The 60948-nt window shown below is 35.0% G+C and overlaps 1 protein-coding gene across 1 annotated transcript; it reads right to left on the bottom strand.

The window, feature by feature from the left end:
• Positions 1 to 23624: 23624 nt before the first annotated feature.
• On the bottom strand, positions 23625 to 58144 carry LOC123562365 (axin-1-like). The gene is made up of 11 exons (XM_045355005.2): positions 57885 to 58144; positions 55852 to 56819; positions 52606 to 52743; positions 48371 to 48473; positions 47896 to 48045; positions 44983 to 45641; positions 30864 to 31010; positions 29174 to 29407; positions 28455 to 28592; positions 27925 to 28098; positions 23625 to 27644 (listed from the first exon to the last, which is right to left on the bottom strand). The coding sequence occupies exons 2-11, from the start codon at positions 56793 to 56795 to the stop codon at positions 27467 to 27469; spliced, it is 2865 nt and encodes a 954-aa protein (XP_045210940.1). The 5' UTR covers positions 56796 to 56819; positions 57885 to 58144; the 3' UTR covers positions 23625 to 27466.
• Between the last annotated feature and the right edge of the window lie 2804 nt (positions 58145 to 60948).

A 60948-nucleotide genomic window follows, 5' to 3' on the forward strand; every position in this document is an offset into this window, starting at 1 on the left:
CTCGGCTAATTTTAGCCTAAACAGTGTAGGAGAGTTTCAAAGTCGTTTACAATAGGGAAATATTTCATATACATGTATTTTATGAATACATCTACCGTTTGCTTTTATTGTTTGCCGGATTTCAACCGCAGAACACTTATTTATCATAGTTTTATCAATAATGCTTTAAATTGAGACAACTGTTTTTCATTTTTTCATTCGAAATACTTTTTTCTTCCATAGTCTCAATTGTACGTACACCGTCCCATCTTTGCCATAAAGTTCACATGATTAAAGACATAATATATTTACAAGATCCTGCTAGGCGTTTCTGAGAAATAATAATCTGACCAGAAGCTTATCATGCTTATCAGGAAGTTGATTTGAATACGTATTTTGGACAAAGCCAGAACTCTTGTTATATACTAGTAGTTTTACCTTAATCTCTCATCCACTATCACAATTTCTTGTCCTACCGTGGAAATACAGAAAGTAAAATATGCAGTGTATTAGAACAATTATTTGAATTGTATGATACAACTTAGCTATTTTCGGCCATTATTAACGTTTAATTGCATGACGCTATAACCACGTTGTTCTGAGACACACAGATCTTCTACAGTTGGTCACTACGCTTTCCTCATTGTGCCATAACGGCACAGGTGGGGGACCCCACGGCCACTAGGGTCGGGTTTGATATCTGTCTTCTGTCCTGCTTCGCCATGCCCTTAATGGTATTTCCCTTTAGTGCTCTGGCTTCTGCAAAGTCATCTTGTCCTTATGTTTACGGTTCTAGGGTTTTAACATTAGCATATTTTGTGTTTTACAATGTGTTTCTATGGTTATGGATATGTGCGGGGAGTAATTTTATTTACACTATACTGTAATGCAGGAACACAGTAGGGGTGAAAGAGTGAGGTTTGGTGCCAGTTAACTAGTTTACACTTCTCTTTTGCCACTGACCGTTGGCGGTACCCTACTTTGTATCTTCTGTATATATGTTTGTATCTGTTTGTTATTTCTAAGTTATTGTTGTATTCGTTTGTGTTAATGTATACATGAAGTCAGCCATTGTGTACGTGTATACAGTTTTATATACCCATATTTGCATGTGGACAGTTGTATGGGCGTCTGCGCTCTTTGAATGTGGCTATTCATGTCCTTGTTTCTTAGTCCTGTCCTTTTTAATACTGAATATAACACAGCTTTGATTAGAACGAACTGCTTGAAATTTCACAAGATCATTGTGAAAAAGAATTGTGACAGGACCTATAGATCTATTATTCGACCAAACGTTTCCAACAAGCAGCATTAGAATTAAGAACAATCTTGAACAAACACAACAAAGTTTACGGAATGATCACACGCTAAAAGAAGTCAAAATACAGCATCAGTTCAGAGAAGAATCAATTCCTATATACATTGAAATGTTTCCTTTATCTACCAATCAGCACTTTGATAAATTTTGTTCATAGAATAATGGAAATTTTGTCTCTGAGACTTTTGTTTCATCTTTTCATCTAGAGCTCTGTCCTCAGTTTTAATTTTCTTAATTCTGAATTTCTGATATCTATAGGTTAATCTGGAAATATTTTTATGGAAAGGCCACATTAAGGAAAATGTTTGTTGACATTTGAAGATATAATGTAATATCTATAAGTCATGGATGAGTCTTTGACGTTATTCTAAATGCTTGAAAGTAGTAAAACTTCTTGGACATAAATAGAATAGAAATAACATATCTCTGATTTTCTCCTGAATAAAATCATTGTTTCTCATTTTCTGCTGCGCCCTCGTAATATAATGTCGATCGAAAAGAAATGTTTGAAAATCGGCTTTCAAACCTCCTATTTAACATACACTTTTCTTATAGATATAATGTGGAACTTCTACGTGTTCATCTTATTCAGTGTTTGGAAAAAGGTAAAATAAAATCATTTTCTGCCGTGTCTTGGTCTCTTAAGCAAGCACGTGCAGGTAGATACACCACTTACCTAAAAGTATTATGTACATGTACAATGCCTGAAGATTGTATGTTTGTTTCCTTGGGACTTCAAGGAAATCATCTAAGATTCGCAAGCGTGATTCAGGTATTTGCCAGGGGTCTCAAAGTGGTTTATGCCCTAATAAAAGCACACAATAAAATATTGTTCAATATTGGAATAAATCTACACAAATGCGAAGTGAATGTAAATATTAAATATTAACGCGCTCAAATGACATTTCATCCTGAATGATTAGTACACGAACCTCTTCTGCACTTTAAATCAGATTGTTTTTGTCCTTACTTGCGTACACTGATCCTGATCATGTAGCTAAATATTTTGTAGGAAGTTATATACGATATTTTAATGCGCATACGTGTTACCACATGAAAGAAAAATGAAGCCCATTTAGTCATACACAGCGGTGCTTAATTTTAATAGAAACTGTTCATCTGGTTATTAGAAATACAGATAATTTTGCTTAAGGACCCGTTTGTTGTTTTTAGTTTTTTGGAGTTAGAAAGTGCACTTTTTTGTTCATTGTATACTTAATGATACTTTTAACATGCTTTTATCTATTTCAGAGGAATATTTTATGCTCCCCCGAAGGTGGCAGCAAATAGTAAACGTACCATCTGTCAGTCCGTTCTCTCGGTTCCCGATTGATAACTGAAGGACACTACAGCGCTAAAATCACACGTGGGAAGCTTGGTTGTGACAGATAACTCCTAAGCGATTTGAGGTCAGTTGCTAAAAAGCCAAGGTCATAGAAACCTTTGAGCATAAAACCGGTTTCCGACTGATAACTGAAGAATGCTTCACATGATAGTTGATTATGGTCAGTAGATGGCCCATGTTGTTTAAATTGGGATCAGTAGACCAAAGGTCATGGGCGCTGTGGTTTTGAACTAAAAATCAGTTTCCAACTGTTACCTGAAGAATGCTTTGGCCTACAGTCGTCAAACTCATAAGATGATCGCCTTTGGTTAGAACATGTGATGGCCACTATTGATCACGGGGTCAGTAGATCAAAGTCACTGTGACCTGTATATTGAATACATTTTTCCGATTGATACATGAATTAATGTCTGGGCCTACGGTAGTAAAACTTCATAGGATGATGCCTGCGGTCAGTATATGGTCCTGTTGTTTTTTGAACAATAGGTCAAAGATCAAGGTCACTGTGAATTTGAGAATAAAAAAAACTATTTCCACTGAACTACCGATGAATGCTTCGACCTACATTAATCAACTTTCATAGAATGCTTCTGGTCAGTAGATGACCCCTGTGGGAACACTAAATGATACAGTTTTGCTAAATTATTTTGGGTTCAGTAAGTTAAAGGTTAAGGTTACAGTGACCCTGATAACGGTTTTCCCTATATAACTAAGGAACACGTCAGTCTACCGTCTTCAAACTTCGTGGGACGATAGGCTGTGGTCAGTAGATGACCTTACATATGATCAGTTGGTCAATGATCAAGGTCACCTTCACCGGCCTTGATACTGAAACGACTTCCCCTTGACAACATAAGAACGCTTTCGGCAGCAGTCTTCAAACTTCGTAGGATGATTGCATGTGGTCAGTAGATGACCTCTGTAGTTTTGGGGGTCAAAGGTTAAGGGCATGATAAGTACGCCATGGCTTACAGTCTTACAATTCATAGGATCTTTGTCTATGGTTAGACGATGATCCTACTGTTTTGGGGTCAATAAGTAAAAGGTCAATGCAACAATGATATTGAGATTGAAAATGGTATTCGGCCAGTAACACCTTGGCATACAGTTGTCAATCTTCATAGGATGATAGCCTATAGTCAGTATAACCTGGAGACTTAGAATAGTTTCCTTTCTGCAATTTAAGAAGTATAATGCCTTCAAACTTCTTAGGATGATTGTAGATAACCCTTATTGTATTTAGAGTCATAAGGCCAAAGGGCAAGATCATAGTGATCTCGGGACTGAAAATGGGACTGACCAATATGGAGGCATTCATGTTTTACAAACAGCTCTTGTTTCAGCACTAGAAGTCTGTGATCATATAACGTGTAACATTTATCGCTCATTAAATTAAGTCTTTAAAATCACATGAATGTTGTAAAACATTGCAGTTCTCGTTGAAATGATAAGCAAATGAGTTATTATATTTCAGAAACATAACATCTCACTGATGATTTAATTTTAACATTACTAAAACATTTCTCTGGAGCATTTTGAAATGTAAAATTTGCAACACCCCATCCCTTTATATGAAACAGGTTTGAAATTTCAGTCGATATACAGCAAAACCTGCCTGTGAAAATTAAAGGTTTCTTTTTCAAAACTAAAAGACTTTGCTGCAAGAACTTTATACGATTAACGTGAAAATATGACTAGAGTCATTAATTGGTGCATCCTAATTCTCCCCATCCTGCTATATTAGATATACTACTTTTTAGGCTTCCAGGTCAGCGCATGTCAACTTGACGACGATAAGTTCCTTCCTAAGAGTTATAATTTATTGTATATACACCAGAATTTCCTTCGCTGTTCTTAACAATCTCTATCAGCCTCATGTATTTGACACGTTCTCGACATCTTCAAATGTTTCTTCAGTCGGAACACCAGCTACTTTGGCTTTGGATATGAAACGAACAATCGCTTGTTGCCATGCACAATGAGTTCCAGAATGAGATAGTATGCAGAGGTGAGGACTGGTCGATCGAGATCATACTCGCGGGTAGAATATAAACCTTATGGGAATGTAATGTAGTGACTTGCCCTAAACCCTCTTTACTCAATTAAATTGTTGAGTGAGCACAGTTAAGTGTACCGTGATATAATTCCTTCGCATCTGAACTCCAAACAATAATTTTATTCAACGACAAATCACTGTTTGAGATATAATATATCTTAAACAAAGAAGATGAAACTGTGTATTAGTGTGCAAAAAAAATCACTGTACGTCACAATTATTACCTCACGGCGTCAAACGTCATAACGACGCGCTGGAAAAGCAAACCACACAAAACAGTAAAATATTCCGTGCATGTCGTCAAGGATAGAGACAATAATCCTTGATATCATGTTAGAATCGAAATAATATATCTGGATCAGTGGTTTTATCTTAAATATATTTCTAACCTATAAACTAAACAGAATATAGATATTAATAACTATCCTGCATAAACGAATGATGACTCATGTAAACTGATGCCATCCTTTGCTTTGAAAGCAATAAAACTGAATTGTATACACAATATTTTTTTTAAGTTTTTTTTTTTTTTTTTGTTGGATAATCCAACCACAGTAAAGCAAACATTTACTCATAAAGCTTCATTTAAGGTTGAAATACGTATAGCAAAACTAAAATCTGAAACATAGTTATATCAATAAAGGCTGTTTCCACATAGATCTACATAATTATAGTTTTCATATAATGTAGACATGAAATATCATAAAAGATAAGATATGGGAACTTTGTGAGATTTGTAGATATTTTTTTAACATGTTTAAGGAGTCATTACATATCATATTGATACTTTAAACTTAATTTACAAAGTTCAAGTTGTACTGCACTTTTTGAGCATTGACATTATTGATATTACATGCGCGCGCGCACACATTTTTTTGCACTTTTGCACTTTTCAACGTGTACTTCTCATGCGTACTGTTAAGTAAATTTGCTCTAATTAATACCGCTTTGAATATAAATGTACTTATCTTTTTATTTGGCTGCAAGCGTTTATAGGAAGCTTTATGGTTCTTTTTAATACAAAAATTGGTAACCACAGAAATAAAAATAGACCAATATTACCCTTGCACTTCTATGAAGATCTGGGTCGTCTGAAGCTTACAAACGCTAAACATTTATTTAGTTAAACCTATTGTCCGAAGTGGTAATAACAGATCAAACGAAAATTAAGCATTTGGAACAATAAAGTTCAGGCTTAATACATTGCTAAATGCGGATCCTGAACTAACCAGCTCTAACAATTAACTGTATATTTTGGAAAAAATAGATATACAGTGTATTTTAATGAGCATACTGATTACCATATTAAAGAAAAATAAAACCTATTATTCGTTGAATTACCAAATCTTAGTCGAGCATTTTCATAATTTTAACTGTATCTTTTAAATTCATTAAGTATAGCGATTATTTGAAATTAAATAGTGAAATTGTGTACAATTTCATTGTTTATTTTGCAATTTGATTTGTGCATAGGTAAAGCTGGTTTACCCCTACATTTTTGTGGTAAAAATAAACAGTAGAATCGAGTGTGCAGAGATATATGACTAATCTATGATCACTGCCAGTGATGCTAATTTAATGCATTACTTTTGCAAGTAATTATTAACACGCCTGATGATCAGTTCTTTTGATATTTTTATAATTGAACGATATTTTAGGCAAAGCAATATAAATTGGTCGGCATTTTTTATGACTTTTAGCAGGTCTACAAAGACTAAAAAGATCCCTTTGGAAGAATAGAAAGCAACAGAGCAAAATAAAAAGCAGATTTGGTTTGAGTCTGTTGTTACGCCCTCTAGTATCGCTTTTTGAAAGCGGAATTTTGTTATACAGATACATTTAATGGGCCCTGTCCACAAAAAAAACCCATAAAAATATAAAAGCATTGCGTCCAAGAACGAGGAGGTGACAGCTGCTGTGACTGTTAATTAAATGTAAAAAGATCCTTTAGAAGCAGAACACTGATGCCATGCATGCACGTGTTATTTGTAAGCTCGAAATTTCGAGATACTAACTATCATAGTATACGTCCTGACCCCTGGTGGCAGTAACGTAGCTAGGATACAGTATGGGTCCATGAGCCATATACACTTAAATATATTACAATTATAATGTTTTCTGAGAAAAAACATGACAAAAAGCAATGCACATGTCAAAATGTTCATATCTACCTTTCTCATGGCTCATTGTCACAGGGGCAAAAAATTTCCAAATGACTTTTTGGCATTTCTTGCCTTAGAAAACATAATAATAGTAATATATTTAAGTGTAAATGGCTCATGGACCAATACTGTATCCTAGATATACGCTACTGCCACCTGTGGTCCTGACCGTAAAGTGAAGCCCTTGAAAAGCCCTGTTTTTTTTTTTTTTTTTTTTTTTTTTTTTTTTGATAAATGGTCACAAGAGAGACAATGTGTAGTTTTCTGTAGGTTCGAGGTCAATGTCGTACGGGGTAGAATTTCATGATTATGCCTTATCTTTTTACCCCTATAAAATAATTTCCATTATTCTAACATACATAATAAAATCTATTAGATCCTTTGCAAACACAGAACGCATTTAAACAAAATAATATAGCAGATTTAGCGTACTTTTATTCCCACTTTATATCTTTTAACACCTATAACAATTTAAAATTACTTTGCTTTTAAAATGGCTCTGGGCGAAGTCATGCTAGTTAAAGGCAAATGTCGTGAGAGCAGAAGCAACCTTTTATGTCCGTCTAATATCTTCTTTTTTTTGTCCCATGAAAGATTTTGCAAATTGCAGCATCAGCCATATATGTTTAAGGTCAAGATCGTACAGTCGAATAAACAGAATTCTGTGTTCGCTCAATATCTCCTTTCTTCTATAAAGAAGTTAAAAACAACTTCGCACAGATGTTAATGTAGTAGGCTGGATATCCTTTTAGGTATACATATATACTGAGAGCATTTTGATGTAAGTCAATGATAGTTCATCAGAAATGCTTTTGACATTTACAATGGGTTTATAATATGCAACATTTAATTGTTTTAATTTCCAAAATTACTTTGTTATATTTAAAGACAATCAAATCAAGCACACGGTAGATATCTTTTAACGATTATCCATTTTAATACAGCGATCATATCTTATAACGTAGGACATGATAAGCCTAGCATGAATAATACTTTTACATAAACTAAAAGATGGAGTGTTTTTTTTTTTTTTTAGATATACCCTGATTATTCAAATTAACTCGAACTTAGGAATTGAAATCTAACTTAAATTAATACATGTTCCTTCATAAAGCAGATGAGAAGGTATATATCGAGGGTTCAACGCAATAAGGGCGTATCTACATATAATAATTATATGTAGATACGCCCTTATTGCGTTGAACCCTCGATATATGATGTTGCAAATTTTAACTAAGTTTACACCTTACATTTAATAATTGAAAGTGGTGCATAAGTCGCTGTATAACGTACAGTTTGGCGTACTGTAAAATATCTTGCAGGAATTTCAGTTGAAAGTCAATAATATTCAACAATTTCAATTCCCCATACTTCTGAGCTATATAAAATGATAGGAGCAACAACTGTAGCTGTACTAGTATATCGACAGGCAAGCGCAAGCGCATTTCTCTTTAGCTATTTTGATAACAGGAAACAAGATCAATCAAGTAAGTTTTAGTTTACCAAATTTACCATTACACCCATCGACAATGTTACTGGAAGACCGCAGGTTTACGTAACCATTTTTTCCCGAAATATTGCGCAGTACATGCACGTACCTTAAGACTCCATAAATGACACGACTGTGACATAATATTTAAAGCTGAAACCTTTTGCTTAAATGACTGTATCATCATCATTCTTATAATAACAAATAATATTTAGAAAGAAGACATCTACGTTACTATCACCTAACATCTGATTAACATTTTCAGATAAAAAGCTATATATTTAGAGAAATCTTTGAAGCCATTCCAAAATAATGAAAATAGTACTTGAGACAAATTGTCACTTTGTATGACACCAGAGTGACTGGCAAAATGTCTGACAATGTATCATTTGATTTTACAGATGACTTTCCATAGGTTTGTTTTGTTTGTTTTGTTGGGTTTAACGTAGCATCGACACAATTATAGGTCACATTGGCGACTTTAGTTAGATTGACTACTGCACATGGAAACACGAATTAACCTTCTCCAGACATCGTATACTCAGTTCAAGGTCAACGATCTACTCAGCTTGACTCAGCTAGGAAGATTTTGTATTCCCGAATTAACCTGTGACAATTTATTTATTTATTTTGTTGGCTTTAAAACGTCGCACCGACACAATTATTGTCATATGGCGACCTTCCAGCTTTAATGGTGGAGGAAAGCCCCAGATGCCCCTCCGTGCATTATTTCATTACGTAGAACCATCGATCTTCTGAAAGCCAGCTGGATGGCTTCCTCATATGAAGATTATACGACGCCCCAATCCGATTGAACACGCCTGGGGTAACCTTGGACGGCGGTTACGTCAACGTCAACCGCAGCCTGCAAACGTCCAGGAACTGGGCCAAAATTCCACGTCATCTGCTACGTAACTGATGCGAGTCAACGGGGCGACGACTTGATGCTGTGGTTGCCAGTAGATGTGGCCACACGCACTACTGATTGTGTCAGTGAAATTCCTCTGACCAGTCAGGGGCCTCCGTGGCCGAGTGGTTAAGGTCGCTGACTTCAAATCACTTGCCCCTCATCGATGTGAGTTCGAGCCTCACTCTGGGCGTTGAAGTCTTCATGTGAGAAGCCATCCAACTGGCTTACAGAAGGTTGGTGGTTGTACCCTGATAGATGATGAAATAATACAGGGGTACCTGGTGTTTTCCTCCACCATCAAAGCTGGGAAGTCGCCATATGACCTATAATTGTGTCGGTGCGACGTTAAAACCCAACAAATAAATCCTCTGAACTATCTATTGAAATTCAAGATCTGATGCATAATGCGACAATGAAATGCTGTCTAATTAACCATCAATTATTTTAAATCATCAGATTTGCGAGTGGAGTTGTTCTTTTCTAATTTTGAATTACGTATAACCAAAAAATGTACAATGTGTTTGAATGAGACGTTTCTTTCTCTCGTTAGTGTATGTGATAAAAGAGACGTGTCAACTTCTCTCATGTGGATGGTGATGTCTTTTGAGCGCCATCATACCGTGTCCATATTTCACAACTTTTCGTTTTGCAAGTAATGTTAGAAATCTTCATATAACCAAAATGCTATTACAACATGGTTACCGATATCTACTACGGAAGGCTTTCACTAAATTTTACTAGGCCTACAGATCGCCCGAACATTTAAAGATATATAACACAAACCTTAAAAAACTTCTAAAACTTGATCTTACACACCCGGCATACTATGGAGATGTAGTTTAAAAACTTCGAATGCTTATAATTTTATTTAATCAAATATTTGTAAAATGTGTGAAAAGGTTCATCAAAAGTGGATACAATACTAAATTCGTTAAGCACAGTGCATGTTTGGTGATTGCCCATCTACAGTTAGCCGCTACGCTTTCTTTTTTGATGATACAATGACTGATACAGTGTAAGGTTCTGTGATGCTTTTCTCCTAAATCCTATAAAAAAAACGGACAGAGGGAGTTGAATTTTGTCTTGCAGCTTACTTAATCGTGCCCTTAAAGGTTGGGCTCTTGGTGCTCTGACTTCAGACAGGTTGTTGAGTACATTGGTGTAATTATACTCAGATTGATTTTTTTTTATGTTTTATAATCTGGTATTTTATCGCTAATGTTAGAGCCTTTCGCAGAAGGGAAACTGTCTTGTCTAACTTGTTGAAAGTAGGGCAAGTGCATGGTTGAAATGCCGTAAATGTGTTTAACCTCCCAGTTTCTTTTATATACATGTAGATTACTAGCCATCGCAAGGCGGTGCCCTACTTTCAACTTGTTTTTGTCCGTTCCGTATGTAATTTTGTTTTGTTTGCTGTTGGTGTTCTTTTTTGTCTCCACACCATCGCCCCTTGCGTTCACGTCCCCTCTCCTTTTACTATGAGTGAGGTTGGGTGCCCACAATAATTTTGGCCACCGGCTGTCCCTGGGCGGTGCCCCACTGTGTTGTTTTTTCTCCTCCTTTCTCTGTTTGCTGGTTTTGTGTGTGTACATGTGTGTGTGTATGTGTGTATCCAAGTGTTTGTCTTGTGTACATGCGTGTTCTCGCTGTTGTGGTTTGCGGTGTAAGGAGACAGCATTTTTGGAGTGTGGCTTTTTACTACTTTACCACTCCCTCCCATTTATCTACCCCTTACCCACTTTGTTATTTTGCATATAACTGAAAGGCTTTTTGGATTCTGTTATAATTGCCCGTTAAATTGCCCGTTACAGTTTCTTTTTTTGTGGGCCTAATTTGCGATGCATGGCTCTATGGCTGTGATTGGGGTGCTCTATGCTTCTGGTAAATTTACCCTTACCTTTTTGTAATGGAGTTTAAATATGGCCGAACATATAGTTTGAAGTGTTTAATGTTGGCGTTACAAGAATCAGTTCAAATACGGCAATGCATATTGTTTCATGCGTATAGTAGATTAAGGCAATATATAATGTTCCCGTTGTTTAGTAATAGGGCTACGACACAACCAAAATATTACCACACCTTCTGTTTCATGCGCTACGAGACTCGGTTGTTTTGTGTGTCCAGTGTTGTAAAAACACATGCTAGTTTCATTTAGGACCTAAAAAGTACTTAAGTACGGCCATGTTCTTGGACAGATAATGAAGCGAAAATATGTGCAGAAATGTACTAATTTTTCTCTAAGTATGAAAGATTAGTGTAGCATACATAAAATAATAACATATATACATTGTATACGGGTATCATTGGCATAGCAGGATCGTATATTTAGTTTAGCCCGAAAGCTAAATCGCATCAAAGTTGTTTAATAGAAACATTGCACAGACAATATAGAGATATTCAATGGAATTATTCAGTGTACATGTCACCACGTCCTCCAGCTTCTGCGCAATGTCTTCCATACTTTGTCCAAGGTTAGCCTTACTCGGGGCGTTGAATTGTTCATGTGAGGAAGCCATCCAGCTGGCTTACCGAAGGTCGGTGGTTCTAACCAGGCGGCCGCTCGTGATGAAATAATGCACGGAGGGGCACCTGGGGTCTTCCTCCACCATCAAAGCTGGAAAGTCGTCATATGACCAATAATTGTGTCGGTGCGACATTGAACCCAACAAAATAAATAAATGAATTGTCTCAGGTTAAGTCGGGAATACAAAATCTTCCTACCTGAGTCAAGCTGAGTAGATCGTTGACCTTGAACTGAATAGCCTGACAGTGGTACACGATGTCTGGAGAAGGTTAATCTGTATTTCCATGTGCAGTAGTCAATCTAACTACAGGCCAGTCCGTATCCTGCCACACACACTAAGAGTTTTGAAAAGATACTATCAGATCAACTTACTGAACATTTTGAAAACATTTTTGATGTTTTTGATGTGCATTCAGAAAGGGTCCCTGAATAAAGCCTTTGACTGTTTACCACATCCAATCTTATTAAATAAACTTCAGAGTTATGGTCTTTCAGAAAATTCAGTTAAACTTCTATCAAGCTATTTGTCCCCCCCCCCCCCCCCCACCCCACCCCCGCAAGCAACAAATTAAAATCAGTGATATTGTCAGTCCTTGGGCTAGTATAGAGAAAGGAGTTCCTCAGGGATCTATGTTAGGATCTCTTCTCTTTAATATTTTCATTAACGACGTCTTTTACTTTATAAAAAAAACAACACCTTTTACAACTATGCAGATGATCATAATTCTCTTTCTTTTCACAAAACTTTGATCCCTTAATGAAAACATTACAATCAGAAAGTGAAATACTTATACATTTGTTTAAAATAAATTGTATGCACGTAAATCTAGATGAGTTTCAAGCAATAGTAGTTGGCAAAAAGACAAAGGAGAAATCACCAAAATTCAATATAGGTAGTACCGTAAATAAAATGTGAAGATGAGGTAAAATTATTAGGAGCTGACAATTATTTTAATTTAAAGTTTGAAAAGCATATGGAAGGCAACAAAACAATTTAATATAATAAAAATTATAGGGAAAAATTTAGGCAAATTAAATAGACTTACAATTTTTCATACTTTTATACTATCAAATTTTAATTTCTGTCCATTGTCTGGGCATTTTTGTTTTGCCAAGAACACCTGGAAAATAGAAAAGATCCTGGAAAGAGCTCTTAGATGTGTTTATAATGACTACAGTAGTTCCTATGATGAATTGTTAAACTTGGCAAAGTTACCATCATTACATGTAAGACGTTTAAGAACAATGGCAGTTGAAACATAGAAGATATTAAATAATTTGGCACCTCTAGTATCGCCCAACCTTGTAACTAAAAAGGATCCAACCTATAACTTCAGGTATTCTAATATTATGGTACCGCAGGTCAGAACTACAAATTCTGGTAAAAACTCCTTCCGGTACTAGTATACTGCACCTGTTCTTTGGAACTCCTTTCCTGAAAGTTATAGAAATGCTGTCAATTTCAGCCAATTTAAAAACCAGATCTCTTTTTTGGAATGGAAATAATTGTAAATGTTCAATGTGTAAAATCTGAATTTCACTGTAAATTTTTCTTTAGCTATACAGTCACACTCTTTTTCCTCATCCATAGGACTGGTAGACAGCATACCTGTTGATGTACATGTTTTTGAGTTTCCCTATATGATATTACACATTTCATTGCCTTGTCTTTCAGTTTATGCTTGCATGCAGTTCTTCATCCTTATTCACACCCTATAACGTGATAGCGCGACACCACCAGATAACATGACACCAGATCGGATAACGCGACACTCTGCGGAGTTTGTTGTCGATTAGAAGTAAGTATTTTCAATTTTTTCTTTACACAATGTGAATCAATGAAAAGCAGACTCTTACCAGATTTCGAGGATAGAAAGAGGCATCTAAAGGAATGTTTTCTGAATTGAAAAGACCACCAAATAATCATACAGATGGCTAATCCACGGCCAGATTTTCATTGTTTTGGATATTGAACCGAGGATTTTTTCTCATTTCTGAAGCAACAAGCTTGGCATTACCCTCAATAGAAAGCCAAACATTCTCTCTATTTGTCTGCCAAATATCCCGGCTAAAATCTCCATTACTTTCGAAAATACGAGGTGTTAAAGTCGGATGGGTAGACCAAAAATGTTCTGTCTGACACCACATAATTCCCAGGGAAGGTTCTTACTGACACCAACTTTTGAAGATTAGATGTTCTGTCTGACACCAGCATTTGATCATACTTTTTTCTGCCTTTATTTCGCTCGGTTTGCAGTATTTTATCGAATTTACGCATGTTTTCGGGTATAACGGGTCGTTAAATTCATTTTTCTAATAAGGGTTTAGGTTATAGTGTAGAAATTCACCGTAATTCGGTCGAAAATGTGCCTTCGTGGTGTTGTTGAAAGTAGTATACATAAAAAAATACTTACTTTTTTATTTTTGGCACTTTTGCGTGTAAAATGGGGGCTTATTTCATTCGCAGAATGTATTTTCAGTGAAATAAGACGCGTTTCAGGTTAAATATCGCGTGTATATGGCAAATGATGAGAGAAAACGAAAGATGGGTCGTTTACTGCGCGACGCCGTCAACAACGCGATTCGAGAAAGGGTCAGTGGCTTCAATCTGGCGGCGTTCCACCACAAATCTGTCTTCACCACCTTTTCTTTTCATAGTTTGACGGCTGATTATTTGTAGTTTACTATATATATATGGGTTTCTATGGGTTGAAGTTCTAGAAAGTATAGTACATGGATCTAAACTATGGCGAATTTACACTAGAACCCTGGTATAAAACCTTTACAGTTCAAGACGACATTCAGCACGATTTTAGGTGTCATGACAATAAACGTGTAGAGACAGTAAAATCCCGAATGATTTAACGGTTGTGCACCTCGGAGTGGGGTAGGAGGAGTCATATTTTGATAGGATTGTCAGAGTCAATATTCAACAAGCTCTGAAAGACCTATTCATATATTGTTGACCTATTCATATTCTGTCAATGTTTTAGTATCTAGATATATATGATATATGAGCACTATGAGAAAACCAACATAGTGGCTTTGCGACCAGCATGGATCCAGACCAGCCTGCGCATCCGCGCAGTCTTGTCAGGATCCATGCTGTTCGCTAACAGTTTCTCTAATTGCAATAGGCTTTGAAAGCGAACAACATGGACCCTGACAAGACTGCGCGGATGCGCATGCTGGTCTGGATCCATGCTGGTCGCAACGCCACTTATATTGTTTGTTTTGTCATGGCGCGGCTCATATAGAAGTAGAACATATATTTTGAGGGGGTCTCAGGCGTCATTTTGATTCATTGTGCTGTAGGTGGAATCCAGACATTTGAATTGAAAAGACGGCTGGCAGATAGGTTGCTATTTACAGTAAAGGAGACCCATTATTAAAAAAATCTTATAGTCCAAAGGTCGTGTACAGAAAATTTAAAGACATTCTGTCCTCCAGAACTTACTCTTTGGTACGCTTTCAAAAAATCGAAAATGAATGTACTATCGTATTGCATACATGCCCTTGATACATTAAAACAACTTATTGAATTGAAGCTGGCAATATTCATATAGACACCTTAGTTAAAATGTTAAGTTATTGCCAATTTTCAATATTACAAATCATCTGCAGGCCTGTCGGAAGTATTGTAAAGTTGCGGGTGCTAATTATATAGCGGTAGATAGTTATAGCGGCTAATTCAACCGTTTTCGTATAATTTCTGTATATATCTATATATTCCACACATTAATAGCAATTAATATTTCAGGTTAATGGAAGAATAATGGACAACAGACGGAAGTACCTGTAGGTGTTATTACTGTGATGAAAGCTTTGATGTATTCAAACTTAAAATAGATCATTTAGTGCAAAATCACCCTTCATACTGTATCTGATATCAAGAAATTGAACTGAATCCTGAAAATGGTTGAAATTAAAAGGTTTTATACCAGTATAAATTGAAACCACTGACAATTTCTCGAATCGCGTTGTTGACGGTGTCGCGCAGTAAACGACCCATCTTTCGTTTTCTCTCATTAATTGCCATATACACGCGATATTTAACCTGAAACGCGTCTTATTTTACTGAAAATACATTCTGCGAATGAAATAAGCCCCCATTTTACACATAAAAGTGCCAAAAATAAAAAAAGTAAGTATTTTTTATGTATACTACTTTCAACAACACCACGAAGGCACATTTTCGACCGAATTACGGTGAATTTCTACACTATAACCTAAACCCTTATTAGAAAAATGAATTTAACGACCCGTTATACCCGAAAACATGCGTAAATTCGATAAAATACTGCAAACCGAGCGAAATAAAGGCAAAAAAAAGTATGATCAAATGCTGGTGTCAGACAGAACATCTAATCTTCAAAAGTTGGTGTCAGTAAGAACCTTCCCTGGGAATTATGTGGTGTCAGACAGAACATTTTTGGTCTACCCATCCGACTTTAACACCTCGTATTTTCGAAAGTAATGGAGATTTCGCCGGGATATTTGGCAGACAAATAGAGAGAATGTTTGGCTTTCTATTGAGGGTAATGCCAAGCTTGTTGCTTCAGAAATGAGAAAAAATCCTCGGTTCAATATCCAAAACAATGAAAATCTGGCCGTGGATTAGCCATCTGTATGATTATTTGGTGGTCTTTTCAATTCAGAAAACATTCCTTTAGATGCCTCTTTCTATCCTCGAAATCTGGTAAGAGTCTGCTTTTCATTGATTCACATTGTGTAAAGAAAAAATTGAAAATATTTACTTCTAATCGACAACAAACTCCGCAGAGTGTCGCGTTATCCGATCTGGTGTCATGTTATCTGGTGGTGTCGCGCTATCACGTTTTAGGGTGTGATTTTGTATTTTTCATTTATGCTTAATGCATAATTACTCCTGAGTTGCTGTATTGTTGTGTTTTTTCCCTGTAGTTGTAGTTCCTTGAATTTTTGCTGTCATGTGGTAGTTGCTGTTCAGTTCACCTCAGGTCTAATCCTGAGATGATAACTTCCTTTAGCTTTGTTTTAAAGTATGCATTTCTTGTGCTTTTTTTGCTGGTTCCGAGTTTTTTTATATTTCTTTTTATGGCAGTTTTAGGTCTTGACCTAGAACAGCAGCTACCACATGGTTTTTAACTCCTGCTTAACTTATTTTAAGTTGTTGCTGTCATGTCATCTTATGTTCTGTTATGCCCTAGAAATGTTTTAGGTTCGTCTTACAAACTAGATCTCTTAATGCTTGTAGCTCTTGTAATCATTGTCTTTCTTTTACAGCTTTTTTTACTTTTGTTCCTTATAAATGTGTTAATACATAGTCGGTTTAAAAGCACCTGGAGTGCTTATGTTGTATTGTCACTTGTCTTGCCGACTCAAAATAAAATTTATCTTTATCTTTAGTCAAGATCCATCAATCGGCATCGGCATATACTAGTAATCGTGGGACGTCACTGCAGCGGTGCACAGCTGAGGTGCAAGAGGTTCTTGGTCAGGAATCACTGCATAGCACTGATGACCTCTGCTCCTGAAAATTCATCCGTCTTCTTACTGGACTTTGATGCGAAACAGCTTAGTTGAAATACAGAGTGAAGCTATCCACGCTATCTGTCGTATTCAAGTTGACCTTCAACCAGCAGCAGTAGTACTGTAGCAAGATAAGACGATAAGACAACATAGTGCAACAGGGATAGATTTTTGGCACTTTCGGGACGAACTAGACCAAGACTCCCAAAAGAACATAACAGGAGACAACCAAGCCAGAAAGCAGGTACGGAGCATCAGTAAGACTCGAAAGAAAACCAGTAAGGAAGAGGGAGAGAGATGCTAATTTAACCAGAGAAAAACGTCTAGATGAATGCTCAAGATGAGAGCCAGAAGCGCCTCTGACGGAGACTGCAATCACTTAAGTGAAGGAAGTAGTAGAGAAGGCAAGAACTGATTCAGCCCCATAAAAATGTGCAAAAATCTGCTGCTCATATAAAAGATAATCTGGAGTAAGGGGACAAGATTTGTGGCAAGAAGAAGAGGGAATATATGCCCCAACCGAGATTGGCTCAGCACATATCGACCTGTTTAGGAATACATTTTTGTATAAATTTGCTGATCATAAAAGGTGGAAATCTTTGTACTTCACCAAACCCTAACATGTATATACATTTGTGTACAAGGTTCTTCAGAAATGTAAAGCACATCAGTGCTGTTGACCAACTAATCTATGAAGTAAAGACCTAAAAGCAATATGGCTGGACCTTGTTAATGCATACGGTTCATTACCTCAAATGCAGACAGTCATCTCTAAGGATTTATCAGTGGGTATTTTGCAGCCATTAAGCTATCCCTTGCAGTGGAAAGCAGATGTATCATGGGAGAGGCTGAAGATTGGTGTCGTCATTTGTGGCACTTTTTCTATCATCCTAACTGAAACGGGTATGAACCTAATTATCAACGCAGCCAAGCGGTTCGCCCTGGTTTGCGTATACCTACCCCAGTTCAGGCTTTCAGGACGATGTAAGACTAACATGCAAGACACAGGTGAAACAAGACAGTTACTATCTGCACTACACAAAAGTGCCTGGGCTATCCTGAACGACAACAACATCATTCAGCCAGGGTTGTTAATAATTACTTGCAAAAGTAATGCATTAAATTAGCATTATTTGGTAAAAGATGGCATTAAATTAGCATTAGCATTACTCATTTTTATCAAAATAATGCATTAAATTAGCATTACATAGGATGCATTAGCATTAGCATTAGCATTACTTTTTGAGAATCATTGCATGTTATTATCACATACAGTGTTTGTTTTTCATTAACTCATTTTAGTTTACCTAGGTCATCTACATGAATAGTTAAATACATGTATGACTTCCAGTGCTCCAGCTAGCTATTTACAGCAGGGCGCATCGCCCGTTCCGAAATTCGTTCCGCCCTGTTGCCCCGCCAGGCACCCTGCCCGTTTTACAACCATTCATTTCTTTTTTTTTAGCCAACTTCCCTTTTTTGCCTCAGTGATTATGATACACTGCTTTATTGCCCCCTTTTTATCGAGTGATACACGCCGGGGGGCATTGACATAATTAGCAAACAATTAAACAATTACCTGCTGTAATCGTGCCCGAGGCAGACCATGATATTTTAGACTGCACCACTAGCATTAAAATCAATGAACCTTAGTGTTAAAACAGTTTGCAAACCAGTCTGAAATCATTATCATTTCGCGCCACCTGTCAAAGTGTACTTTCGTTTTCGGTAATATAGTCGTAAATACCCCTTTATACACAACTGAAACTTAAGTCCAGACAACAGACATTTATATGTAATTAATAAAAAATCGATCACAATCAAATTTAAATAGGAAAATATTTTGATTTTATCGTTTTACAAGTTTTTGAAATCGAAAGTAAGTTGTCGTCTGCTTTGTGAAATTGCCGTTTTTTCATGAAGATTTCTTTGAAATTAGTTTACTAAGATGTAATGACAGGGTACACTTTAATGTCAGATACTGTGAAATGCTGTTAAACTGTCTTTGCATCATAATATTTTTTCAAAAATATTGTTTAAACTGGACATTCGACGACTTTTAGAAAAAAGTGTAACCATATCCGGATATAAAATTTTGGATACCTGGAATATGTCTATTACAAGTGCTAAACTTGCTTTTAGACTGTTGTAAGTTAAAAACTTTGCCTGATTTCATTTATTTAAGTGGAAGTTTAAACTTTATTTTCTGTATATAATATGTTGCAGGTATAAATTTATAAATATCAAGTAGCCTACATGGAGAAGATGTGTACTGAAATTGTAGCAAGTAAAATAGGCCTAAACACATAGATATTGTTATTCAGTATGCAATTACAAAGAAATGTTACAAGTTGAAAATCAATCCCAAGTAAAATACAAACAGCAGAATTTTTAGTTAATAAATAGGTGCATTAGAGATGACAGACATAGCCTATTAAAAGACCATACCTAAAGTGTGCCAAAAAACATGCCTAAATTATGCCAAATTCCATGCCTAAAGTATGTTAAAATGCACAGTATGCATGGACCAGTTATATTTTGTCCCCGGGGGAGCACTGTCCCGGACCGACCACCACCCCAGAAGTGCCCTTTTCAGTGCCAGCACCCTGCCCTTTTTTAATCCTAGCTGGAGCACTGACTTCCTTGTATTATATCTGATTTTTTTCTTTTACCATTACTTTATAAAAAAACACAACCCCCCCCCCCCCCCCCCCCCCCCAAAAAAAAAAAAAACACCTTAAGTACAGCATGCATGAGGATTTCAATTGTTAGAGAAAGTCAAGTACCTGTTTAATGGTTCCCTAACAGCCTAATTTAACATGACATGTAAAAGCTAGCTGCCTTAAGGTCTTAAACATCACTATCAGTGGCATAGTGTTAATTGATAAAAAGGTGTCAAAAGATAATAGATTCTGTTTGATATTTTGGGTGACAAATCTAATTATGTCACACTTCTATGGCTATTATAAATATGCAATTTGGAGTTGTCCCAGGTTTTTAATGTATTTTTCAAAATCTTTCAGGTGTACATTGAACAAAAGGCAATTATACCATTAGACAGTTTATTACAACAATCTATTAGAGAACTGCTATAACCTGTGTAAAAAACAGCATACATGTGTATTATGTTTTTTCCAGTGATACAGAAAATAATGCCTAAGTAATGCTAAGCATTAGCATTAGCATTACTTACTTTGGCATTAAATTAGCATTATTTTCAATGCTAAAATTGTGGCATTAATCATTACTTGGCATTATTTTAAAAACATAATGCATTATTAATGCATTAGCATTAGCATTAGCATTACTACAACCCAGCATTCAGCGCATCAAACACAAAGTACACGAGGTGTTAAAACAGTTGAGCACACCTGAATACCGGGAAAGTTCAAGACATGGCTCTACCAGCATGAACTTCTGTCTAGACTCATGTTTTTTTTTCTTAACGAGATGGTAGGGTCAACTTTGAAAGCTCCAGGTATCAGTCAACCATCAACCGACACCTGCGACCTTGGCTTTTTGGTCAGATCTGTATATGACTTCTTGTCGTTGCAAGTCGATTTACGCAGACATGGATGGCAAGATTACCACATGTTCCAACTCTGCGACAAGACAGAAATCACGGAACATAAAATATACATGTACTGTCAGCATGCAACAGATTATCAGAGACACCAATGTGTTCTTCGCAGTCTGTCGGACACCTCTGAGCAAAAGACAACCGGGAAGAGAAAGAGACAGATTCTCTATTTCACAAGCGTCAACAGGGATATCAGTATTTGATGGGCCGGGCCAGTGGGAGATACTTATAGACCTCCGAAAGAAACATTGAGACAACATTTCGTAATCTGATCGAGTTGGCAATCCGCTGGGAATCCCGATACAAGTCAGCGAAAAACAGGCCAAGCAGTCTGGAGCAGTGTAGAGAGCACGGGTGAGAAACGCACATTCACAGACAAAACATGCCCATGTATATATATAAATGGGTTTGTTTATTTAACCATTTGGTTTAAATGTCTTGAGTTTATTATACTCACGGCGAAAGGCAAAGGGGACATGCAGTGTAAAAGAACCATAACTCTATCTCGATCACTTTAATTATCTCCCTTTTTTATTTACTCAGAACACCTGAGGAAATGAAGTGTGAACAATAAATAACTCTACATTACTTTTTTAATTATCTCCCTTTATTTGATTAACTCAATTACATGTTTGTCCAAAGCGTAACTCCAAAACAATTAAATGTATTTTGTTAAAACTGCACACAATAACGGAGGTCATTAAGAGGAAATATAGTATACAAGAACAATAACTCTAACTCACTTTTTTTTAATTATCTCCCTTTATAAAATTTATCTGTCTGGAGCATCACTCTGTAAGTGCTGTCGTAAGGATTTCTTTCAAACTACATACAAAGATAAATGACATTGACTGAAGTGCAGTGTATAAGAACCATAATTCTGTCATGCCTACTGTTAATTATCTCCCTTCACTTGATTTACTAATTATTTTTGAAGTGTAGTGTATAAGAACCATAATTTTCATATGTCATGCTGTTTTAATTATCTCTCTTTATTTGATTTACTTATTTCACTTTTGTCTGGAGCATAACTCCAGATCTTTAAAATGGACTTTGTACTATACAATGATGGAGGCCATTGAGAGGACCTGCAAAATTGTACAAGAACAGTAACTTTACCATGCTATCTTTTTATTTAACTCTAGTTTATTTAATTTATTCGTAACACTTTGTCCAGAGACTATCAATCCTTTCACAGTGACAGAGAATGTTAAGGCTTACTTTTTGAATTATCTCTCTTTATTAGAATTACATTTAGAAGGAATTTATTGAAACTTCATTTCAAAATATTTCCTTTTCTTTGCGACCTAACATATAAAACATTTGCTTTGGAGGGGTGTGACCATGTCCAACATTGCTCTTGTTTTGGATAAAAATATTTTTTCACTTTTCTATTCCAGGTCCGATACTACATGTACTGCCTATGGGTGGATGTGGATCCTGTTGAAATGTAATTACCGGGTAGAGTAAGAAACATCCTAGCAGCCAGTGTAGAAGATGTTAACAGCCACATCTTCGCGTGCAAGAGTAAGAGAGGCAGTTGCCTGTGGCTGCACAAAGAAAGGCTCAAAACAAACTTTCGACACATTGGACGGATCACGACTATGGACTTGTGCCTAGTGTCATCCAGATGAAAGGGTCTGAACACTTGTTGATGGTAGTTCCGGTTCCCACACTTTTTCGTCTATGAAATTTAAGGACTTTTGCAGGACTTTGTTGCGATTTTCAAGGACCTCTGTACGACATATCGGTTTGTACGTTCCCGTCAATTTTTCTAGATTCAATGTAAAAATATAAGAACAAGAGGGCCATGATGGCCCGATATTGCTTAAAAATTTCTACTTAATAAATACAGGCTCTGCAAATTTTTTTTTATTATTTTTTTTCCTTACCTTCCTCAAGTTTTGTTTCTCAAGGAAACTATGAATCATTTACTTGTCTAGCATGTTGTGAAGAATTAATCAACTCCTTCGTAATAACTACACCTCTGGTGCCACCTACATTATTTATATCTTTGATACACTTCTAGCAATTAAATTATTTTCAGTCAAGTTGTTGTTTGATCACTGAATTCAAGCCTGTCACTAATCATGATTTTCACAATGTTCTCGAAAAATAATCGGAATTTCACAAGGCTTCTTAAAAATCGACACAAAAATGACCGAAAGCCTAAAATTACTGTTTAACAATTCAAGCATAGCTACCTATATAGGCCCATCAACCACAAAAACATCGGTATTTTCGAAAAAGGAAATTGAAATGACATCCATGTCCGCCATTTTGAATCATGAATTACTTCCCTTAGCAAAATTGGATAATTCCCGGTATTTTCCCGTACCTTAAACGTTTTCTCGCCAAATTCCCGGTATTTTCACGGCCAGGAGTCTATTTTTGAAATTCACGGACTTTTCCCGTTTTCCCAGTAGCGTGGGAACCCTGCTGGTAGAGTACCTCAGTGGTTTTGCACGTAAAACAGTTGACAATGAACCTTGTTGGGCACACATAGTACTTTCTCTATTTTCCCACTCCTATTCAATAGACAGAGATGAATTTGTGCCAGTTCTGTCGCAGTGCTCCAAATACCTCAAGTTTGCTAATTTGTACACCTTTTCTTCTTTTCAGGGAATTTCTTGTCCAGTATTTCGCCACTGGACATTTTAATAAACATTATTCCCACTATTTTATGTTGTTCAGACTTTTCTCTCCATTTTAAACCTTCACAATGATAAAAGAAAAACTAAACCAGGAAATAAGATTGACACATTTTTATTCTGTCATAGTTTACAAATACATGACAATAAAATCTATCATCACAGACATGCTGCCCCAGGGGACAGAGCCGGCCCTACAACATAGACCTGATATGACATCACACATGTAGAATTATGTACCAGCAATTAAACATACAAAAATGGCAAGATTTCAGTGCTTTGGTCTAATTTCTAATTTTTTCCCAATTACTGTCTTCCCAAGTAAATGCTTTTAAATATAACAGATGTCAAATATGTTCTGAAAGAGTTACTGGAATAATTCCAGACAAAATAATACTAGTTTTCTTAATGTCAACTGCAAAGAAATTTTTCAGCACCAAAACGTATTTTAAATTTTCTGTCTGTAAGTAACTATTTAATTTAAAGCTATGTAATGGAACATTTTTTTCCAATTTACTGTTCATAAACATAAATCTCAAACTAATTTCACAGTGTATCTGTGATAGATTTGATTAATATACATGTATTTTGTACATTAAACGTAAACAAATTATTGAGTAGTATTTAACAAAATATTTATCAGGACATTTAATACAATATTTATCAAGACATTATTCATCTGCTGGTACATATTTCCTCCTATTAAATATTTAAACATGATTCGAATATTCTCATTTATTAACATACAACCTACTCTTTTATCAAATACTGAATATCGGCATATAATATCACTTATGAAGGACATTCTGCGAGTCAAACGAAGCAATAAATAATGATAACTGTTTTTACAAGGATCTCAAAATGTGACTTAAGTTGCAAGTGTCTGTAATATCATCAAAATCTAGCGGGAGAAAAATTTTGAAACAGAAAAAAAGTCAAACAAAAGAATGTATTTTTGCGAAATTGTGCCAGAGAAAAAGATGTTTAATAATAATGCAGCAAACAAAATTATTTCTTACTATCAAATAAATTTCCACATCACCTAAAATAACATCAATTTCAATAAATTTTCTGAACATCGCTAATGACAGAAAATCCTTCATAAATGTGACTGAAAATAATATTATGTAATGGTTCAAAATAAATATGAAGCAATGGTGACATGTTACAGCTACAAATACATAGCACATTTGATTTTTAAATTAATAATGCCAGTTTTATTTCATTCAATTCGAAGTTTATAAATTACAAAATGTACATTTGCCTTAATAATGGCGGTTTCTATAAGAAACAAACATTGTTATTTGCCATAAATAATGAAAAATCTGTTCACTCTATACTAGTACTAATTTTCCTGAGACTTTAAATGATTTTCAAGATGGTTATGAGCACTCTACATACAAGGCTATCAACTTTTCTTAATTTCACTTTAAATGAAATTACCAAAGATTTCAGATAACAACGGTGTTACTAATAAATTTCCAAGGCAATTAACCCTTAGCCTGCTGGCGGCAAATGATTCTGCCTTTGCAACCAGTGCAGACAAAGATCAGCCTGCACATTTGTGCAGTCTGATCATGAACTGCACTGTTCGCTATTCAGTCAGTAAATATTCAGTGAACACCCACTCAAATAATAAATGGTATTGCCCAAATTGAATGATGGATCAGCCCATTATAGAAATTTAGCCAGCTAAGGGTGGTAACAGACACATAATGACAATAGGCAGTTTCTGTTCAATTCTGTTTACCCATAATGCCATTTTTGTAGGCTTCGGTCTGAATGTAGCTCCTACAAGCACATCTCCCAAGTAAGATGCAGAATCTAATGGGAATTTCCACTTGTCATATAGGTATCATAAAGTTGGAGACCCTAGATTTATACCTCAGGAAAGGATTTTGTTTCCATTTTCAATTCATACAACAACTGCTAGTATTAAATTAACTAGACACTATGTGGAACTACTATTTCATTATCCTGCTTCCCTACATGGGTTAAGTTGTTAAATGTGGACTTTGTTAAAATGAACACTGGACTACTCGAAAATTGGTTTAACAGATCTTGCTGGCACTAGCCTACAATCAACTGGTAGATAGCCTGTATATAAAGTGAAAATTAACATTCTTAGTCATGGTATCTCGTACAATATATTTATATCAAACCAAGTAAGTGCTACTGTATAAAAAATGTAGTACAATCTCACTCATATTCAGTTCCGTGGAAAATTATATCATTCATTATTCACAATGAACCTAAGAATACAGTCAAAAACAATTTGGTATATGTATGATGAGCCGCAAACATGTACCTCATTGACTTATCTGTACTACTACATTTTAGCCGTATTTTATATTTAACTTAATTGTTCTTTTTAAAACGCAACATGCTAAAGCTAACACTTTTGTGGGATCATGAGAAATTACCCAATATTAAAACAGTATTTGATTCCAAATGTGATAAACAAATTTAAAACAATGTCAACTGTGAAATCATTTTTTGGGCATAAAATTTCGTAGATTTGGCCAAAATGACCATTCTATTGTGGTGTCAAACATTCCTGGGTATTAAATAACTGGGAATTACAGAATAACACAACCATGATATCCACCAAAAGTAGATCCCCATGTCTGCTACTGATTTCACAGTATCACTCAATAAGTACTGGTAGAGTTTTGAAAAAGTATCAGCTTACAGTGCCTTCACCTAACGAGTTGTCAGAACATAATTACCTAAAACATGGGTAAAAATGCAACTGATACTGTGCACCATGTGTACTTTCAGTAAAACAAAAGTGGTATACATTAAATAAGTTTTGCACTAAAATCTTAAAACATACTTTTTCACTAAAACAACTTTCTTCAAGATTATTCTTGTAGTATCTTTAAATACTTTTTCATAGAAAAGTTAAAAATCAGTTTATATTTCTTTCAAAAGAAAATATATATTTAAAATGTAGCTATTAACAGTTTGTGACAATTTTTTGTATAAAGTATTGCATTTCAACTACATCCAGCTTAAAATCACGTTATCAAATAGCAAGGTTTGTATTTTTTAATGTTTAAGCTCAAAAATACACACTACAGACTTTTGAAAGCATGTTTCTTTTTTAATTTTCAGTCACTATTTTTTACTGAAGATATGAAAGGTCCTACAAAAATGGCAAGATATTATCAAAAAGCCTGCAAAATTTCTGATGTTTGATAAAAAAGAAATGATTCCAGCAATTTGACATATTTGCTCTGGTAAGATTAAAGACGTCTTTATTACTTCAGAAAAAAAGCATAAGCCAGTACTAGTCAATCATGTTAAAGATTCCAAAAACACATTTTCAATGCATTTTTGTAAAATGAGCATTGTCACAACCATAGCACTATTAGGTTCTAAAAAACACTACCGTATAGAATGCATCGTGGAGCAGAGTATTAATATAGGGCCTTTTTCACAACTTGTTCAAACTGTATATAATCTGTACATAACTAACAATAACTTGGTACAAAGTCATGTTTATATCTTGAAACTTTGATAAAACATAACACACAGACCTTCCTTGTCAACAACCTGTAATTACTGTCTGTAAACTGTTTAACTGCCATGTAAATTTTACGAAAACTTTTATGTTCATTACCTAATCAACACACTTATTTCTCATGTCATTTATTCCATTTTCAACATTTACACATATATCTTGATCCATGACAGTTACACGTTTATGTTCAAACCTTTGTATTTTGCATTTATACAAACATAATGAACAAATTCAAATGTCTATATTGCGTTTTCTTATTGTCCATTTCAATATATATCATATGCCCGGCCTAATATAAACAATATTATGAAGAAACTCTTTGGTTTCACATAGTTTATCCTTCCAATCGAAACGAAATGGAATAATACTACACGAATGCATTATAAATATCGCACCAATCCATAGTTTTATTAGTTTACAGTTGATATTTCTTGTCACTCCCGCTCGACTTGTTTGAAGTATCAAGGTCATCTTTTCGCTCAATTTTGACGAGTATTTTCCCATCGTACTCTGGCAGTATTCGATTATCTTCCTTGACTTCTTCGTATACGGCCTCGGAATCAAAGTCTTTGTTGTATGTCTTGACAAAATACCTATAAAAAACCAAAATCATTTAAGTACAATTAACATAGTTCAGATGGTACAAGACAGGTAAAATATTCTTACACTAGAATGTACTTTATTTCCTTTCATGTGAAACTGAAGTAAAGCCTCATTATTAGCTAATTACTGTATTACAAATAGAACAATTCATCCACGGATAGATGTTGTAATTCAGATATTGCACAAGGGATATGGGATATTTAATGGTCATGAGTTTACTTTGTACTCCTTATGTGCAGTTGTAAAACCAACATACAGAAATGCACATACCTGAAATTTCCTCTCTTGCTAATATGCTGTTTGAGCTGTCCGAGGGTGACACTGGATTGCGGTATGGTCGTCTTGTACGGGATTGGTTCGCCGCACAAGTAATAACCGATACTGATCTCGTCTGGCTTACTTGACCCTGAGGTATTTCCACTCCCTGATGATCGCTTCTTCTTTCTGCAGTTAAAGTAAGTGTGTGATTATCATGTACATTTGAATTAATCAAAAAAATAATTAAAATACTATTTTTGGTTGGCCCTCGATATTTCATACAGAATATTAGAGGAACTGTCAAAATATATAGTACTGATATACACTGCCTCTGTATTACTATAAATACCTTTATTCTCTTTAAAAATACTTTTCCGAAAAAATTTGGACCTAACTTGAACATTTGAGCAGCTATGTAGATAAATTTTTACTAAATTGTTTTATAATTACTTCCTCCTAATAAGAGGTGGACCTTCTTTGATACACACTCTTTTTAATATCAAAAGCACTATCTCAAATTTTCCAATTGTAAAATGACTTACTCAGTTCTCTCTACTGAAATGTCAAGGTCAGCAGGTACAGTCTTAGCAGACGGAACTGTGTATGAATAATCCTGTCCTGTACTTTGGGACATTGGCATGCCAGGCCGGCGATCCTTGTTCGAAACTCCAGTAAATGACCTGTAAAAATTGAAAAATCTTTAGACATACTTAATTTTTCAAAAAACAAAATTACCTCCCTTTACCTAAAATATTGATAATTTCTCCATTTGAAAGAGTAGTTATCGCATGTAACAAATCTAAAGGTATTTTCTTCAGATTTAATATTAGTTCAAGTCTTACTGACAATGTGGTTAGGAAACACAATGGAAACCTACTAAATGAAACAGGTAAATGTTATTGATGAATGCTTTGTGTGGAAACTGACACTATTTAGGAATTTCAAAATTCCAAGTTCAAGCCTTTCAGTAGTCTTTTATGCCCCAGAAGGGAGGCATTTTAGTTTTCAACTGTCCATCTGTTCGTTCGTTAGTTCGTTAACTTTTTGCATGAAGGCACTTTACTTGCGAACCACTGCACCCAGGACCTTCAAACTTCATATGCTGATGCTGATAGTACTTATTGAGTACACGACCCATACTAACTTTGGGGTCACCAGGTCAAAAGTCAAGGTCACCAGGTCAAAGGTCAAGGCGCTGCGGGGGGGCATTGGTCACCATTAGTGACAACTCTTGTTTTTATTGTAATAAACAAGTTCTTACTTAGATTTAGGTGGGATTGTATTCGTGTCTGCCTCGTGAAGTCTTCTCTTCACCTCATCGAGCTGTACACGTATATTTGGCGGTGGCATCAGCGGCATTGATGGATCTTGCACGATTGGCTGACTGGGCATCACACCAATAGCGCCTCCCTGAGATACCCATGGCTGGCGACTGCCACTGTCAGCAGACGCAGATCTATTCATGTGACTACTGCTACTTCCTTTCTTTGAAGTACTAAAGAAAATGAAGATAGTGAAAATAAGATATAAAAGCAAAACAAAGTTGCAATGAAATTGTACCTCGGTAATATAAAGGGCATTGTCTGTAAGACAAATCTCTCGATAACAAATTGTTCTGATACCAGAAGTCATTACAATATATAATATTTTAATCATTTTGGTTTTGCAAACTCATATTGGAATGATTCTACATTTATTGGTTCTATTTCCACAGTTTAAGAAAATAAGTATTGTATTACTACACGCTGATTGCCATTTTTAATATATAAAGTACAATGAAAATTAATTTGTGCCTCCAGAGAAAATGAATGTTCAAGTTTTGATATCATTATTACAGATATTACTTCAGCGATTATTGGAAGGAATTTAATAAGACATCTCTTTTATTGCCTCGTTAACAAAAAACATTTAATATTAAACTTTCCTCAAAATAATATACTGCAATGAAGTGCTTGAAACTGCTGATAGTCACTTCAATCCAGTTAGAATCATTTGTTTCTTACTATCAAAACTCAGAACAGAGACAAGGGGCACTCTCTCAATTACAGATACCAACCCGCCCTCCCAACAGTGACAGAAAGTGCAGAGGTTTCATCGAAACAAAGCAAGTTTGTCAATCCATAATTTAATTGCTATAGAAACCGTCAGTTTTACCGCTTTCGAGTTGTAATAGCAAAAACAACAACAAAAAAACATTCAATTGGATGAAATAAAATATTAATTTTGATGAAATAAGAACAGTTAGACTTTTCACTGAAAATTCCCAATAATTTCATGGACATCTTTTTACATTCATTTTTTCCCCCACAACACTTCCAAAATATTTTCCTAAATTGTAGCCCATAAATATTGTTTTTAAAGTATTTGAAAGAAAACAAGACCTGTCACTAATGGTGACAAATGCCCCCCCGCAGCGCCTTGACCTTTGACCTGGTGACCCCAAAGTCAATAGAGGTTGTGTACTCAATAAGTACTATCAGCATGTGAAGTTTGTAGGTCCTGGGTGCAGTGGTTTGCGAGTAAAGAACCTTCATGCAGAAAGTTAACATTGGCCCCTGTGACCTTGACCTTTGACCTGGTGACCCCAAAGTCAATAAGGGTCGTGTACTCACTCAATAAGTACTACCAGCATGTGAAGTTTGAAGGTTCTGGATGCAGTGATTCGCGAGCAAAGTACCTTCATGCAAAAAGTTAACATTGGCCCCTGTGACCTTAACCTTTGACCTGGTGACCCCAAAGTCAATAGGGGTCGTGTACTCAATAAGTACTACCAGCATGTGAAGGTTGAAGGTCCTGGGTGCAGTGGTTCGCGAGTAAAGTGCCTTCTGGCAATAAGTTAACACTGGTGTGACGAACTAACAGACATTGGTGTGACGAACGGACAGACAGTTGAAAACTAACATGTCTCCCTTCTGGGGCATAAAAATGTGTTTCACTGAAAGACTATGTACCTTTGCTTGTGTGGCTGTTGTGGAAGGGGAGTTAATGCTGACGATTTGTGGGAACGTTTATACGTAGAACTTGTCTTGTCGGAATCAGTGTATGCTGAACTGGTACCTCTGTTCATGTTCTCATTGTCCAGGATCCACTGTAATACTCTGTGAAAAAACAAACACAATGAAGTTAGTTATGTATATGGAGCAACATAGGCTGAACTGTGCCAAGACAGGGTTAAAACCTTAAGCATCCAATGTCATATTGTGTCAAGACAATGACAAACATTTAGCAAAAACAGCTATATTGTTGTCGAGGCATTGTTAAGCCTTGAGCATCCAATGCTATCCTTTGCCAAGGCAACATAAACTTAACTGTACCAAGGCAGCTTTAAAACCTTGGGCATCAAATGCTAAACTGTGCCAAGGTAGAGTTAAAACCTTGAGCATCAAATGCTATACTATGTCATGGCACTGTAAAAACCTTGAGCATCCCATGCTAAACTGTGCAACGGCACCGTAAAAACCTTGAACACCCAATGCTATACTGTGCAACGGCACTGTAAAAATCTTGAGCACCCAATGCTATACTGTGCAACGGCACTGTAAAAATCTTGAGCATCTAATGCCACACTGAGCCAAGGCTCTGTAAAAACCTTGAGCATTCAATGCTATTCAGTGCCGTAGCCAGACACAAATTTTAACCGAGGCAATTTAGGGGGTCCAGGGACATGCCCCCCCCCCCCACCACTCCGGAAATATATTGCCCGGCGGGCATACGTCAGGATTTTTTTGGTAGCCCGACGAAAATTTATGGTAGCCCGCGGGCTCCGAGCAATGGATTTGTCGGACACTGACTGGTAACAAGGATAATTGTGCATTTATCCTAGTCTAATATGGTCGGATACGATCATTTTTGTAATTGAAAGGCAATAAAATCAGAAACACATCAGTAAAGACATACAACAACATGCTATTTATCAGTTTACTAGTAGTTTATTAGTTTATAGCCTGAGAGTGGGTAGGTACGGAAGGGGGCTCTGTCCGTGTTAGGGGTGGGGTGAGAGGAATCAGGGTTGTCCCCCTAGAAAATTTTGAAATACAGGTATAAAATGGTGGCCTCTGATGCTTTTTTTATATTTGAGGTACTGAAGGGGATAACCTCCTCATTCTTACGGTCTTGCTTTTTTTATATTTGAGGTACTGAAGGGGATAACCTCCTCATTCTTAGGGTCTTGGGGGTGGTAGTGGGGATGGGGGATGGGGGGGTAGGGGTCAGGGGGCTCTGTTCCTGGGAAATTTTGAATACAGATACGAAATGGTGGCCTATGGTGCATTTTTGGTCTATGTTTTGAGGAATTGTATGAAAACCACCTCATTTTATGGGGGTTAGGGGGCTCTCACCCTTGGAAAAAAAATGAAATACAGATATGAAATGGTGGCCTATGGTGCATTTTTGGTCTAAATTTTGAGGCACTGTAGGGGAAAGCCCTTCATTTTAGGGGGTCAGGGGGCTCTCGCCCTCGAAAAAAAGTGAAATACAGGTATGAAATGGTGACCTCTGGTGCATTTTTTGGTCTGAATTTTAAGGTATTGGGGGGTTCCCCATCATTTTAGTTGGGTCGGGGGGGGGGGGGGGGGGGGGGGGGCTCTCTTCCTGGAAATTTTTGAAATACAGATACGAAACGGTGGCCTCTGGTGATTTTTTGGTCTATTTTTTGAGGTACTATATGGGTTCCACCCTCATTTAAGTGGGGTCAGGGGACTCTTCCCCTCGAAAATTTTGAAATAATGGTATGAAATACTGGCTTCTGGTGCGTTTTTGGGTTTAAATTTGATAATAGTAATAAATAATTTGGTGCAGCTTTGATGAGTATAGGCATGGACTCCCTCGGTCTGGCCTTGATCCGGCTATCAATATGACCGCTAGGATTTCTGCCTCACCTTGCCTCAATGATGTCATGAGGCAGATGATATTCTGATGTATTCTAATGATATCAATATATTTTTTGAACTTTTATAACTGAATTTTATCAGTGGCCTTCTTTTTACTCTTTTTTTTCTGGCCCCTCAAAATTTAACCGAGGCAACTGCCTCGGTTTGCCTCAGTGTGGCTATGGCGCTGCTATTCCATTGCCAAGGTACTACAAAAAACAATTACACTGTGCCAAGACACTGTAATTAACCTATGCCTAACCAGTATGTCAAGCCAACTTAGATGGAAGTAATTAATCTGCATTCAAACCCATGTCTTGTAGCATAAAAAGTACCTAACTGGTAGCAACACAGGCATTTGTTTTTGTTTACACATGGTGATTTAAAAACAGCACAGTAAATGTAGTAAGAACAAATCATGAAGATACCATGTCCAAAATACAGAAATTACCTATCTTTTTAGAAACATGTGAACCTTGTTCCCTGAAAAATGTGCATGTTCCTTGAAATTTCACTCATTCAATCAATCAGGATATATTACCCTTGTTATTTTTGTATTAAACAACCATAAATAATTTAAAGCAGTTGTTACAAATGAGCTTCTTCACACAAGATTATCTGATTTTTTGCTTCCTTTTTTTTAGTCTTAAAGCTATCAAAATCTGTGAAACAACAAAGATTTCAGCTATGCCATGTGTAAGACCATATGCTTCAGTATTTCTGAACCTAGCAATGAAGAAACCCCCATTGTGACTCTTTTCAATCTGCCCCCTTTGATGCCTTTATCAGAACTGTTGTTTATTCAACATGCATTTATCATCAGTAATGCCTGTTATTCTTTTATTCTCTTTGATATTAAATCATGATTAAACACCATTAAACAAGACTTTTTCCCTTGATTCATACCACAACCATTTTTTTCTAATTTGAACAATCAACTCTATAATTTTCTCTTGAATTGTAATGAGCGCACAGAAAGCCTGTATGCAACCTGCTTTCTCTCTCTTAAGGTTCTTCCGCAAATTGAAATTAGAAATTCATGTGAAAAATCAGAATCCTCGAAACAGCTTTCGAAATGCAATGACACAAAAAATATATGATAAAAGTTGAAAAGATATATCTGTAGGTAAACTTGCGAGCATGAAAGCTACGTTGAACCCTATCTCCACAGTGCTTTGGAAGAAAATGAGTGAACATTTTTGGTGCAAAATTTCGGTATCGTATGCAACCTAAATTGCTATAAAATATTTACTTTCAAATCAAAGAAATGCCAAAATAGTGCACACGAGCGTTACTTTTTCAAGAAAATGTCGTTAAACATTCTAATGCGCAAAACACGTGCACAGTTTTTCTAAAATATTTCGCCGCCATGTTTATTTCAAGGAATTAAATATATGATTGTTCTTTTACCTCAGATTTCCTTACTGAAATATATATGCCTCCTTATTCATTGTTAGAGATATCCATTTAGTATAGTTTAGCACTGCCCGATCTCCTTGATCTGTTACCGATCCTTTACATTTAAAGAATAAACGCAATGTGTAATGATAGTTTTTCGCTTTACACACCACCTTTGGACAAGAAAGGCGTTTCACTTAAAATGTGTAAGCATCCGCTGGCAAAATATTATTGAAAGATCGGAACTTTTTCTAAAATAAAGTTCAATTTCAATCATTTTCAAAAACTGGAAATATTGCACATTCTGTTGAATACATAAATAAAACAAAAATCCCCAAAATAAACCATTTTAGAACTTTTCCGGGAACTATAAGTTTCAGCCGAACAACGCATTTCAGGATGACACAAAACTGGTTTCTCTTTTTAAAGTTTGTAAACAGTGTCAAAGTTCACCTGAGGAACATTGCTGAAAAAGTAAAAGTGCTTACTTGTTTCAGTTTACATCCTGTAGAAAACGATCAACTTTCAACTTTAAATGCATAGATGTTCTAAAATTATTCCAATATCAAAAACCGTCCGATCTTTTCCGTGATAAATAAAACGAAGCAAATTTAACTATTTGTTTACACTTTAACCATGTGAAATTAAAGGCATGTACTATCACGAGACTCCCGTGCATTTTGAACCTCGTGGTGAATAAACTGAATTGACTTTAAAGTATGGTGTCTCAGTTGAGCCAGTTATTTGTTAATTTCAGAGAACATACATTAAAGAAGTGTTTATGAGATTATGCATTTGTACGAATATTTACTAGTCTGCTTTATATTAACGACGATAGAAAACAAGTGTGCACTCGGCAAATAGCAAGTATAATACTAGTATACTGAAACTGATCCCAATGTTCGTAATTTTCAGAATGATAAAGAGCTCGTTATCCTTGGTTTCATAGACAGTCTTAGTACTGGACCGCTGCTTCCGCTGTCAACACCGCAGTAATCACTAATGTAAAGTCAGTGTCCATTTCTATGCCTGAATTTCAATACACATTTATTATCAGTTTAAATCTATGAAAGTGTGAAAAAATATCGTTGTTTAACGAAGAAGCAAGAAACAGAAAGGTTACTTTTGAGATACTGCTGATTTTAATCATCAGGTTTTTGCGTGAGAAGTTCAACTGATTGCATTTTGTAAAATGTTTCGTAGTTATCTACAATTGTATACAAATTGTATTACCTCCTAACATATTTGGCTGTACATTTTTTCTGCGATTTATTCTCACTGTGTTTTTAAAAACATGCTGCATAAATTCTCATATTGTATAAAAAGTCGATAGATCAAAATTGGTTAGTTTACGACGCATGAAATATCTAATAAGGAATCAATATACACATCGAACTTGTCCCGGACCAGTATGCGGAAATACTGTGGCCGAATGTTTCAAGATTGTCTAAAATATTTGCATAATCATGATAAAGCAAATATTTTGATTGTTTTTTATAATTTATAGATATACAAACACGTATGTGTGAGAAAGTTACGTTAAGTAATTTCGGTAGTTACAGAGGGGGTGCCGAAAAATTCTATTTCCACCACATTTTCCGTGAGATAAGCAGCGCGTAAGTACATAAAATTCCGCTATAATAAATTAAACCTTTATGATACTAGCACAATCCTTGAAAAGAATTTTGGATCGTTGCTAAATCTTGTTAACATTAAGTCTGAGACTTGTCTTACAATTTTAGGCAGTCTGGTACACCATACGTAAAAAAATCATTGCCCGCACATTGCACTACTTTTATGTATGCTGAAAATAGCAATATGTACAGATTTATTTTCGTTTTAATACATGAGGTGGTCAGATTTGAAAACAGATTTTGTACTAAGTTTAGTTCTATTCAGTAAGACAATTCTCCTATGCACTAATTGAAACTTTGAACTAACTTTTGCCATTCATGAATTTTTAAAAAAGTATTTTGAAAGGATTTATAAATCTAACCAAAAATTTGGAAAAATACAGGTAAAATATCTTCTTTGTTTATTTCCAAATTTTAGTTTTACTTTTTATACACCTTCTTTTAGTTCAAGTCTTGCAAACTGAGCTGTTTTTGTACTCTGGAACAGCTGCATTTGAAAGCTTTTGTTCACTATATTTTCACACCTCAAATGAAGGTCACTCTAAATTCAAGATGGCGGAAGTACCTTAATTTTTATCATTTTCACTAGGTTTGTAATTTATCACCACACATTTTTCATTTGATGTTAGTGAAAATACTTTGTGTGAAACAAATATGCTTTGGTAAAAACACATCACAAGCTTTGGGTGCAGTGGAGCATTACTTTGTAGTTGAAAGACCTCCGAGAAAGAAGTATTTTATGGGACACATTTTCAACATCATAAAGCTGTTTAACCTTTCTATGCACTACATGCTTTATTCAGGTATTATAAATACCAGTGTATCTTATTTGAATTTCTTTTCATTCATCAGATTTACATATGATTTTGTTAGGCCTTTATTTCTATATTTTCTTGTTGTAGTAGTAGCACCCTCACCCCAACCCTACAAAGGAACCCCTCTACAAAGACTAAAATGAGTCTTTTGTATATAATATTATAGAGGTTAGTGTATGAGGCTGCTCTGTAGAGTTTAGTGTACTCAGGTTTCTCTCTAGAGGTTTATTGTTTATATAGAGATTATTTTCAGTCCAAGTTAATTAACTAAGAACCTTATCTAATGTGAAATAAAACTTGGACAGTCTTTGTTGGCATTTGTTTTTAAAGGTGTTGTTAACAGCAGTTTTTCAGCAACATTTTAGAACTACATACATTAGATTAAAAGTACAGAAAAAAGGTAGTCTTATATCAGTTTCATTGTCCCCATGCTTTTATAACCAGATAATAAAAATTACTGAGACATAATATATCAGCAGGACTTCCCTTTTATCTAAAATCTTACTATGCAATCCAACTTCAAACCACAAACCAGTGGCAACCAATTACTGTGTTATGTTATCTTTAAAGTCATTTCAAGTTAATTTATTACATAATCCCGTATCTGCATCTTGAGAGTTCACAAAGAACAGAAAATGTAACACAGGGCACATGTCATACAAAATCTGTACAACTACTGAAGTAGCAACAATATTCTAACATTTGTTAACTCTTCAACAATATGTTCAAGTGCTTCAGTTATCACAAACTGTGTGAATAATCAGTGCAACATGACAATATTGAATTATCTCACAATTTGAGATAAAAGAGTATTTGTATTGCACTGAGATATAAAGTAAGAAACTAAATTTTATGTCAATTATCTAATACATTCAGTACCGGTATGCTTTTTTTGTGACTCAGAAAAGAAACTTTGTGAATGCAAAGTTCTGCTTCAAAACTAAAGTAATGATGGAAAGACTGATGACTGGTCCATTAAGTTACAAAACTGAGTTTGGAGACCATTCTTAGAATGCAGCCTTCTGATTGGTCTATTTCAGAACAGTGCTCAGAAACAACCAATCAGGTTTTTGAGATTTGAGACTGGTCTCCAAAAATCATTTTTATGACCTTACATGTACCTCGAGCTGTTCTTATGGAGAAATTATTTCAGCTTCTAAACTATGTTAAAATAATCAAATTTTATTGAATTAAAACAGTTACTGTGCTCAAATATTCAAAAAATTGTAATCAATACTAATTAAGTAATCTGCTTCACAATTAATCATTATGTCTGTTAAACAAAAACAAATCATTTTCATTAAAAAGTGCATGCGACTTAGCTTCCTTCAACATCATCGGACAACGGATGTGCAATCAAATAAAACAGTTTCCGAGAATTCATTATCTTAACTATCAACATAATTTCTCTTTTCCTCAGCTTCAAAGCATAAAGTTAAACAAAACATCAAAGGACAGATGTTCATTAATGAATAATAACTGAATTAGTCACATTTGTTAAAGAAACCTTTAACATCAAAAACACTTCAATAGATTACAAAGGATCCTTTAATCAAAGGAAAGTAAACAAGCAAAGACTTTGTTCTCTGTGTATAGAAACTGAGATATTTCTAAGGAAATCATAAATATTGAATAGGAAGCCTGCCTTTGAACAATGGGCAGAAAAAGCAGTTTGAAAACATAAACGCTCTCCACCTTAAATTTCAAAGGCAGTATCTCTCAGAAGGTACAACTGGTAAAATGAATTTATTTCATTAAAGTGGAAATCTGATGTATAAATAAAAATTAAAAATAACTGATGCAGACAAAATTTCACAAAATAAACTGATTGAATTAAATCATTCGAGGGGGGCCCCAACACTGGTTTAGGATTTGTGCTGTAACATTTGTTTCACTGGAAAGTTTGAATCTTATAGCTTAGAAAAAAAAGTTTTTAATCTTTATCATGCTGGAAATGATGTGCAGTTTGATCATGATCTGCACTAATTGCCATTCAGTCAGTATCGTTTTGGTAAGCACCCCTTTTAACAGTTAATAGTTCTTCATCATAAAAAGTTTCTGGGGGCGTACTGCCAAATATTAGGGTGAAGAATTAATACAACTTTAAATGGTATATCAAAACTTTCATTGTGTGTGCAAAAGGTTGTCTAACATAAAAAAACTTGCTACTACTAATCAAAGTGACCGCAGGAGGACCAACGATTGTATGTATACTATGAACAAAGGATATTACTTATTTAAGGCAATTAATCTTTTCATCTACACACAAAAAACTGACTAAAACCCATAACTGATAAAAGTATGTAAACCTATTTATTCACTATGTCTACCAAAAAGACATTTTATTACTGCCAGTATTCTCTTATCAAATAAAATCGAATTATGTACAAAGAAAAAAACTGACTTGAACTAAAACATGTAAAATCTAGCTATAAACCCAATGTTTAAACCACTGACCAAAGCAGGACATAACATGTCTAGATAGAGGCCAGTTTATAACACTGTGTTTATCTCTAGGATCAATATAGCCTGCCCATACCCTCCCAGCTGTGCGCTCACATCTTCCTTTGATCTCACCACTTTTTGTTGTAATCAGTCCCTTTGATGTGTACTTCAAAGCACAACATTAAAATATTTATTCTGTTAAATTTCAAATCAACACACAGGCTTTAATTTTCACCACCTCATAAAAAGGAGTATAACAGCATTATACCTTCTGTACTGAATGGCAAATAAAGCTGGAATAAACACAGATATTTAATCTAAAGTGTCTTGTTTTACTCATTAATTTCTTTTGTAGTTTGATAATTTAAAGAAACCTGATGACAGTTCTTTCTCAATTTTCATTAATTTAATATTGTCCTTGTCTTCTATTGACACATGCACTCAGATTAAACAATAAAATACAGAAACCCCATAAGGTAAAACCCATACCAACCCGTATTTATTCTTAATAATATTATGCTGCAAACAGCTAATTATCGAAATACGTTTTTCATTAAACATCAAAGTCAATAAACTGTTGACGCAATAAAAACAGATGCACTTGCAGTTGCAAGTGGTAATTCATTAATGCTGAATCCATGTACTCTTAATATTCTTTTTTATGCTAACTATTTATGATCTCTGAATCACCTGAGCAACAGATTTTTACCATTCTTTTCTTGTAATTATTTAATTTGAAATATGCACACTAATTATACAAGAAAATTTATGATCTGATTATCATTTTTTTCTGCAGTTACGTGAAACTGCAGTTACCTGAAAGGGTTATAAATTGATGTCTTAATGCAAAACTGTTTTATCCTCTTTATTTAAGTCCAACAGTTTGGCTGAATATAAATGAACAATGAAACTTAAGTTCTTTTGGCGTGCTTTATTTCAGCATTACAGTGAAACCAGTACTTAAAGACCACTTCTAAAATCAGGATAACATTTCTCTTTGTTGTACAATTAGAGACAACTTTTTTACAAGGAGATTTTTTTTATTTAAAGTTTTCCCAAAGAGTGGTTCTACAGACCAGTTTGAATGTATTTCCATTATATATTTACCAACTTTAAAAGTATTTCGAATTCACAATGAAATATGTTCTACTATACTGCATTTTCCCTGTATCAATTCCCTGAACACTTGAAATACTTTAGTCCTGAAATGCTACACCAAGAAAGTGGCAACATAGCTGTCATTTGAAACTGTCACATAAATTATTGCAGCAAGTGTAAGATGAATGCTTTTAACATCTCATTATTGAGACTTTAAGGCATTTACCTAGACTCTTCTAATTAAAATCACTCTAAAAATGACAACTGGGCAAATTAAAAACCTTCTTTAAGCGACAACTTTAGCTTTGTGCAATTTAAGACCAGTAAATCACAGGAAAACTCATAAAATTTTCAATTCTCTTTTCCCTCTTACTAGAATCTCTTCAATCTTTAGAACAGAACAGCAATTTATAATCATTTCTAAACAGGAATATATGCCATTAAACTCAAATGACTCAGAATTTAAGTACGTATATTGGAATTATTTTTCCATTTTATTGTTCAGGAACATAAGCTCCCTGCATCTGGTAACATAAAACACAAAAGAAATCACAATCCAGAAATGCAATGCAATGCAAGCCAGACGTCATTTCCGAAAATTATTAAATGTAAAGTTTGTAAATTTGAAGCCAACAATGTTTCACAAGATACTGGTTGGTCTCCTTGCACACACACGGAACAGCACATACGGCAATTTTCTCCAGTAAAGACGATCTATACTGCACTCAAAAAGCAGAACAAATAAAAATATTTTTTAAATAACTGATATTGAAATTCTCTATATGGTATTCAAAAGTCATTCAAATTACTGAATCATTTCAATGGAGCTCTTGTCAGTACTTACTTCAAAGATATCCTAGGTATTTTTAACCTCATGCTTTTTATTTCAATTACTGTAGAAATAAAATCTCCACTTTCAAAATAATTTGGTTATGTGTAAGAGATAATTTAATGGAAAGAAAATTGAAAATTGCATCAACAGTTAACTTGTAAAATCTGAGTCTACTTTGGAATAACTTACCCTCACAAAATGAAATACAGAGCACATCTTAAACCAAACATGACCTCTTTTTTTCTTTTTCTTTTTCTCAACAGATATGTTATCAAAGAGCACCCTTCTTTGGTCGAAATTATGTGAATTAGTTCACCTTTAGCATGCTGGCGGCAAGTAATTCTGCCTTTGCAACCAGTGCAGACCAAGCCTGCATATCTGTGCAGTCTGATCATGGTCTGCACTGTTCGCTATTCAGTCAGTAAATTTTCATTGAACACCCCTTTGAATAATAAGTGGTACTGCACAAATTGAATGATGGGCCAGCCCATATTAGAAATTTAGCAGGCTATGGTAAATAGCACATCCACATACATAATTTCAAAAATGATCAAGCCTTAACTGAAATGTTTTAGTGGTTTGAAATTTTTAATCTAACCCTGTTTGGTTCCTTTTATCTATCCTTTGATAATTATTCAAACAAATTGATCATTTTACATTTACTCTAAAAAAATTTAATATCACAGTGACATAAACAAAAATTTCAAACGTTAAGATTACAGGCTTTCAAAATGCAGATAACCTACAAACAGAGTATTTAAATATGTCTACCCTTTTTATTTTATGTACTCTCAAAGCTTTACATACTCTCTAAGCTTACGAAAGAAAACAAGTCAAGTTCATCTAGAATTTCAATCTGATACGGTCTTTATTTTTTTGGTCAACCTTTAGTCTGTATTACAATTTTACAGGTTTTGAATGCTATTAAATTCTTTAGCGCATTTGTTGAAATTCAGTACTTCTACCACACATGATGCGAGGAGATATTAATTTCAAAACAGACATTTGTACATAAAATTATGTTGGAATTCATGTGGGTCTGTTTTATTTTTCTTATCGTATTAGCTAACCCTGTAACTGCTTTTGTAAAGATAGCGTTCTGAACCATTTCTGTAATTTTGATACACGTAAACAATTCCTTCATGTGCATTCTTTCTTCTCCGAAGAAACTGCATGCTTCTTTTTTTTCCTTAATACATATATATGGACTCTTTGAAGTTTGGGATTTTTTTCCTTTCTACAATAAAAATCTGTCTGCTGATTAAACATTAAAGACTTTCAACAAATCACACAACAGAAATAATTAACATGCTTGCAAAAGATTTTAGTAGAAAGCCCCTAGCATACTATAATAGATGTTAAAGATTGCTGAAAATGCACAGGAGTTGCCTCAAAACTTTTGAATATTTAATTTCTTTCTCTCTCCATTTCACACTCATAAACATACAATTACTAGATTTTAGTTGAATAAAGGGGATAAATATCACCCCATGAATTTGGCATATGATTTTTCAATTTAATATTTCCATTCTGTGTGATTAATGCCATGCAGCATCACATGAGTAAACCTAGCCAGGATTGATTTTTTCACTGTAATGCAAATTGTGCATGATAAAAGATGAAAGGCTCGCAAATCTCTTCAATTAATGAGCACTTCTTTGATGGAAACATCAGATTTTCATGTTTCAAAGAGCAATCCCACCTCAAAGGCAGCCCATGTTTTTTCAGGAGACTTTATTGCCAAGAGAACTTCTCTCCCAGCATACAAACACAGCATGAAAACAGTGAGATGATCCGACTTGCAACACTCATGCTTTTTGATCTTCTTCTCTGTAAATACCATCTACCAGGACAAAGACTTTTAACAAACATTTTTTACTGGGTTTATTTCCCTGATTTTCTTCCCTCCTCTCTTTATGATTTTCAGTGCATGTTGTGTTTTTTTCTCTCATTCCTTTCAATAAAATGTACTGTAGATAAAGCATATTGTAAAAAAAACTTTGAACCTACTTTATCATTTGGTGAATTTGATATTATTTGGGTTGGAATCTGATCTGGTAATGAATTTAAATTGGCTCTAATTGGTGTTTTTACAAGCGACAGGGAACTCCATTTTATCAGAGAAACACAAATATATCCCTAAGCTAATACAGTTAATATTGCAGTGGTAAAAATGTTAGGTTACACCGATATTGCTGTAGCATGTTAAACACAAAGGAAACCACAATGCGCTAAAGTAAAGATTCCGTCCCTACTTAAAATTCAGCTTTTATGGGCAAACTTTCAAGCCTCCTTCCTCGGGCCTAAACATTAAGTCCTTTGAAATCGGATCTGTGTAATTATATGTCATTCATGTTCAATTAACTACAGGTTACAGTGTACAAGTTCTCAATACTTAAACTTCTATATTTCAGCCAAATGACTCAAATTTCTAAAGTACTGCATTTAACAATGTTTTCGGGTTGAATAACGCATATTTTTACTGCAGTTTAGCCTTTGTTTACAAAATGCAAATTACAGACAGTAAGTGATACAACTTGGTTTAGTCTCCTGTAATCCATCATGCGAGAAAACATAAAAATTCTTTAACACTGTATATATGTTAATTACTTTAGACCTCAACTAATCAATTCAAGTGTTTTTCTTTTTTCAAGTCTTGGTGACATAGTTAAATGGTAATTACATTATGTATAACAGTTTTGAGCTAAATCGGTAACAATCTACACACACACAGAGTTATTGTTCTACTTTTCCTGATCCTGTTATGATCCAACCAAAGATCTCTGTCTGTAATTAATGGCTAAACCAGGCCGCTGGCAAAAACTACAAGTTACCATTTCTGAGAATTTTTAAAAACAGATTTCAAACATATGGTTTAAATGTGAATATGAATCATTGTATGTTATCAATAACAGTGAACCAAACTTTTATACAGACCAGAATGTTGCTTTTCGAAGTATGGGTTTAAAGTGTATTTCTAAACGACCTTTCAGAGGCAACCTAATTTATTCTGTTGAGCATTTTATAATTCATTTTATTGAATAATGTTTGCTTAAGTAAAAGGTTACATCGAAAATTTATTCAAAACTAGATGAAAGGCCACATCAAAAAGATTCTTTTCCGCAAAAGCTTATTTGTTAAGTAATAAAGTTAGAATTGCACTTCAACTGATAAAACAAAAGTTTAAGCAGGCATTTGGTTTACTTTGTGTAACAGAAGGTTATTTAAAACATACACATCAACATTTTATACCTCAAAGGTACTTTATTAGTCTCTTAATATAATTGATAAAAGCACTCTTTGAGCATTTCAGTCCCAAGAAAGCCTATTAAAATTGGTCATCACAGACTAGAGGAAAGAACACTTGAAAAACTCACGTTGTTGTGAAAAAGCAGGAGAACTATGTTTAAACAATGCACATTCAGTTTTCCAAAAAAAATTATAGATTTATAGCTCCTCAAAGTTTGAAAATTTATAAAGTAGATCTGTTTCTAAATTTCTTTTGTATGCAAGTTACATATGACCAAAGAATCAGTCTTTATCCTGCTGCAGACCCTATTACATCATTTTATGCAACGAGCCCTAAGAAAATGCTACTGAAACATGCATAATCCTACTTTCTCGATTTGAACCAGAATTAAAGTGGAAGATCAATATAAAACTTACTGTTCAGTGTCTGTGCTAGAAAACTAATCATCTCAATGTTACGAGCATTTGGACTGCCTTAACAAGTTTCAATTATGTGCAATGTACAGCAGAAAAAAAGTGCCATTGATTTTCATTTTAACATGTAGGATTTAGCATGTCAAATGAAAATAAATGCACAAACTGTGGATGCCACTAAAGAAAATTCATATATACTGATCACGGAGTGATAAATAATTGTATTTACAGAAAGAGGCACTCCAAAAATGTCCTTCTATTCTGTACTTTGTACAATAAGACATATAACAATAAATGAGATGTAGGTTAGTACTTACTTAGTTCTTGATGGATCTGACATCGAAATATCTGCTTGCGGCTGACCAACTGATTCAACCATACTAATTCCACTATCTAAATTACTACACGCATCAGAATGAGTCCGACTACCAGTCTTTTGTCTCGTTCCACTAGAACTATGAGGTCGCGGCGTTCCATCACTCCAACACATCATACTATGCTGCTGTGCTTGCTGTTCTAACTTATGTTTCGATTTACGTCCTCTCTCATTATGATGATGGTGATGATGATGATGAATATGTTTATGAGTTTCAACTGAACACTTATTAAGGTCCTCTCCCATACCACTATCGAATGACGACATGGAATAAAACTCTCCCCGTTTCTTAGATAATGGTTTTGAATGTAAAGTCGTTGGCATACTTGATGTGCCAGAATGAGGATGACTTTGAGATAAACTTTTTCGAAATCTGTCGGGTGACTTAGACCTGGGCGAGTGTCGTCCAGGCGACCGACTTGGTGTCTGCTGCGCTGAACGTTCCCATATTCGTGAACAATGCTCTTCAAGGATAGAGTCTGCATTTTCTTCATCTATGACAGATGATGTGAGTAAAGGCACAAGAGAGGTGGAGGTAGTATTGTTCTTTGATGATGTCGCTGACACACACGATTTATCAAGTGTGTCATTGATATCACTCTGCAATAACAAATTTAACAAATATCTCAATATCTTGTAATTTTCAGAAAAAGTCATAACTATTTTGATTTCAATCCAGTCTATACAATCTCAGTATCATACATATTATATATGAAATGCATTTTTCTTATTTAACTTCCACAATTATCACTTGATCCGATCAATCCATCTGGGTGGTATTTTGATGCAATTTCTGTTAATTTCTTTAAAAAAAACAACAATAAGTTGTTCTTGCCATCAAGCTGGGAATAAGACTGATGAAATGGAATTAATTCTCAGCCACACAATCATCAAAGTAAAGGGACTTTGTAAAATGATAAGCTCCTACTCTGACTATTGATTTTCTCCTTTTCTTTGACGATTTTATCTTGCAAGATTAAACAGAAATCTCCAATGAGAGTTCGCATTCAAACTAGTTCCAGAAAATGACAGATCAAAACTCTCAAATTCCCCTTCAGCTGGCCAGACCAACTTTGAAGCCCACTACATTACAGAGATCACTGCTAGGCAGCATTGCTAATTCCCTTTGACTAGAAACTTTAGGTCATTTTACAAAGCGAACTTGTCAAGCTTTTAGGCCTTTGACTACAGGAACACAAATGGAAATCACAATACCCAGAAGTACTTGCAAATAATCTTTACAAAAGATTACAACAAAGACCTATAGTCCCTTTGGGACTCGCCGCTGGATTGTTTTAACATTTTGATGTCGAATTCAGAAAGTGTTTGATACTTTTGATACAAAACTTGTTAGAAAAGTATAAAAGTTAAATGCATAGTTTATACCCTTCTACAACAGAGACAAAATCTTTTATTAATGCTGGTATAGAAAATGATCCGTTGGTATACAAAAACAACATCAGTCAATTGATAGATTTAGATGGACATTGCTAAAATATCCATTGTGAATGGCCATGCTTTATTACTGATCAATTTTCTTCCACATCAAAGCATAGAGACAGATCAAAAAGTTTCCAATTTTTATTAATGATGTTCTATTAGCTATAAGCTAAATGGCAAACGATCAAAGTCATTTCACCAACACATGGGATTGCTTTATCTTTGAAGACTTAATGACTATTTTTCCCTTTTATATCAAAATTCAAATAAATGTTTGAAATGAATAGAGGGGGGATAATTAAATGAAATGGCTGGTATGTTAACAATGGTGTATCAAAGTAAAAAACACTGGTCATTTTTTATCTGTAACACATCAGTTTGAACTTTTATCAAAAGGTATTTCTGCTTTACACTGGTTTGAAGACTAAAAACTTGATAAAAGTTACACAGTATTATCAGAGGTTATCTAAGATATAAAATAACTGAATTTTTGACAACCACATTACAAAGAGACATCAAAAACAAGCTTTGTTATGCAGATTATGCAGTTTTTATAACAAAAGCATTGAATGGTCTACAAAACCAGGTTTCATTTTCTATCAAAAACCCTGGCTTATAACCGACCTGCTAAAAATATTAATTGTATGGTATGTATACAGTTTATTAACATATTCAATCAATGTACAGGTATGCTTTGAATGAATACTAATCAACATCAAATAGCACATTCCTATTATTAAATATATTCAGCATATTCTGCATAGTATGGATATGTAAGACAGAAAATAAGGCATACATATTATAGAGAGGATATGAATATCAATTAAGCATCTTTTAGATCATTCTCCTCCGTCACAGGTTCAGCACTTACAGCTTTAGAACAGGTGACCTTTTTTTAACAAAGAATTACAAAAAGACTGAGTACTTGTTCATGTTTACATTAAATAATCTTGTTAGATTTTACAAAACGAAACAGTGGGCTTTCTCCTAAATTCTTTGTCAAATGCTGCTAACTGACAAGTATTTAATCTGTAAAGTTTGTTTGTTTGTTTTGGGTTTAACAGTATTTCAGTTATGTAACAGTGGGCAGTTAGCCTAACCCGTGTTCCTGGATTCTGTAGTACCAGTACAAACCAGTTCTCCGCAAGTAACTACCAACTTCCCTACATGAATCAGAAGTGGAGAATGAATGATTTCAGACACAATGTCTTTTATCAAATCATCACAGAGAACATACGCTTCGCCTGGGGATTGAACTCACAACCCCGCGATCCGTAGATCTGCACTCTCCCTACTGAGCTAAGCGGGCGAGCATATCTGTAAAATTAAATGTGATAGACAAAAATGTGCCAGAGACAGTACATGTCTCTAGGGACCTATTTTGTAAATACTCTTTGTTGTGCAGCAAACTCACCTTATTCATAACCTGGCTGAGCGAAATTTTTACCCGTTCTTCTTTCTCTCTTTCCTTCTGCACTTGCAGCAGTTTCTCTATAAGCATCTGGGCAAACTTTTTGCAGTCAACCTCTGCAATATTACGATCTTTTGGTGCTCTTTCAGTTCTCTGAAAAAGGGCAAAAAATCACACATGACTATCTGCTGGCTTATATTAGGCAGTCAATCTACCGTACATTATGGGTAGATACTGGCCCCCTTTCCCCCCCAAAAAAAGTTCAATACTTCTTCATTCAAAGGGTGTTCTAGGACAAACACGGGTAAGAAAGTTGCAGATAAATTTTCTAATTTGGCAACAAATCTTTGGCCCAATTGAGAAAACTGCCAAATGTCTTGCCCCAAGGATGACAATTTGGCATAAATTGTGGTTTTCCATCAGACATTGAATTTTATTAATAACATTTTACATCGAATGATAACATATAATAACTTACTGGAATAAAATTATGACCATATTCTCTGTTATTGCCAGCACGTCTTTTCATAGCCTTCATATAACTTTTGTGTTTCCTTGATTCTCTGTATGAATGGCCATCTCTACAAAAAGAAATAAAGTCCATCTTTTAAATACTGTTCCCTGACCTCAATGCCCATCTTATTCTTAAACGCAACATTCATGGCTGTATCACTAGACAAAGCAATACTCTATATTATAATATTTAACAATGTCCTTCAGCCTTTTTTCCTTACCAGCAAACTCTCAGTTTAAATTGTTGTCAGTATCTAAGCAACAAGCACATTTATAAGCAAAAATAGCCAAGTGCTGAATTCATGATCTATACTAGCATTAGCTACAAAATCATATTGTTTTTGTGGTAAGCACCAACCATTACTTACCCCACCCTATAGCTTTTTGAATTGTAACTGACTCGCACTTGTGATGAAATATTTTGCTGCAAACCAGTTCTTTATAATATGGCACTGGTACCGACGTTAAGTGCATACTGTGCCTATTAATACGATTCCAAGATGCATTTCTACAACTTGGAGAAGTATACCGTATGTTGCAACTGTTTTCAATTTAACAAAACTACCCCAATCCTCTGTAAAACGAATGAAAGTATCTTGTTAAGTATTGTATTAGATATAATGCCTCTTAATATCAACACGATTTAATGCTAGCGTAACTTCTGTTATAGCGCAAAACACAGGTGCTCTACCTCAAGCAGTTGCCTGCTAAACACATCAGATGCAGCTTTCGTAACATTAACTTTACATTAATTGAATTTGCAAATTGAGTTTTTAGGTAAGTATGGAAAGTTAGACGTCATTAGTTGCCTAATCCATGGATGATTGTTAAAAGCATCTTTAATACAAAATTTTTCCGAGAAACTCATCTCTGCTGGAGTCTGTGAGTTGAGAATAACAATCAATGCGTCTCATAATGTAAATTGCAATTTCCCGCTATAAAAATCAAATATTCATTGGCATTAAATTTTTATTGTTTTGTGAAACTTTAATGGACTTTTCACTGGGTTTTATACTTTCATTTCTCTTTTAACTCTGGGCGGTTATCAAAATTTCCTGGATAAAACAACCATGAAAATATTTTTATATCCTTGTTTGCAATCTGCAACTTGCAGATACATCTATACGATACAACTATATGAATTGTTTGGAATTTTAATTGCTAACTGCGCAATTTCTACATTAATTTCACCATAAATGTTGGGACTTAAATTCATGTATTCACATTTCTTCACACTGTATAAAATATGAAGGATGTGATTTGGCAAGACACTCTGCTTCTTAACCTTTACACTGCTATATTTCTACAGTGGACTGGACCATCATTCAATTTGGGCAGTACAACTTATTATTCAAAGGTGTGTTCACTGAAAATTTACTGACTGAATAGCGAACTGTGCAGACCTGCCAGACCAGGCTGATCTTTGTCTACACTGGTCGCAAAGGCAAAATCACTTGACACCAGCAGGCTAAAGGCTTCTGCCTTTTCAACCCAAAATCTACTTGTACATTTTTAATATTCTTGCTCAACTAAGCCTTATATGACCCAAATATTTCATGAAAAATCCACTTCGACAATAGAAGATATTTAAGTTAACTGAGGTCTTTTTACCTGGCATTGCAACATTTTATTAACAAAGCCTTTGTTTTGTTCTAAGATTCACAGAATTATGTAATATTTAAGTAAGACTCAAGTACGGCAGACAGGAAAGTCGTGACAGGCTGCGTTGCCCTCATGCAATTCCTTGAGCTTCTATCAAACTCTTTTCTCTTAGCTCCATTTTCATACTTTTCAAAGTCTTAATTTCAGAGACCTTTCAAAATGTAATACTGCCCACACTAAAATAAATGTTAATTTAATACTGGAATGTGATAAATTATACTTTTAAATGGGCATAAATATTTTCAAAGCAAATTTAATATTCGTGCCCTCGTTTAAACCTTGTTTCATTTGTCATATCCTAGTTTAATTTTGTATGTTTCAATTTCGTAAAAAAACTTTTCAAGAGAGAAAAAAATCTCTTCACATAATATTGCATAGCAAATTAATATTTCCTACGCTATGATCATTCAAATGTTAAAAAGAAGTCATAAAGAATGCTATATATCATCAGCGAAAAGTTTACTATCAAATGTTAATTTAAATTTCCTCTCAAGCAGAAACAACTTTAATTTACAATTTGAACAAATTGCGCTTCAGTGTAATATATGAAAAAGATATACGAAAGCTTTAAATAGGGATATCACAAGAAATGTCTTGTCAAGAGTGTGATTACGTGGTAACCTAACTATGTACACATATTAACTAAATCTCATTGTCTGTCCAACATTGGGGCAGCTTTAATTGAAAAATTTCATATCTTCGTTGGGGCAATTTTATAACAGAAGTTCAAGATTTGTACTTGAATGAATCGGGGCAGGTATGCGACAGTAAACATGTTCTCTCTTCAAAGTTACCATTAACATGAAGTGATATATACAGTGCATAATACTAACAATGCTGCAATCCCAAAATGCTTTATTTAGTTATAAATTGAGGGTTCATCAGGAACTGTCGTAACTCGAACTACATAAAGGAGTTACAACAGTTTTCCACTCACCCTGTGACACAAAACAATCTATAAGGTGCCGGCGCAAGGCTCAGCTATTCAACTGGACATGGGTTCAATCACTTTATAATCAATTTCAACAAAAACTGAACTAAATCACACCATTTCTCTTTGGACAAAGAGTACATAACATAATTATATAGAAATAGTCTTCCTTAAGTGAGAAAAAAATGTAAAATTTATGCAACAGTATTCTGTATGAACTGATCAGGTATTCTTGATTTAACATGTAATCGCATTTACTGATAAACATTCTGATCAAGATAATTTGAGGTTTGATCTTTTTTTGTCCCAGACAGGAATTCCACCACTAAAACATATCTTTTTAATTCTGTAATTACTGTTCTTATCGTTAAAACATTAAGCAGCTCTCCTTCACTGGTTTACCTTGAGGGTCGCTTTACAAGTCAGGTATGTACAAAAGATCTAACAGTTTCCACCAAAGAGATCAAAGGCAAGTTAATGGCACGCCTCCAGGCAATTTTGTCATGCCTGCATGCACTTTAGCAAATGTTGGTAGTTATTGGGACACTTTACTGTCATCACTCAATGGTTTCCTTATACCTGGTATACACCACTGAATCATGTGTTACCACTTTATTATTAACTCAATTATAACAAAGGATAAATGATCCAGTATTTATTCTAGTCAAGTACACAGAGCTCTAGCAACTGCTCAAATCGCAATCTTAACAAAAAGTAGTACCAATGATTTTACATCACCTCCTCATCCAACATTCCTGCTGAAGAATTTTGGCCTCTTGTGCTATTTAACTAAGGATAATTTTTTGATTAAGTTTTCAACTTTTGTTGAAGGGAAGGTGGCATGTTTCTTACTAATCAAAACCTTTATACATTGTACCATTTGCCGAGGGTAAAAAGCTTACCTTAATTAAAGTGTACTTTGGTTACCTTTACTGAAAGTTAAACTTGGCCAAATCTTTTTAAATGCGATAACGTTTTCTTTAACCTTTTGTATACACAATTCAATGTTATGTACATGCAAACGACCATATTTGTAAAGCTGGGTTAATCATGTATTCAGGAAATGTAATTTGGTCATTCATAAAATTTTCCTCCAGCTTTTTACCACTGAAAGGTATTTAATTTAACAGTAATAATCTATGGTTAGGTATGCTGTTAAGATAGCGCTGTTTTCGCAATTTTAACATTTTAACCCATATTGGTTTGTTGAGATCTTCTGAATAAAAAACATTAATCAAATCTAGATTATATCTGAATTCAGGTAAAGGGGGTAAATATAATGAAATAGAAATTATTCGGAGGTTAGCAAATTTTATGTATTCTTAATGTTCTAAAATGTATACATTTGAAAGTCAAAAACGTATATTAGTATTTTGTAAAGCACTTAATAACATCCTATAATGTTAATGATGATTTAAATGATGACCCCCACTTCTATAAAGGAAGAGGGTAAATATGTGCAAAACCTAGAGACGTATTCATCTCATTGAACAGACAGCCATACATTATCAAGGACTACCTTACTCTTTCAGTAAGTTTGGCCTACCAATGTGCTGCTGACTTAAAAACTAAATCAAAAAAATATTATTAAGCAAGAAGACACTTACACGCTACTGTCTGTCAACGAACGTGTATCGTCTGTAAGAGCATCCTGACTGGAGGATATTGACTGAATCTCGCTGTCTTGGGCGGACACTGGCGCATACGAAACATGGTATGGTACAGGCCGAACATTGTAAGGTGCGCTGAAAGCCACAAAAAGTCACATTAAGTTATGATCTAATCATAAAATCTATCCAAATACACACAGACATTGTCGCATACAAAACATGCCATGGCGCTGGTGAAACATAATATAGTGTGTTAAAATCCAAACAAAACTGCTAACAAATTGACCAGAAAAAAATACTCCCAATACTGGAAATAGCCACAAGGTGATAATTATCATAAACTTTTTACTAACACATGGCAATAAACATCAAAGAATCCTTTTATTACAGCCAATAATCCTATATACTATTAACACCTTGCATTATCACTGTAATTATTTATCTGAAAAACAATCTACCTGAACTGACCAACTGGCCACTAGATCTACGGCAGCTGATCATCAGAACACTGACTATGACAGATGAGCTGACCAATCAACACTGCCTGGGGCCACCATCTGGCCCCTCAACTTCCCTTTGATCTCAACAGTACAATAACAATTTAAAATACAACAAACTGGTGTCATTAATGACAACTTCAATAACTTAAAAGGGATTACCCTGATAGCCCCAAGGCCATTTGATTTTCAAACACAATATTGCAGAAACAAACCGTATGTTAAAAACATTTATTGCTAGTCTTTTTCATTCATAGAATAGATCAGAGCAAATTAACACTAAAGCAGGCTGGCCGTTCCTAGTCTAAGTTACCAAGACAAGGCTTTGAAATCTACACGAAAACTGCAGCTGTTATGAAAACAGACATTAGAATCCTAAGTGTTTCTTGTAGAGAGAATCCTGTTTGAAGTAGGCACAGAGCAAATTGATGAAAGCGATAAGAAAACTCTTGAAAACCTCCATATGTACATACCAATCTAAAAACCATGAACATCAAAACATCTTCTGAGGGAATCCATTCTCAGGAAATGTTTTTAATATGATGATATGTAAAGCAAACTGGAGAAAGGGGGTGAAGTGTTAGCACTATATGGAAGAGAAACATTTTATTTTCTGAAGAATGACTGCAAGATCGTAGATAGGAGAGAAAATCAATGTTTATGAATTAGCTGGTTCATGCACACTAAAAGTACAGATCTTCAGTGTTCAAATATTGATGTAAAACCTCATATTTATGACCAGAAAACATGGAAATTCGTAACAATTTTGCTACAGAAACCAGTATCTCTCCCCTATGTCTAATAAAAGGAAATCAAGCGATCAATATAACCTGCAGACACTGCTCTCAAGATTTACAATGGAAGCATTCTTATGAAAACCATAAACATATGAAGGGCTACCAGACAATGACTGAATAGAAGTTTAATAATCTTAAGTTCATTCATACTCCCATCAAGAAATAATCTTAGGTACATCACACCCACATGTCAAAATGGCTGGCACATTGTGCCATTTCCTACAAAACTGGAGAATTACCCAGATTTAGGGTTATCAAATCCACATACATACTTTGAAGGAAACAAGCTATCTTGTATCACTACTGAAGTTTACCAAAAGGAGAAACTTGCTCTATATCAAACAAAAAATTGTAAAAGTTTATCATCGGTATCGGCTGCTTTTGCAACTGGATTAGATAGACCGCTCAAATCTGATATTAACAGCCATGCTTACTGATACAAAACTTTGAAGAAGAACATAGTGCACATCTGTATTCTTAGAGACAAATTCTGATACTGTTGGGTCACAAGTATAAACTGAATTTAAACTTAAAACTCATTTGGTTTCATACAATAAGACAAGTACTATAACTTTCTCAATGGTGACCGTGACATATTCTGATAAAAATTCAAAGTGTGCCACATACCCAGGTTAAATGATGATGTAAACAAAATCACCAGAACTACTTACACTACCCTACTATATCAGCTAGCTTTTATAGCAAGGCAGAGCAAGTGCACCCTATTACTCCACCCTAATACATGAACAAGTCACTAGACATCTTGGAACGTCCTACAATATGGACACTGCAACACATTTTCTTGAGATCTACTTTTTATGAAGAAAAAAAGTGCTAAAAACCAATAAAATAACAACCCCACATCACAAATTTTTTATCCAACCCTCTGGAGAACTAGTTTGAAAATAACTAAAAAGCCTCTCCAAGAATCTAATGGATTGAAAAAAAAAATTCATAAACTACATTCGTTTTCATCTCTTTAGATATCCTTGATAACTGAATACTATCACCTTAATCTTTTGTTTCTTAATTTCCTTAAAGTAACTTTAACTGGTTGATCTGATATCATCCCAGTCATGACAGAAGGACATGCATCACAAACCTTTGATGATATTATACTTCAAAGGCTGTTTTTGTTTGAACAAAGTGAAGCGATGACTTTGATCTATTATGTTAACATTGTTATGATGTAACAGTAGATTGTAAAATATGGGAAGAAGAAAAACCATTTAAAGCCACAAGGGAAGGCTCAAATGTCTTAAAACATGAATAAAAGAGGAGGCATATAAATTGTGCCTGACAGACAATTAAACATCAGAATATTTAAGCAGTAAAATTGAAAGACTTGGATTCTGGTAAACAAGACACCTGACAATGTCACCCACTAATCCTAAAAGCTTTTTGTACTCTGACAACTTCCAGTACTCCATTCATGTGTAACCGCTGACCAGGCATTAACCTTCATCAAACCAATACCCAAGCGTAGTGGTAATGAACAGACTAAATAGTCCAAATACCCACCAGTCCAAAGGCCCTTCAATCTGAAAGATACACTAGCCCATACCCTATTCCAAACCCTATGATTAGACATTGACTTTTGGACCAGCTAGCCAGTGGACAGTCATGCAGTTTGACCAGACTAGTAGGCCTTTCAAACAGCTGGCGGTCTCTATAAAATAAAGGTAACCATCAAAATGACAGTAAACAAGATCCGGACTTGCAACCTCACTATTTCACTGTATCACCATACCTTGCAAGAGTAATGAATTTTTACCAAAATCTACCAATGAACTATGCCACCATGATCATTTACAGGTGCATAACAGATTTTCAATCCATCTGAAACATTTTACATAAATCCATCACTCATCATAGAAAAGTATCCACTTCTGTATGGCACAACTTTTGAATGGTAGGATACAGCTTCCATTTGTAGACCATATGCTTACCTAAACACTTCCTGCCTTTTAGTATCACAATTTAATGAGCGGTTTGAAGTCTTTGTTGGAGGTGGTCCTACATCTATATATGGAACAGCAAAGTCGTCCTGTTGAAGTTCCTGGTCTTCTTTTAAAGTGGGCAGAGGACCCGAGGACATAGGTCTAGCACTATTTGACCCACTACTACTGTTTGAGCTTTTTGGACTTTCACCCTCTTTTGACACATACTGAATGTAGAGATCCGACTTTAAAAACAATGGATATGTGTCATTTTTCATGTAATTTTCAACTTGTTCTTGAGCCTCACTAAATATACTCACATCCATGCCAGACTGAATACTTTCAGTAATTTTTCGTTTTGTATTTAAATCCACATATGGTAATTTATCACTTTTAATAAATTTCTTATGAATAATTTTAATCACTTGTAAATATTCCTCACTTCCCTCCGCTTTGAGTTTTAATCCTCGACATGCAAACCAGAAATCCACAGAACATGTTCCTATACCCTCCTGTTGAAGAAACAATTTGAATAACTGAACACCATCGCGATCATCTAATAAAATGTGTAAACTTTCAGCCCATTTTAAATATGGAGGGGTACTGTTTTCTGTAAATGGTGGTGAATTTGCCGCCGAGCCCTCTGGTTCGAAACCTAGAGGCGCATCCATCTCATCGTCAAATCCACATGACACGTTAGTGACGTTACTCGTAGCAGCTTTGTCAATGTTAGATTTTCTGGGTGTGGCAGGATTAATGTCCCCCTTGTTTGAACCAATGCTTCTGCCGGAAGTGTGCGACACCTGGCTCTTGTGTGAGCCACTACTTCGCGTCGACATGCCCCCATTGCTTTCCTTCTCATTTTCTTCACCTGGAACCGGTGGCCTAGGGGCCGTCTCTGTAAAGTTGTTGCCTCCACTTTCGGACAGAAACTGGTCTACTTTGCTAGACATATCTATCAGCACAGGTCAGCATGCCTGAAAACATATTCAGTACTATATTTACTAAATGTTATTACAGCTGACACGTGTATTTAATACATCCTATTAAAATATAAAAATAGCACTATTTGGATCCTATCTGTTCATAAAACCAACATGCTTTTAAATTTTATCAGCTTCTTTGATTTATTATTACAGCCACAATGACTCATATTTTAATTGTGTGCATCCACATTAATTTAAAATAGACTGAGCAACTAAATTTGAAAGGCAAATGTTTCCGTATCATATCACTGAAAACTATCAAAGGGCCATACAGGATAAACCAAAACTTTGTGAATGCATTCTTCCTTTGAACTTCAAAGCAATGGGGCATTTACTGCATTTTTATGACATCGAGTGGTCTTTTTTTAAGCACGAAACTATGAGCATGCAAGGGTTTTATTGCCTAGGTTCTCTCATTGTACCAAGTTTTATATAGTTTATGACCTTGTCTTTGATAATCAATCCAGCGACCACCTTTGTATGAATTCTAAATTTATGAAAGGAAGCAGAAAAAACAGTTTTATACACCAAAATATCAAATTTTACAAAGCTGTGGGCAAAACAAAAATTAAAATTCTTACTTTTACACAATTATTAAGAATAGGTTACCAGGAAGATACATTCTACAAATCAGAAAAGAGCGTATTTTGATACAAATGGATAAAGTATCAAGATGAGGGCCGCCATTAGCCTATGTATATTGTTAGGGGCACATCAAAGGTAAACGATTAAGTTAAAAACATGAAATGTTTCGCAAAATGCAATTTACATACAACAAAAATGAAAACTAAATTAGATTTTCATTTACTTATCATGAAGCTTGTATTTATAAGGCAAAACAATGCATAAATAACACGCGCTTTGAAATACACGGAGAAATTGCCTCCAAAATGACCATTTTATAGTCGAAATTGCGTTCAAAACTTTCAACACGGCTGTTGACGCTGAAAGTCACAACAATGAAATAATCAGAAATTTGAAACAACATTCTGTCATATATAAAACTCTTCATAATAATGTATGTCGCAGACATGCGTATGTTAATCATGTATATACCTGTGGCTTGAAAAGTCCAACGTCCCTTAGGGTCCCCAAATATCCGTATATCGGCCAGAGCCACTAAAGTCGTTTCGGCGTGTAATCCAGTAGCGAATAACACAAACTAACTTCAAAATTTATCCGTCAAACACATTAATATGTAACTGCCATCATCAAAAATCAAAATCCACTTTTCAGTAAAGTTTGAAAATAAAACATCAAAGCCACATGCCCGCCGCCGACAATCCTTCTACAGCATGACGTCACGCCTTTGAACTAAACCGCACCAATCAGCGTGAGGGAAATACCAACATTGAGAAAACTGTGTTGGACGAGTTCACTACCAAGAGGTAGGTTAGATTTGAATAAAACAAAGTAGAAATGAAACATTTTTTACAATTCTCGGGAATTAGAAATATAAATGCTATCCAGTGAACGTTTATATTTCAACAAGTGTAATTCACCAAATAAATTGAAAACAAGGCATACAATTTTGCGCATGTGTACTTCTGTAAAAATTTAGTCAAAATGTGCACCCCTTATATTTTTAATGCGCATAAATGACTTCTAAAGCTTTGTGAAGTAAGGAGAGTTAAGATCTTTTAATGTCTTTAGAGTTTTTTAACTACAAAAACGTCAATCTTGCTAATTATTTTCATTTGGTGTCAAAGAATCATAAGTGATTTTGATGATTCCAAATAGTTTAAAAGCATTTTGGTATTTACTGGATTGTTACTTTCAAAGTTATTTGTCGAGATATTTCACTTTGTAGATAATACTATTACCCGTGTAAATTACATAGTTTGCCGATGTTGCTCTTTGAAGTTTTTTTCTAATACGTTAGCTATAAAGGCTGTAAATCAAGCGATTAATTTTCGAAAAAAAAAATGTGTTTGTGGAAGAATTAAACATATTAAAATAATGTAAAAAGGAAAAGTACTTGTATACCTTTTATTTTATTACAAAGTTGTTTCATATGTAAATTAGATATAAGAAAGAATAGGAACATATATTAATTTGATTATCATTGACTGGCAACCTTCCAGTGCAATGGCTTTGATCATGAAGTTTGATTTGACATAAGACTTATGACAAAGAGATGGCGGTATAATAAGAGATCTAATTGAACTTTGTAGATTACTTCACGCTATGTTAATCAAAGGGCCGCCTTTAGCACCTATAACACGTTCTTTCAAGATCAATATATTAGAAATTCTGCCTGATTGTAAACCATAAGACACTCTATCACGATAAAATGTTTGATGTGATGTAATAAAATAAATCGATCGTCACGGCGATTGACTGATGGTCGCAATTGGATAATCCTGATTATTGCAATTCTCAAATTACATAACAAAACTAATGCGTTTCCTGCATGAAATACTCGTAATCGGACACGCATGGGTACGTTAAGTGCGATTAAGAAAAAAAATATATATAATCTCAGCTTAAAAATATTGTTCATAATGTAAAATTGGTTCTTAATGAGTTTCGAGCTTATCTTAATTTTAGTTTGTCGGCTTAATAAGAGCTTAAGACAAACAGAAGGAGTTTAAGTCATATGTCAGCCTAGGGAGGCACCACCTCGTCCCGTGGGGCATTATTTTAGATATCAATAGAAACTTTCACCATCCGGTCCACAGCGGATAGACACACGTGATTGGACGTCATAAACTCGAACCTGCAGTGGTAGAAATAGCACATGCTTTGGACAGTCAAATAACTGATAATTGTCACGAAAACAAAAAAATAAAAGCAGTAAAGTGTCCTAGACACGACAACGACACTAGTCACACACGACACTAGTCACACACGCTAGACACGACACTAGTCACACACGCCGGACACGACACTAGTCACACACGCTAGACACGACATTAGTCACACACGTTAGACACGACACTAGTCACACACGCTAGACACGACACTAGTCACACACGCCGGACAGCGGATCCTATATTGTACGCACTTCAACTATAGCAACGTAAAGCTTCAACGGATGTCTAACAGAATATGTAATTGTAGACATTCGATTGTTTCAATATTACGGTTAAAAGAAGATCAAACAACTGAAAAGTAAAACCTCTTAGGACTATTGTCTACTCAATCCAACACATATTGCCTTTAGTGAGATGTAATAATAGTAACACTTAAGAAAATTTCGTGATCATGCAAATACTAAACAGAAGTGCAATGTTTCTTTCTCCTCGAAGAAAATCAAACAAACATGTTAACTAATATTGACGTACTGAGAAAAAAAATCACAACGGTTTGCTGGTGTAAAGCAAACTTTATTGATGTAGTATTATCGTGAAATTCTGATAGTATATGTGCATCTCTGCGTGGTAAGTTTGATGAAAAGTTGACAATCTCCCCTTCGCTTCAGTTCTGTGCCAAACTGCGTGATATTTCAGGCCAAACACAGTTCGGAGAATACCGGGTAACTATGTGTGTCCGTTTGTGTGTGTGTGTGTGTGTGTGTGTGTGTGTGTGTGTGTGTGTGTGTGCAGGGCTCCAAAGTGTTTCTTTTAAACACTGCTGATCCATCTACCATAATTATAGCAGAATATTAGTACTAAATTAACTAAAAATTTCGATATACTTCCTACTAGCTCGAAGTTTCAACTTTTTAACATTTACCCTTCTGTCTAAGGTAAAAAAATGTTACTAATGAACGAGTTTGCCAAGGCCACTTCTTTTATATTGATAGTGAAATTATAATGTGGATACATTTGCCTGCACATCCATAGATGGTACACTTGTAAGTATTCAGCATATAGGGACATGAACAAGAATTAACCCATAACATGTTTTCAGCATATACTTACCCAACCATACATCTATGAATGCCTTAATCTGGCTTCTAGAGAAACTCCAGATAAGCCTTGTCCATATATAGTATTCGTATATGTTTCAGTCGCAGGATCTCGAACTAGGTCAAAACTCTTCCAGGTACGGTCAAATAAATGAAATAAGACTTTCTGCGACTCTAGAGCTACCCAGATACCTGAGCTTTGTCTCAAGTGCCTAAATGAAGTAAAAGCTTCAGCTGAATCCGCCAAGTTTGGTGAAATGTTGTCGA

This window comes from Mercenaria mercenaria, chromosome 2 (genome assembly GCF_021730395.1).
Source record: "Mercenaria mercenaria strain notata chromosome 2, MADL_Memer_1, whole genome shotgun sequence".
NCBI classification, from domain to species: Eukaryota; Metazoa; Mollusca; class Bivalvia; order Venerida; family Veneridae; genus Mercenaria; species Mercenaria mercenaria.

Coding starts and splice junctions, on each gene's coding strand:
- LOC123562365 (XM_045355005.2), bottom strand. CDS start 56,795: ATGTCTAGCAAAGTAGACCAGTTTCTGTCCGAAAGTGGAGGCAACAAC. Junction 48,046..48,370: donor ATGGTCATAATTTTATTCCA/GTAAGTTATTAT, acceptor GCCCTTTTTCAG/AGAACTGAAAGAGCACCAAA. Junction 27,645..27,924: donor AGCAAGAGAGGAAATTTCAG/GTATGTGCATTT, acceptor GGTTTTTTATAG/GTATTTTGTCAAGACATACA.